This window comes from Coturnix japonica, unplaced genomic scaffold (genome assembly GCF_054131305.1).
Source record: "Coturnix japonica strain WE unplaced genomic scaffold, WE-NBRP24 Scf173, whole genome shotgun sequence".
Taxonomy (NCBI): domain Eukaryota; kingdom Metazoa; phylum Chordata; class Aves; order Galliformes; family Phasianidae; genus Coturnix; species Coturnix japonica.
Window position 1 is genome coordinate 1 of NW_028189076.1, and position 66,791 is coordinate 66,791.

A 66,791-nucleotide genomic window follows, 5' to 3' on the forward strand; every position below is an offset into this window, starting at 1 on the left:
GGGCCTATGGGGCCTAATGGGGGTCAGTAGGGCCTAATGGGGCCTAATGGGGCCTATGGGGCCTAACGGGGGCCGTGCGGCCTAGCGAAGCCTAACGAGCATCCCGCGGAGCCTAACGGAGCACGGGAAGAACCCGAAGGGCCTAACGGGGAATCCCGGGGGTAGATCGGGGCTCACCGGGCGATAACGGCCGCTCTGTGTGGTTCTATGGGGGTTCTATGGGGGTTATACCGGGGTCTCCCCCCCCCCCCACCTCGGGCCGAGGCCTCGCGCCGCTCCTCCGCTCCAACCGGAACCCGCGGCACCGGAGCGACCCGGAAGCGGAAGTGAGAAAGGAGGACAGGGGCGAAGGTGAGGAGCGAGCAGCTCATTGGCCCGCGGGGAATCACGTGAGATGGGGGCAGATCTGGGGGCGTGGCTTGTGTAGAAGGGGGCGTGGTTTATGCGGAAGGGGGCGTGGCTTGAGGACGGCCCCGCCCCGATGGGGGCTGGGGGTGGCATCACGTGACCCCTCGGCCCTAAATCCAACACCCCCCCCCCAAAATGAACCGGCCCCATCGCGCTGAGCACAAACCGCCCCAAAGGAGCCATGCCCCCCCCCCCCCCCACGACCCCCAATATCCCCCCCCAGGTCTCCATCCCCCCCACCCCCCCTGTGTCCCCCCCCATGTACCCCTCAATGTCCCCCCCCACCTCCCCCCATGTCCTCACCCCACCCCAATGTGTCCCCCCCACCCCCCCATGCCCCCCCCATGTCCTCACCCCCCCATGTCCCCCCCCAATGTGGTCCCCACTCACTATGTCCCCCCCAATGTGTCCCCCCCATGTCCCCCCCCCCCACACCCCAATGTGTTCTCCCCACCCCCCCATGCCCCCCCCATGTCCCCCCCCCGATGTGTCTCCCCCCATTTTCCTCCCCCCCCCACATCCCCCAATGTGTCCCCCCTCCCACCCCCACCCTCCCCATATCCCCCCCGATGTCCCCATCCCCCCCCATGCCCCCCCCATGCCCTCCATGTCCCCCCCATGTCCGGCCCCACACCCCAATATGTCCCCCCCACCCCTCCATGCCCCCCCCATGTGTCCCCCCCATGTCCCCCCCACCTCCCCCCATGTCCCGACCCCACCCCAATGTCCCCCCATTAGTGTCCCCCCATGTGTGTCCCCCACCCCCCCTTTGTGTTCCCCCCCTTGTGTCCCCCCCACCTCCCCATATGTCCCCCCTCCCGCCACCCCAACCCCCCCATGTCCCCCACGATGTGTCCCCCCCCATTTTCCTCCCCCCCCATGTCCCCCAATGTGTCCCCCCCACCCCCACCCTCCCCATGCCCCCCCCATGTCCCCACCCCCCATGTCCCCCCCACCCCCCCCATATGTCTCCCCATGTCCCCACCCCCCATGTGTCCCCCCCATGTCCCCCCCTACCCTCACACCCCCAATGTGGCCCCCCATGTCCCCCCCATGTACCCCCCAATGTCCCCCCACCTCCCCCCATGACCCCACCCCACCCCAATGTCCCCCCCCATGTCCCCCCATTACTGTCCCCCCATGTGTGTCCCCCGCCCCCCCTTATGTCCCCCCCATGCCCCACCCCCCATATGTCCCCCTCCCGCCACCCCAACCCCCCCTTTTCCCCCCCCTGATGTTCCTCCCCCCCATGTTCCTCCCCCCCCATGTCCCCCAATGTGTCCCCCCCCCCACCCTCCCCATATCCCCCCCATGTGGTCTCCACCCACTATGTGCCCCCCAATGTGTCCCCCCCATGTCCCTCCAAATGTATCCCCTCCCCATATCCCCCCCCATGTACCCCCCAATATCCCCCCCACCTCCCCCCATGTCCTCACCGCACCCCAATGTCCCCCCCAATGTGTCCCACACCCACCCCCCCAATGTGTCCACCCCCCCCATGCCCCCCCATGTCCCCACCCCCCAATGTGCCCCCCCCATGTCCCTCCCCATGTGCCCACCCCATGTCCCCCCCCCACCCCCCAATGTGTCCTCCCCACCCCTCCATGCCCCCCCCATGTGCCCCCCAATGTCCCCCCACCTCCCCCCATGTCCTCACCCCACCCCCATGTCCCCCCCCCATGTCCCCCATGTTTGTCCCCCGCCCCCCCCTTTGTGTTCCCCCTTTGTGTTCCCCCCAAGCCCCACCCCATGTCCCCACCCCCCCATGTGTCCCCCCCCATATGTCCCCCCTCCCGCCACCCCAACCCCCCCATGTCCCCCCCCGATGTTCCTCCCCCCATGTTCCTCCCCCCCCCATGTCCCCCAATGTGTCCCCCCCCCCCCCACCCTCCCCATATCCCCCCCATGTGGTCCTCACCCACTATGTCCCCCCAATGTGTCCCCCCCATGTCCCCCCAAATGTATCCCCTCCCCATATCCCCCCCCATGTACCCCCCAATATCCCCCCCACCTCCCCCCATGTCCTCACCGCACCCCAATGTCCCCCCCAATGTGTCCCACCCCCACCCCCCCAATGTGTCCACCCCCCCCATGCCCCCCCATGTCCCCACCCCCCAATGTGCCCCCCCCATGTCCCCCCCCATGTGCCCACCCCATGTCCCCCCCCCACCCCCCAATGTGTCCTCCCCACCCCCCCATGCCCCCCCCATGTCCCCCCCCTACCCTCACACCCCCAATGTGTGCCCCCCATATCCCCCCCCATGTACCCCCCATATCCCCCCCACCTCCCCCCATGTCCTCACCGCACCCAATGTCCCCCCCAATGTGTCCCCCCCATATCCCCCCCACCCCCCCATGTCTCCCCCCCGATGTGTTCCCCCTCCCATTTTCCTCCCCCCCCATGTCCCCCAATGTGTCCCCCCCCCCACCCTCCCCATGTCCCCCCCATGTGGTCCCCACCCACTATGTCCCCCACAATGTGTGCCCCCCATATGTCCCACCCCCACCCCCCCAATGTGCCCACCCCACCCCTCCCATGCCCCCCCCACGTCCCAACCCCCCCATGTATCCCCCCCATGCCCCCCCAACCTCACACCCCCAATGTGTCCCCCCATGTCCCCCCATGTCCCCCTCACCTCCCCCCATGTCCCCACCCCACCCCAATGTCCCCCCCCATGTCCCCCCATGTGTGTGTCCCGCCCCCCTTTGTGTTCCCCCCCTTGTGTCCCCCCATGCCCCACGCATGTCCCCCCCCATGTCCCCACCCCCCCAATGTCCCCACCCTCACCCCCCCAATGTCCCCCCCTCATGTCCACCCCCAATGTGTCCCCCCCCTTACGTCCCCCCATGTGCCCCCAATGTCCCCCCCACCTCCCCCTATGTCCCCACCCCACCCCCATGTCCCCCCCCATGTCCCCCCATTTTTGTCCCCCGCCCCCCCCATTTGAGTTCCCCCCCTTGTGTCCCCCCCATGTCCCCCCCATGTCCCCACCCCCCCATGTGTCCCCCCCCCATATGTCCCCCCTCCCGCCACCCCAACCCCCCTATGTGTCCCCCCATGTGTCCCCCCATGTCCCCCAATGTGTCCCCCCCCCACCCTCCCCATATTCCCCCCCCCATGTCCACAACCCCCCATGTGTCTCCCCCATTTCCCCCCCCATGTGGTCCCCACCCACTATGTCCCCCCAATGCGTCCCCTCCATGTCCCCCCCCATGCCCTCCATGTGCCCCCCCCAACCCCCCATGCCCCCCCCCATGTCCCCACCCCCAATGTCCCCCCCTCATGTCCCCACCAATGTGTCCCCCCCTTATGTCCCCCCCATGTGCCCCCCAATGTCCCCCCGACCTCCCCCCATGTCCCCTCCCCACCCCAATGTCCCCCCCCCATGTCCCCCCATTACTGTCCTCCCATGTGTGTCCCCCACCCCCCCTTTGTGTTCCCCCTCTTGTGTCCTCCCCCCGCTCCCCTCATATGTCCCCCTCCCGCCACCCCAACCCCCCCATGTCCCCCCCACGCTGTGTCCCCCCCATGTTCCTCCCCCCCCATGTCCCCCAATGTGTCCCACTCCCACCCCCACCCTCCCCATATCCCCCCCGATGTCCCCATCCCCCCCCATGCCCCCCCATGCCCTCCATGTCCCCCCCCATGTCCCCCCCCATGTCCGCCCCCACACCCCAATGTGTCCTCCCCACCCCTCCATGCCCCCCCCATGTGCCCCCCAATGTCCCCCCCAACCTCCCCCCATGTCCTCACCCCACCCCAATGTCCCCCCCATGTCCCCCAATGTGTTTCCCCGCCCCCCCCTTTGTGTTCCCCTCTTGTGTCCCCCCCATGTCCCCCCCCATGCCCCACCCCATGTCCCCACCCCCCCATGTGTCCCCCCCCATATGTCCCCCCTCCCGCCACCCCAACCCCCCCATGTGTCCCCCACATGTCCCCCAATGTGTCCCACCCCCACCCTCCCCATATCCCCCCCCATGTCCTCACCCCCCCCATGTGCCCCCCCCACTATGTCCCCCAATGTGTCCCCCTCCCACCCCTACCCCCCCCAATGTCCCCCTACCCCCACCCAACGTCCCCCCCCCTCACAATACAATGACAACCTTTGGGTCTCAAAGCCTTTATTGACCCCCCCTCTCCCCCCCCTCATGTCCCCATATCCCCCCCCCCCCATGCTGTGCGTCTGGGGGGGGGTCCCGTGTCCCCCCATAAATATAGTGCAAAGTGGCTCCAAATGGGATGGGGGGGGGGGGGGACACTGGGGACCCCCATTTGTGGGGGGGGGGCGTTTGGGGACCCCCCATATGGGGGAGTTTGGGGCGGGGGGGGGGGTGACGTGGGGGTCCCTATATGGTGTGTGTGGGGGGGACACATTGGGGACACCCCAGTGGTTGGGGGGGGGGATATTGCAGCCCCCATGTTGTGCTGGGGGCACATTTGGGGGGGGGGGGGGGGAGGAGGATACATTGGGGACCCCATATTGAAGGACACCCCCCCCCACACTCAAAGGTCCCCTGGGAACATGTGGGACCCCATGAGGCTGTGGGGGGGGTGGGGGTCGCCGTGGGGGGGGGGGCTCTGAGAATAACTCCGGCCCCATAAAATCTGTGGGGTGGAAAGGGGGGACGGAGGGGGGGGGCAATGGGGGGAGGGGGGGGCACAGGGGGGTTGGGGAGGGGGAGCGAAGGGGGAGGGGAGGTGGGAGAGGGGGTCCAATGGGTCGGCCAATAGGGCGAAGGCTTCGTCTGTGGGGGGGGGGCAAAGCAAAATGGGTCAGTTCTATGAGATTTGGGGTGGGGTCTATAGGGGGAGCTGTGCCCCCCCCCCCCAATAGGGCTGGGGAATGGGGGGGGAATGGGGGGGATATATAGGGGGCATCCCATAATATGTGGCACAACCGCTGCCCCATTGACACCAATGTCCCCATTAACCCCATTGACACCAATGTCCCCATTAACCCCATTGACCCCAATGTCCCCATTAACCCCATTGACACCAATGTCCCCATTAACCCCATTGACACCAATGTCCCCATTAACCCCATTGACCACAATGGCTGCAGGGTCCCCATTGACACCAATAACCCCATTAACCCCATTGACCCCAATGTCCCCATTAACCCCATTGACCCCAATGTCCCCATTAACCCTATTGACACCAATGTCCCCAATGTCTCCATTGATCCCAGTGTCCCCATTGATCCCAATGGCTGCAGGGTCCCCATTGACACCAATAACCCCATTAACCCCTGTGTCCCCATTAACCCCATTGACCCCAATGTCCCCATTCATCCCAATGTCCCCATTGACCCCACTGACCCCATTCATCCCAATGTCTCCAATGTCCCCATTGACCCCCATACCCCCACTGACTCCATTGACCCCAAAGTCCCCCATGTCCCATTGACCCCAATGTCCCCATTGACTCCAATGTCCCCCATTGGTCCCCATTGGTCCCCATTGACCCCAATGTCCCCACTGACCCCACTGACCCCATTGACCCCAATGTCCCCATTGACCCCTGTGTCCCCAATGTCCCCATTAACCCCCATGTCCCCATTGACCCCAATGTCCCCGTTCATCCCAATGCCCCCAGTGTTCCCATTGACTCCCATGTCCCCACTGACCCCAATGTCCCCACTGACCCCACTGACACCAAAGTCCCCCATGTCCACATTGAACCCAATGTCCCCATTGACTCCAATGTCCCCATTGACCCCAATGTCCCCCATGTCCCCACTGACCCCATTGACTCCAATGTCCCCATTGACCCCAGTGTCCCCCATGTCCCCATTGACCCCCATGTCCCTACTGACCCCAATGTCCCTATTGACCCCACTGACCCCCACTGACCCCAATGTCCCCACTAATCCCCATGTCCCCATCAACCCCAATGTCCCCATTGACCCCAATGTCCCCAATGTCCCCATTGACCCCAATGTCCCCATTGACCCCCTTACCCCCACTGACTCCATTGACCCCAATGTCCCCATTGACTCCAATGTCCCCCATTAGTCCCCATGTCCCCACTGACCCCCATGTGTCTAATGTTCCCATTGACTGCCATGTCCCCATTGACCCCCATACCCCCACTGACTCCATTGATCCCAATGTCCCCATTCATCCCAATGTCTCCATTGATCCCATTGATCCCAATGTCCCCCATGTCCCCATTGACCCCGATGTCCCCACTGACCCCAATGTCCCCATTGACCCCACTGCCCCCACTGACTCCAATGTCCCCATTGACCCCAATGTCCCCATTGACCCCAATGTCCCCACTGACCCCCTTACCCCCACTGACTCCATTCACCCCAATGTCCCCATTCATCCCAATGCCCCCAATGTCCCATTGACCCCAATGTCCCCATTGTTCCTCATGTCTCCAATGTCCCCATTGACCCCAATGTCCCCACTGACCCCATTGACTCCAATGTCCCCATTGACCCCAGTGTCCCCAATGTCCCCATTAACCCCCATGTCCCCATTGACCCCAATGTCCCCCATGTCCCCACTGACCCCAATGTCCCCATTGACCCCACTGACCCCAAAGTCCCCCATGTCCACATTGAACCCAATGTCCCCATTGACCCCAATGTCCCCATTGACCCCCATACCCCCACTGACTCCATTGATCCCAATGTCCCCATTCATCCCAATGTCTCCATTGATCCCATTGATCCCAATGTCCCCCATGTCCCCATTGACCCCCATGTCCCCACTGACCCCAATGTCCCCACTGACTCCAATGTCCCCATTGACCCCACTGCCCCCATTGACCCCAATGTCCCCATTGACCCCACTGCCCCCATTGACCCCAATGTCCCCATTGACCCCACTGACCCCAATGTCCCCATTGACCCCAATGTCCCCACTGACTCCAATGTCCCCATTGACCCCAATGTCCCCAATGTCCCCATTGACCCCAATGTCCCCATTGACCCCCTTACCCCCACTGACTCCATTGACCCCAATGTCCCCATTCATCCCAATGCCCCCAATGTCCCATTGACCCCAATGTCCCCATTGTTCCTCATGTCTCCAATGTTCCCATTGACCCCAATGTCCCCATTGACCCCAGTGTCCCCAATGTCCCCACTAACCCGCATGTCCCCATTGACCCCAATGTCCCCCATGTCCCCATTGACCCCCATGTCCCCACTGTCCCCATTGACCCCACAGTCCCCACCTGCTGCCGGCAGTGGAGCGAAGTGATCCATGAACCCAGGGGGCGGTTTCCTCCTTTTGGCCTCAATCCCATATGGATCTTTAAGGGGGGGGGGGGGGGAGAAGAAAGGGATGGGGGGGGGGAGAGGTGACGTGAGGGATGTGGGGGGGTTTGGGGTCATGGGGGTGGCCCCGGGGGGGGGGGGGGGTGAGGGGGGGTCCCCAAAGTGGGGGTGTCCCCCCCCCATCACCCACCTGCACACGACAGCTCCTCCAGCAGGTCCGGCATGCCGCGCTTCCGCTTCACCTTCACCCCATAGGCATCTATAGGGGGACACCGTGCTGCTCCTGTCCCCCATGGCCCCATAGCTCCATCCCCACTGCCCCATGGCCACATATCCCCATGGCCACATATCCCACGTCCCCAACCCTATATCCTCATCCCATATCCCATGTCCAGACCTCCATATCCCCATCCCCCCATATAACCCCTATAACCCCATATAACCCCATACAACCCCACACACCCTGCTCTCTGGGCAGGTACATACAGGGGCAGCCCTATTTCTCCCCATAACCCCCCATATAAGCCCATATAACCCCCCATATAACCCCATATAATCCCCCATATAACTGCATATAACCTCATATAATCCCCCATATAACCCCCCATATACCCCATATAACCCCCCCATAACCCCATACAACCCCCATAACCCCCCATATACCCCCATATAAGCCCATAGCCCACCATATACCCCCATATAACCCCCCATATCACCCATACAACCCCCCACATACCCCATATAACCCCATAACCCCCCATATAACCACCTATAAACCCATATAACCCCATATATCCCCATATAACCTCCCATACAACCACATAACCCCCCATATAACCCCATATAACCCCCCAATAACCCCATATTACACCGTATTACCCCATATACCCCCCCATATAACCCCATTTAACTCCATATAACCCCATACAACCCCCATATCCCCCCATATCCCCCCCATACCCTGCTCTCTGGACAGGTACGTATATGGACACCCCCTGCTCTGTGCCCTGTCGGTGAGGCGCTGTAGGAACACCTCATATCCCCCCATATCCCCCCATAACCCCCCATATACCCCATATAATCCCCAATATAAACCCATATAACCCCATATAACCGCCCATATACACCATATAACACTCCATATGCCCCCATATAACCACATATAACCCCCCATATAACCCCCAATATAACCCCATATCCCCCCCATATAACCCATATAACCCCACATAATCCCCATATATCCCGATATTCCTCCATATATGCCCATATAACCCCATATAACCGCCCATATACACCATATAACACCCCATATAACCCCATATACCCTATATAACCACATATAACCCCATATCCCCCCATATAACCCCCCATACCCTGCTCTCTGACCCCATAACCCCCCATATAACCCTATATAACCCCCCATACCCTGCTCTCTGGGCAGGTACGTATATGGACACCCCCTGCTCCGTGCCCTGTCGGTGAGGCGCTGTAGGAACACCTCGTATCCCCCCATATCCTCCCATAACCCCCCATATACCCCCATATCCCCCCATATAACCCCATAACCCCCCATATCCCCCCATATAACCCTATATAACCCCCATACCCTGCTCTCTGGGCAGGTATGTATACAGACACCCCCTGCTCCGGGCCCTGTCGGTGAGGCGCTGTAGGAACACCTCGTATCCCCCCATATCCCCCATATAACCCCATATAATCCCATATAATCCCATATAACCCCCCATACCCTGCTCTCTGGGCAGGTAGGTATATGGACACCCCCTGCTCCGTGCCCTGTCGGTGAGGCGCTGTAGGAACACCTCGTATCCCCCCATATCCCCCCATATAACCCCCCATATACCCCATATAATCCCCAATATAAACCCATATAACCCCATATAACCGCCCATATACACCATATAACACTCCATATGCCCCCATATAACCACATATAACCCCCCATATTCCCCATATAACCCCCCATATACCCCATATAACCGCCAATATAACCCCATATTCCCCCATATAACCCATATAACCCCACATAATCCCCCATATAACCTTATATTCCTCCATATATGCCCATATAACCCCATATAACCGCCCATATACACCATATAACACCCCATATCCCCCCATATACCCTATATAACCCCATATCCCCCCATATAACCCCCCATACCCTGCTCTCTGGGCAGGTATGTATATGGACACCCCCTGCTCCATGCCCTGTCGGTGAGGCGCTGTAGGAACACCTCGTATCCCCCCATATCCCCCATATAACCCCATATAATCCCATATAATCCCATATAACCCCATATAACCCTATATAACCCCCCATACCCTGCTCTCTGGGCAGGTATGTATATGGACACCCCCTGCTCCGGGCCCTGTCGGTGAGGCGCTGTAGGAACACCTTGTATCCCCCCATATCCCCCCATAACACCCCATAACCCCCCATATAACCCTATATAACCCCCCATACCCTGCTCTCTGGGCAGGTATGTATATGGACACCCCCTGCTCCGGGCCCTGTTGGTGAGGCGCTGTAGGAACACCTCGTATCCCCCCATATCCCCCATATAACCCCATATACCCCCATATAACCCCATATTACCCCCCATATGCCCCATATAACCCCCAATATAACCCCATATCCCCCCCATATAAGCCATATAACCCCACATAATCCCCCATATAACCCGATATTCCTCCATATATGCCCATATAACCCCATATAACCGCCCATATACACCATATAACACCCCATATAACCCCATATACCCTATATAACCCCATATCCCCACATATAACCCCCCATACCCTGCTCTCTGGGCAGGTAGGTATACGGACACCCCCTGCTCCGTGCCCTGTCGGTGAGGCGCTGTAGGAACACCTCGTATCCCCCCATATTCCCCCATATCCCCCCATATACCCCCCATATCCCCCTATATCCCCCCATATAACCCCATATAACCCCCCATACCCTGCTCTCTGACCCCATATAACCCCATATAACCCCCCATACCCTGCTCTCTGGGCAGGTAGGTATATGGACAGCCCCTGCTCCGTGCCCTGTCGGTGAGGCGCTGTAGGAACACCTCGTATCCCCCCATATCCCCCATATAACCCCATATCCCCCCATATAACCCCCCATACCCTGCTCTCTGGGCAGGTACGTATATGGACACCCCCTGCTCCGCGCCCTGTCAGTGAGGCGCTGTAGGAACACCTCGTATCCCCCCATATCCCCCCATATAACCCCCCATATACCCCATATAATCCCCAATATAAACCCATATAACCCCATATAACCGCCCATATACACCATATAACACTCCATATGCCCCCATATAACCACATATAACCCCCCATATTCCCCATATAACCCCCCATATACCCCATATAACCGCCAATATAACCCCATATTCCCCCATATAACCCATATAACCCCACATAATCCCCCATATAACCTTATATTCCTCCATATATGCCCATATAACCCCATATAACCGCCCATATACACCATATAACACCCCATATCCCCCCATATACCCTATATAACCCCATATCCCCCCATATAACCCCCCATACCCTGCTCTCTGGGCAGGTATGTATATGGACACCCCCTGCTCCATGCCCTGTCGGTGAGGCGCTGTAGGAACACCTCGTATCCCCCCATATCCCCCATATAACCCCATATAATCCCATATAATCCCATATAACCCCATATAACCCTATATAACCCCCCATACCCTGCTCTCTGGGCAGGTATGTATATGGACACCCCCTGCTCCGGGCCCTGTCGGTGAGGCGCTGTAGGAACACCTCGTATCCCCCCATATCCCCCCATAACACCCCATAACCCCCCATATAACCCTATATAACCCCCCATACCCTGCTCTCTGGGCAGGTATGTATATGGACACCCCCTGCTCCGGGCCCTGTTGGTGAGGCGCTGTAGGAACACCTCGTATCCCCCCATATCCCCCATATAACCCCATATACCCCCATATAACCCCATATTACCCCCCATATGCCCCATATAACCCCCAATATAACCCCATATCCCCCCCATATAAGCCATATAACCCCACATAATCCCCCATATAACCCGATATTCCTCCATATATGCCCATATAACCCCATATAACCGCCCATATACACCATATAACACCCCATATAACCCCATATACCCTATATAACCCCATATCCCCACATATAACCCCCCATACCCTGCTCTCTGGGCAGGTAGGTATACGGACACCCCCTGCTCCGTGCCCTGTCGGTGAGGCGCTGTAGGAACACCTCGTATCCCCCCATATTCCCCCATATCCCCCCATATACCCCCCATATCCCCCTATATCCCCCCATATAACCCCATATAACCCCCCATACCCTGCTCTCTGACCCCATATAACCCCATATAACCCCCCATACCCTGCTCTCTGGGCAGGTAGGTATATGGACAGCCCCTGCTCCGTGCCCTGTCGGTGAGGCGCTGTAGGAACACCTCGTATCCCCCCATATCCCCCATATAACCCCATATCCCCCCATATAACCCCCCATACCCTGCTCTCTGGGCAGGTACGTATATGGACACCCCCTGCTCCGCGCCCTGTCAGTGAGGCGCTGTAGGAACACCTCGTATCCCCCCATATCCCCCCATATAACCCCATATACCCCCATATCCCCCATATAACCCCCCATACCCTGCTCTCTGACCCCATATCCCCCCCTATAACCATATATAACCCCCCATACCCTGCTCTCTGACCCCATAACCCCCCATATCCCCCCATATCCCCCCCATACCCTGCTCTCTGGGAAGGTACGTATATGGACACCCCCTGCTCCGGGCCCTGTCGGTGAGGCGCTGTAGGAACACCTCGTATCCCCCCATATCCCCCTATATAACCCCATATCCCCCCATATAGCCCCATATAACCCCATATCCCCCCCATACCCTGCTCTCTGGGCAGGTATGTATATGGACACCCCCTGCTCCGGGCCCTGTTGGTGAGGCGCTGTAGGAACACCTCGTATCCCCCCATATCCCCCCATACAACCCCATATACCCCCCATATCCCCCTATATCCCCCCATAACCCCCCATATAACCCTATATAACCCCCCATACCCTGCTCTCTGGGCAGGTATGTATATGGACACCCCCTGCTCCATGCCCTGTCGGTGAGGCGCTGTAGGAACACCTCGTATCCCCCATATCCTCCCATAACCCCCCATATACCCCCCATATCCCCCCATATCCCCCCCATACCCTGCTCTCTGACCCCATATCCCCCCACATAACCCTATATAACCCCCCATACCCTGCTCTCTGAGCAGGTAGGTATACGGACACCCCCTGCTCCGTGCCCTGTCGGTGAGGCGCTGTAGGAACACCTCGTATCCCCCCATATCCTCCCATAACCCCCCATATAGCCCCATATCCCCCCATATAGCCCCATATAACCCCATATAACCCTATATAACCCCCCATACCCTGCTCTCTGGGCACATACGTATATGGACACCCCCTGCTCCGGGCCCTGTCAGTGAGGCGCTGTAGGAACACCTCGTATCCCCCCATATCCCCCCATAGCCCCCTATAACTCCCCATATCCCCCCATATAACCCTATATAACCCCCCATACCCTGCTCTCTGACCCCATATCCCCCCATATCCCCCATATACCCCCATATAACCCCATATAACCCCCCATACCCTGCTCTCTGGGCAGGTATGTATATGGACACCCCCTGCTCCGTGCCCTGTCAGTGAGGCGCTGTAGGAACACCTCGTATCCCCCCATATCCCCCCATACAACCCCATATACCCCCATATCCCCCCATATAACCCCATAACCCCCCATATCCCCCCATATAACCCCCCATACCCTGCTCTCTGGGCAGGTACGTATACGGACACCCCCTGCTCCGTGCCCTGTCGGTGAGGCGCTGTAGGAACACCTCGTATCCCCCCATATCCCCCCATACAACCCCATATACCCCCCATATCCCCCCATATAACCCCATATAACCCCCCATACCCTGCTCTCTGACCCCATATCCCCCCATATCCCCCCCATACCCTGCTCTCTGGGCAGGTATGTATACGGACACCCCCTGCTCCGTGCCCTGTCGGTGAGGCGCTGTAGGAACACCTCGTATCCCCCCATATCCCCCATATAACCCCATATAATCCCATATAATCCCATATAACCCTATATAAGCCCCCATACCCTGCTCTCTGGGCAGGTATGTATATGGACACCCCCTGCTCCGTGCCCTGTCGGTGAGGCGCTGTAGGAACACCTCGTATCCCCCCATATCCCCCATATAACCCCATATACCCCCATATAACCCCATATTACCCCCCATATACCCCATATAACCCCCAATATAACCCCATATTCCCCCATATAACCCATATTACCCCACATAATCCCCCATATAACCTGATATTCCTCCATATATGCCCATATAACCCCATATGACCGCCCATATACACCATATAACACCCCATATCCCCCCATATACCCTATATAACCCCATATCCCCCCATATAACCCCCCATACCCTGCTCTCTGGGCAGGTAGGTATATGGACACCCCCTGCTCCGTGCCCTGTCGGTGAGGCGCTGTAGGAACACCTCGTATCCCCCCATATCCCCCTATATAACCCCATATCCCCCCATAATCCCCCATATAACCCCATAACCCCCCATATAACCCTATATAACCCCCCATACTCTGCTCTCTGGGCAGGTAGGTATATGGACACCCCCTGCTCCGTGCCCTGTTGGTGAGGCGCTGTAGGAACACCTCGTATCCCCCCATATCCCCCCATACAACCCCATATACCCCCCATATCCCCCTATATCCCCCCATAACCCCCCATATAACCCTATATAACCCCCCATACCCTGCTCTCTGGGCAGGTAGGTATATGAACACCCCCTGCTCCAGGCCCTGTCGGTGAGGCGCTGTAGGAACACCTCGTATCCCCCCATATCCCCCCATAACCCCCCATATAACCCCATATCCCCCCATATAGCCCCATATAATCCCATATAACCCCATATAACCCCCCATACCCTGCTCTCTGGGCAAGTACGTATATGGACACCCCCTGCTCTGGGCCCTGTCGGTGAGGCGCTGTAGGAACACCTCGTATCCCCCCATATCCCCCATATAACCCCATATAATCCCATATAATCCCATATAATCCCATATAACCCTATATAACCCCCCATACCCTGCTCTCTGGGCAGGTAGGTATATGGACACCCCCTGCTCCGTGCCCTGTCGGTGAGGCGCTGTAGGAACACCTCGTATCCCCCCATACCCCCCCATACTCCCCCATATACCCCCATATCCCCCTATAACCCCCCATATAACCCCATATAACCCCCCATACCCTGCTCTCTGACCCCATATCCCCCCCATATAACCCCATATCCCCCCATACCCTGCTCTCTGGGCAGGTATGTATATGGACAGCCCCTGCTCCGGGCCCTGTCGGTGAGGCGCTGTAGGAACACCTCGTATCCCCCCATACCCCCATATAACCCCATATCCCTCCATATAACCCCATATACCCCCATATAACCCCCCCATAACCCCAAGACCCTCCATATAACCCCATATCCCTCCATATCTCCCCATGTAACCCACCATATAACCCCATATCCCGCTATATAACCCCCCATATAACCCCATATCCCCCTTAACCCCCCATATCCCCCCATATAACCCCCCATACCCTGCTCTCTGACCCCATATCCCCCCATATCCCCCCATATAACCCCATACAACCCCCATATTCCCCATATAACCCCATATCCCCCCATATAACCCTATATAACCCCCCATACCCTGCTCTCTGGGCAGGTAGGTATATGGACACCCCCTGCTCCGTGCCCTGTCGGTGAGGCGCTGTAGGAACACCTCGTATCCCCCCATATCCCCCCATATCCCCCCATATAGCCCCATATCCCCCCATATAGCCTCATATAATCCCATATAACCCTATATAACCCCCCATACCCTGCTCTCTGGGCAGGTATGTATACGGACACCCCCTGCTCCGGGCCCTGTCGGTGAGGCGCTGTAGGAACACCTCGACCTGCACGGGCTGCTCCAGCTGTAGGGATCTATAGGGCGGCGTCCGGAGCACGATGGCGACCTGACGGTGAACGTCGGCCTGAGAGAAATCGGCCCGAGCCTCCCACGTCTCCTTACGGAACACAACCGCGATGTCCTCTATAGGGGATACAGGGGGTATAGAGGGGGTGTATATATAGGGGGTGTGTATATAGGGGGTGATTATATAGGGAGTATATATGGGAGGTATATATAGAGAGTACAGGGGGTATATGTATATAGGAGGTAGATATAGAGAGGGTATATGTATAGGGAGTGTATATATATAGGAGATATAGATATATAGGGGATGTATATATAGGGGATGTATATATAGGGGGTGTATGTATAGGGAGTATATATAGGAGGTATATAGAGAGAGTACAGGGGGTATATGTATATAGGAGGTATATAGAGAGGGTATATGTTTAGGGAGTATATATATATAGGAGATATAGATATATAGGGGATGTATATATAGGGGATGTATATATAGAGGGTGTATATATAGGGGGTGTATATATAGGGAGTATATATAGGAGGTATATATAGAGAGTATAGGGGGTATATGTATATAGGAGGTATATATAGAGAGGGTATATGTATAGGGAGTATATATATATAGGTGGTGTAGATATATAGGGGGTATATATATATAGGAGATGCATATGGGGAGATATATAGGGGAGATGAGATATATATGGGGATATATGTATATATATGGGGGATATATGTATAGGGGATATATATATATATAGGAGATATATATATATAGGGGGAGATATATGGGGAGATGAGACATAGGGGATATATATGTATATGGGATATATATATATATATAGGAGATACATATAGGGGGAGATACATAAAGGAGATGAGATATATAGGGGATATATATATATGGGAGATATATAGGGAGATATATATAGGGGATATATGTAGGGGATATATATAGGGAAGATATATAGGGAAGATACATAGAGCATATATATAGGGGGAGATATATAGGGGAGATGAGATATATAGGGGATATATATATATGGGAGATATATAGGAGGATATATATATAGGGGATGTATATAGGGGGTGTATAGGGGGAGATATTTAGGGGATATATTGGGGATATATATAGGGGATACATACTGGGGATATGAGATATATAGGGGATATATATAGGGGGATATATAGGGGAGATATATATAGGGGATATATATAGGGGATTAATATAGGGGAGATATATAGGGGATATATATAGGGGAATATATATAGGGAATATATAGGGGGTATATAGGGAGATATGTATAGGGGATATGTGTAGGGGATACATATAGGGGATATATATAGGGAAGATATATAGGGAAGATATATAGGGGGAGATATAGGGGAGATATATAGGGGATACATATAGGGGATATATATAGGGGATACATATAGGGGATGTATAGGGGGATATATAGGGGAGATATATAGGGGAGATATATAGGGGGATATATAGAGATATATAGGGGATATATATGTACGGGGATATAAAGGGGAGATATATAGAAGATATGTAGGGGATATATAGGGGATATATATAGGGCATATGTATAGGGGGATATATATAGGGGGGATATATATAGGGAAGATATATAGGGGATATATAGGGGAGATATATATAGGGAGAGATATATAGAGGATATATATAGGGGGTATATATATGGGATATATAAGGGAGATATATAGGGGGATATATAGGGGATACATATAGGGGTATATATAGGGAAGATATATAGGGATCTATAGGACAGATATATAGGGGAGATATATAGGGGAGATGAGATATATAGGGGATATATATACAGGGATATATTGGGGATATATATAGGGGAATATATATAGAGGATATATATAAGGGAGATATAAAGGGGGTATATATAGGGGATACATATAGGAGACATATATAAAGGTTATATAGAGAATATATATAGGGGGATATATAGGGGAGGTGTATAGGGGACATATACAGGGAGATACATAGGAGATATATATAGGGGGAGATATATAGGGGAGATGAAATATATAGGGGATATATATATGGGGTATATATAAGGACCACAACCCCCCACACAACCCCCCCTGCACCCCATACAGCCCCTCCCCCATCTCCCCCCATAGACCCCTCACACATAGACCCCCCCACCCGTCCTATAGACCCCCCCTCCCCCCACATCCCCTCTGCACCCCATACAGATCCTCCCACACGTCTCCCCCCACAGACCCCCCCCATAGACCCCCCCAAACCCCCCAAACCCCCCTCTCCCCCCACAAACCCTCCCACCCCAAAGACCCTCCACACATAGACCCCCCCCCCACATCCCTCCTTGTACCCCATACAAACCCCCCCTCATAGACCTCCCCTCCCACCCCAAATACCCCCCCACATAGACCCCCCCATCCTTCCTACAGACCCCCTTTCCCCCACATCCCCCTCATAGACCCCCCACAGACCCTCCCACCCCAAAGACCCCCCCACATAGACTCCCCCACCCCTCCTACAGACCCCTCTCCCCCCCCACATCCCCCCTGCACCCCATGCAGACCCCTCCCATCTCCCCCCACATAGACCCCCTTGACCCCCCCTCATAGACCACCCTCCCACCCCAAAGACCCCCCCCAAATACCCCCCCCACCCCTCCTACAGACCCCCCCTTCCCCCACATCCCCCTCTTCACCCCATACAGACCCTCCCCCACGTCTCCCCCCACAGACCCCCCTCATAGATCTCCCCTCCCCCCAAATACCCCCCCACATAGACCCCCCCACCCCTCCTACAGAACCCTCTCCCCCCCCACATCCCCCTCTTCACCCCATGCAGACCCCCCCCCCCCATCTCCCCCCACATAGATCCCCTTGACCCCCCCCTTGGCCCCCAATACACCCCCCTCCCACCCCAAAGACCCCCCCCAAATACCCCCTTACCCCTCCTACAGACCCCCCTTCCCCCACATCCCCCTCTTCACCCCATACAGACCCTCCCCCACATCTCCCCCCACAGACCCCCCCTCATAGTCCTCCCCTCCCCCCAAATACCCCCCCACATAGACCCCCCCACCCCTCCTACAGACCCCTCTCACCCCCACATCCCCCCCTGCACCCCATGCAGACCCCCCCCATCTCCCCCCATATAGACCCTCTTGACCCCCCCCTTGGCCCCCAGTATGCCCCACTCCCACCCCAAATACCCCCCCACATAGACTCCCCCACCTCTCCTACAGACCCCTCTCCCCCCCCACATCCCCCTCTTCACCCCATACAGACCCTCCCCCACAGACCCCCCCTCATAGACCCCCCTCCCCCCACAGACCCTCCCACCCCAAAGACCCCCCCCAAATACCCCCCCACCCCTCCTACAGACCCCCCCTTCCCCCACATCCCCCTCTTCACCCCATACAGACCCTCCCCCACGTCTCCCCCCACAGACCCCCCCTCATAGACCCCCCACAGACCCTCCCACCCCAAAGACCCACCCAAATACCCCCCCACAAACCCCCCCCACCCCTCCTACAGACCCCTCTCCCCCCCCACATCCCCCCTGCACCCCATGCAGACCCCCCCCATCTCCCCCCACATAGACCCCCTTGACCCCCCCTCATAGACCACCCTCCCACCCCAAAGACCCCCCCAAAAGACCCCCCCACCCCTCCTACAGATCCCCCCCTTCCCCCACATCCCCCTCTTCACCCCATACAGACCCTCCCCCACGTCTCCCCCCACAGACCCCCCCTCATAGACCCCCCACAGACCCTCCCACCCCAAAGACCCCCCCAAAGACCCCCCCAAATAGACCCCCCCACCCCTCCTACAGACCCATATCCCCCTGCACCCCATACAGACCTCCCCCCTCTCCCCCCCATCCCCCCTGCACCCCATGCAGACCCCCCCATCTCCCCCCACATAGACCCCCTTGACCCCCCCTCATAGACCACCCTCCCACCCCAAAGACCCCCCCCAAATACCCCCCCACCCCTCCTACAGACCCCCCCTTCCCCCACATCCCCCTCTTCACCCCATACAGACCCTCCCCCACGTCTCCCCCCACAGACCCCCCCTCATAGACCCCCCACAGACCCTCCCACCCCAAAGACCCCCCAAATACCCCCCCACATAGACTCCCCCACCCCTCCTACAGACCTCTCTCCCCCCCCACATCACCCCTGCACCCCATGCAGATCCCCCCCCATCTCCCCCCACATAGACCCCCTTGACCCCCCCTCATAGACCACCCTCCCACCCCAAAGACCCCCACCAAATACCCCCCACACCCCTCCTACAGACCCCCCCTTCCCCCACATCCCCCTCTTCACCCCATACAGACCCTCCCCCACGTCTCCCCCCACAGACCCCCCCCCATAGACCCCCCACAGACCCTCCCACCCCAAAGACCCCCCCAAATACCCCCCCACATAAACCCCCCCACCCCTCCTACAGACCCCTCTCCCCCCCCAAATCCCCCCCTGCACCCCATGCAGACCCCCCCCCATCTCTCCCCACATAGACCCCCTTGACCCCCCCCTTGGCCCCCAATAACCCCCCCTCCCACCCCAAAGACCCCCCCAAATACCCCCCCACATAGACCCCCCCATCCCTCCTACAGACCCATCTCCCCCTGCACCCCATACAGACCTCCCCCCTCTCCCCCCCCATATACCCCCTTGCCCCCCCACCTTGGCCCCCAATAACCCCCCCTCCCACCCCAAAGACCCCCCCCAAATACCCCCCCCACCCCTCCTACAGACCCCCCCTTCCCCCACATCCCCCTCTTCACCCCATACAGACCCTCCCCCACGTCTCCCCCCACAGACCCCACCTCATAGACCCCCCACAGACCCTCCCACCCCAAAGACCCCCCCAAATACCCCCCCACATAGACTCCCCCACCCCTCCTACAGACCCCTCTCCCCCCCCAGTTCCCCCCCTGCACCCCATGCAGACCCCCCCCCTCTCCACCCACATAGACCCCCTTGACCCCCCCCTTGGCCCCCAATACACCCCCCTCCCACCCCAAAGACCCCCCCCAAATACCCCCCCCACCCCTCCTACAGACCCCCCTTTCCCCCACATCCCCTCTTCACCCCATACAGACCCTCCCCCATATCTCCCCCCACAGACCCCCACCTCATAGACCACCCTCCCACCCCAAAGACCCCCCAAATACCCCCCCACAACCCCCCCCCACCCCTCCTACAGACCCCTCTCCCCCCCCACATCCCCCCTGCACCCCATGCAGACCCCCCCCATCTCCCCCCACATAGACCCCCTTGACCCCCCCCTTGGCCCCCAATAAACCCCCCTCCCACCCCAAACCCCCCCCAAAGACCCCCCCACCCCTCCTACACACACCCCCCTTCCCCCACATCCCCCTCTTCACCCCATACAGACCCTCCCCCATATCTCCCCCCAAAGACCCCCCCTCATAGACCTCCCACAGACCCTCCCACCCCAAAGATCCCCCAAATACCCCCACACATAGACACCCCCAATCCTCCTACAGACCCCTCTCCCCCCCCACATCCCCCCCTGCACCCCATGCAGACCCCCCCCATCTCCCCCCACATAGACCCCCTTGACCCCCCCCTTGGCCCCCAATAAACCCCCCTGCCACCCCAAAGACCCCCCCCAAATACCCCCCACCCCTCCTACAGACCCCTCTCCCCCCCCAGTTCCCCCCCTGCACCCCATGCAGACCCCCCCCCTCTCCACCCACATAGACCCCCTTGACCCCCCCCTTGGCCCCCAATACACCCCCCTCCCACCCCAAAGACCCCCCCCAAATACCCCCCCCACCCCTCCTACAGACCCCCCTTTCCCCCACATCCCCTCTTCACCCCATACAGACCCTCCCCCATATCTCCCCCCACAGACCCCCACCTCATAGACCACCCTCCCACCCCAAAGACCCCCCAAATACCCCCCCACAACCCCCCCCCACCCCTCCTACAGACCCCTCTCCCCCCCCACATCCCCCCTGCACCCCATGCAGACCCCCCCCATCTCCCCCCACATAGACCCCCTTGACCCCCCCCTTGGCCCCCAATAAACCCCCCTGCCACCCCAAAGACCCCCCCCAAATACCCCCCACCCCTCCTACAGACCCCTCTCCCCCCCCACATCCCCCATTGCACCCCATACAGACCCTCCCCCACAGACCCCCCCTCATAGACCCCCCACAGACCCTCCCACCCCAAAGACCACCCCAAAGACCCCCCCAAATAGACCCCCCCACCCCTCCTACAGACCTCTCTCCCCCCCCACATCCCCCATTGCACCCCATGCAGACCCCCCCATCTCCCCCCACATAGACCCCCTTGACCCCCCCTCATAGACCACCCTCCCACCCCAAAGACCCCCCCCAAATACCCCCCCATCCCTCCTACAGACCCCCCCTTCCCCCACATCCCCCTCTTCACCCCATACAGACCCTCCCCCACGTCTCCCCCCACAGACCCCCCCTCATAGACCCCCCACAGACCCTCCCACCCCAAAGACCCCCCCAAATACCCCCCCACAAACCCCCCCCACCCCTCCTACAGACCCCCCCCCATCTCCCCCCACATAGAACCTCTTCACCCCCCCTTGGCCCCCAATAAACCCCCCTCCCACCCCAAAGACCCCCCAAATACCTCCCCACCCCTCCTACACACACCCCCCTTCCCCCACATCTCCCTCTTCACCCCCTACAGACCCTCCCCCATATCTCCCCCACAGAACCCCCCCCCCATAGACCCCCCCCCCATTGCCCCCCCCTCTGACCCCCACCTTTCTGGACCTTGTCGCACAGCAGGTACAGCTCCTCCCCCCCTGTGCACGGCCCGCTCTCCTTGTTCATCCGGCAAATGCGCAGCTCAGAGGTGTTGGTGGACTCTGAATAATGGGGGGAATGGGACCAGGATGGAACTGGGACCAGGATGGAAATGGGGGGGAAACTGGGACCAGTATGGGAACTGGGGGGGGATACTGGGACCAGTATGGAAACTGGGACCAGTATGGGAACTGGGGGGGGATACTGGGACCAGTATGGGAACTGGGAGGGGATACTGGGACCAGTATGAGAACTGGGAGGGGAAACTGGGACCAGTATGGGAACTGGGGGGGAAACTGGGACCAGTATGGGAACTGGGAGGGGATACTGGGACCAGTATGGGAACTGGGACCAGTATGGGAACTGGGAGGGGATACTGGGACCAGTATGGAAACTGGTGGGGGATACTGGGACCAGTATGGAAACTGGGACCAGGATGGAAATGGGGGGGATACTGGGACCAGTATGGGAACTGGGAGGGGAAACTGGGACCAGTATGGGAACTGGGAGAGGATACTGGGACCAGTATGGGAACTGGGGGGGGATACTGGGACCAGTATGGGAACTGAAGGGGGATACTGGGACCAGTATGGAAACTGGGACCAGTATGGGAACTGGGAGGGGAAACTGGGACCAGTATGGGAACTGGGAGGGGAAACTGGGACCAGTATGGGAACTGGGAGAGGATACTGGGACCAGTATGGGAACTGGGGGGGGATACTGGGACCAGTATGGGAACTGAAGGGGGATACTGGGACCAGTATGGAAACTGGGACCAGTATGGGAACTGGGAGGGGAAACTGGGACCAGTATGGGAACTGGGAGGGGAAACTGGGACCAGTATGGGAACTGGGGGGGAAACTGGGACCAGTATGGGAACTGGGAGGGGAAACTGGGACCAGTATGGGAACTGGGACCAGTATGGGAACTGGGAGGGGAAACTGGGACCAGTATGGGAACTGGGAGGGGATACAGGGACCAGTATGGAAACTGGGGGGGATACTGGGACCAGTATGGGAACTGGGACCAGTATGGGAACTGGGAGGGGATACTGGGACCAGTATGTGAACTGGGAGGGGATACTGGGACCAGTATGTGAACTGGGAGGGGAAACTGGGACCAGTATGGGAACTGGGAGGGGATACTGGGACCAGTATGGGAACTGGGACCAGTATGGGAACTGGGAGGGGATACTGGGACCAGTATGGAAACTGGTGGGGGATACTGGGACCAGTATGGAAACTGGGACCAGGATGGAAATGGGGGGGATACTGGGACCAGTATGGGAACTGGGAGGGGAAACTGGGACCAGTATGGGAACTGGGAGAGGATACTGGGACCAGTATGGGAACTGGGGGGGGATACTGGGACCAGTATGGGAACTGAAGGGGGATACTGGGACCAGTATGGAAACTGGGACCAGTATGGGAACTGGGAGGGGAAACTGGGACCAGTATGGGAACTGAAGGGGGATACTGGGACCAGTATGGAAACTGGGACCAGTATGGGAACTGGGAGGGGAAACTGGGACCAGTATGGGAACTGGGAGGGGAAACTGGGACCAGTATGGGAACTGGGAGAGGATACTGGGACCAGTATGGGAACTGGGGGGGGATACTGGGACCAGTATGGGAACTGGGACCAGTATGGGAACTGGGAGGGGAAACTGGGACCAGTATGGGAACTGGGAGGGGATACAGGGACCAGTATGGAAACTGGGGGGGATACTGGGACCAGTATGGGAACTGGGACCAGTATGAGAACTGGGAGGGGATACTGGGACCAGTATGGGAACTGGGACCAGTATGGGAACTGGGAGGGGAAACTGGGACCAGTATGGGAACTGATGGGGGATACTGGGACCAGTATGGGAACTGGGACCAGTATGGGAACTGATGGGGGATACTGGGACCAGTATGGAAACTGAAGGGGGATACTGGGACCAGTATGGGAACTGGGACCAGTATGGGAACTGAAGGGGGATACTGGGACCAGTATGGGAACTGAAGGGGGATACTGGGACCAGTATGGAAACTGGGACCAGTATGGGAACTGAAGGGGGATACTGGGACCAGTATGGGAACTGGGAGGGGATACTGGGACAAGTATGGAAACTGGGGGGGGATACTGGGACCAGTATGGAAACTGGGGGGGGATACTGGGACCAGTATGGGAACTGGGACCAGGATGGAAATGGGGGGGATACTGGGACCAGTATGGGAACTGGGAGGGGATACTGGGACCAGTATGGGAACTGGGAGGGGATACTGGGACCAGTATGGAAACTGGGACCAGTATGGGAACTGGGAGGGGATACTGGGACCAGTATGTGAACTGGGAGGGGATACTGGGACCAGTATGTGAACTGGGAGGGGAAACTGGGACCAGTATGGGAACTGGGAGGGGATACTGGGACCAAACCCCAAACCCCCCCAGGCCCCCCTAGATCCCATCAGCCCCCCCCAGCTTCCCCCCCTCCAGTGCCCCCTCCCAGTTTGCCCAGTGCTCCCAGTTCCCTACTCTTATCGAAGATGGGCTCCGACAGCACCGGGCTGAGCTGCCTGGTCCTCCCGCTGCCATCGCGGTACGACGCCTGGAAGCAGATCCTCACCACGTTCATATCCACCTCCTGGTGGTTCTTCAATGAGCCAGCTGCAATTTGGGGGGGGGGTCCCCAATATGGGGGGGGGGGTCAGCACCTCGCTATGGGGCAGGGAACCCACCCACCCCCCCCACATCCCCCCCAGCCCCACACCTTTGAAGGGGTCGATGCCCAACTGCAGCTTCTTCTCAATGGCCGCCTCGATCTCCTTCTTCTTCACGCATTGGATGCCCAGGTTGCTGAAGCTGATTAAAGGTGGGGAGGGGAGGTGAGACCCTGCCCCACATATTGACCCACACACTGACCCACAGCAACACACAGAGCCAGACAGTGGGGGTGGGAAGTGGGAGCAGTGGGTAATGGGGGCTGTATGGGGAATGGGAGCGGGTAATGGGGTCTGTATGCAGACTGGGAGTGGGTAATGGGGTCTGTATGGGGACTGGGAGTGGGTAATGGGGTCTGTATGAGGACTGGGAGTGGGTAATGGGGCCTGTATGGGGACTGGGAGTGGGTAATGGGGGCTGTATGGGGACTGGGAGTGGGTAATGGGGTCTGTATGGGGACTGGGAGTGGGTAATGGGGGCTGTATGGGGACTGGGAGTGGGTAATGGGGTCTGTATGGGGGCTGGGAGTGGGTAATGGGGTCTGTATGGGGACTGGGAGTGGGTAATGGGGCCTGTATGGGGAATGGGAGTGGGTAATGGGACCAGTATGGGGAATGGGAGTGGGTAATGGGGTCTGTATGGGGAATGGGAGTGGGTAATGGGGTCTGTATGGGGAATGGGAGTGGGTTATGGGGTCTGTATGGGGAATGGGAGTGGGTAATGGGGTCTGTATGGGGGCTGGGAGTGGGTAATGGGGTCTGTATGGGGACTGGGAGTGAGTAATGGGGTCTGTATGGGGAATGGGAGTGGGTAATGGGGGCTGTATGAGGACTGGGAGTGGGTAATGGGGTCTGTGTGGGGAATGGGAGTGGGTAATGGGGCCTGTATGGGGGCTGGGAGTGAGTAATGGGGTCTGTATGGGGACTGGGAGTGGGTAATGGTGGCTGTATGGGGACTGGGAGTGGGTAATGGGGTCAGTGTGGGGACTGGGGATGGGAAGTGAGACCAATATGATGCTGTGAACTGGCATTGGGACCAGTAGGGCACTGGGACTGGGACCAGTATTGCACTGGGGTCATGCACTGGGACCAGTAGGGTACTGGGACTGGGACCAGTACGGTACTGAGACCAGTAAGGTTCTGGGGTCAAGCACTGGGACCAGTAGGGCACTGGGGTTTGGCACTGGGACCAGTAGAGCACTGGGACCAGTAGGGCACTGCAACTGGGACCAGTAGGGCACTGGGACCAGTAGGGTTTTGGGGTCAGGCACTGGGACCAGTTGGGTTCTGGGACAAGTAGGGTTCTAGGGTTCAGGCATTGGGGGATCAGGCACTGGGACCAGTAGGGCGCTGGGACTGGAACCAGTACGGTACTGGAACCAGTAGGGCACTGCAACTGGGACCATTAGGGCACTGGTACCAGTATGGTTCTGTGGCCAGGCACTGGGACCAGTAGGGTTCTGGGACTGGAACCAGTAAGGTTCTGTGGCCAGGCACTGGGACCAGTAGGGCACTGGGACATGGGACCAGTAGGGTTCAGGGATCGAGCACTGGTACCAGTATGGTTCTGTGTCCAGGCACTGGTACCAGTATGGTTCTGGGTTCATGCACTGGGCCCAGCCCGGCGCCACGTTGTCCCCGTTGTCTCCATGCACCCACCTGTGCCGGGGGTTGTTGTGGGGCTGCAGCCGGACCTGGCACAGCCCATTGCTGCAGTCTTTGCCCACCAGGCCGTGAGGATGGACGCGGTGAGGCCAATCCTTCCACACCAAGCAGGCCGTCACCTGGACCTCGGGGATGGACTGGCAGTTCAACAGCTGGGGAGGGGGATAAAATGGAGGGGGGTCAGAACCCCAAAAATTGGAGATTTAGGGCTGAAATGGGAGGTGAGGCCTAGAAACATGGCGGCCGCCATTGGGATGGTTGGTAACCATGGAAAACAGAGGGATATGTGGGCTTCAGAGGGGACAGAGTGGGACAGAATGGGACAGGGGGGACATGGGGGTTGACATGGAGGTCTATCAAATTTGGGGTGGCAGCAGGAGGGGGGAAGGACCCCAGAATAGGAGATTTTGGGGTGAAAATGGGAGGTGAGGCCTAGCAACATGGCGGCCATCATTGGGATGGTTGGTAAACATGGAAACCATAGGGATATGTGGGGCTCAGGAGGGACAGAATGGGATGCAGGAAAGAAAATGGGGGTCACCCATCTTTGGGGACATTGGGTGGTTCAGCACCCCAAACATTGGGATTTTAGGGCAAAAATAGGAGATGAGGCCTAACAACATGGCGGCCATCATTGGGATGGTTGGTAAGCATGAAAACCATAAGGATATGTGGGCCTCAGATGGGACACGGGGGACAAGAGAGGACAGTGGGGACACGGGGAGTTAATATGGGGGCTTCTGAATTTGGGAGGACATTGGAGGGGTCAGCGTCCCAAAAATTGGAGATTTGGGGCTGAAATGGGAGGTGAGGCCTAGAAACATGGCGGCCGCCATTGGGATGGTTGGTAACCATGGAAACCATAGGGATACGTGGGGCTCAGGAGGGGACAGAGTGGGACAGGGGGGACATGGGGGTTGACATGGAGGTCTATCAAATTTGGGGTGGCAGCAGGAGGGAGGAAGGACCCCAGAATAGGAGATTTTGGGGTGAAAATGGGAGATGAGGCCTAGAAACATGGCGGCCGCCATTGGCATGGTTGATAACCATGGAAACCGTAAGGATACGTGGGGCTCAGGAGGGACAGAATGGGATGCAGGGGAGAAAATGGTGGCCAGCCATCTTTGGGGGACATTGGGTGGTTCAGCACCCCAAACATTGGGATTTTAGGGCAAAAATGGGAGATGAGGCCTAACAACATGGCGGCCGCCATTGGGATGGTTGGTAACCATGGAAACCATAGGGATACGTGGGGCTCAGGAGGGGACAGAGTGGGACAGGGGGGACATGGGGGTTGACATGGAGGTCTATCAAATTTGGGGTGGCAGCAGGAGGGGGGAAGGACCCCAGAATAGGAGATTTTGGGGCGAAAATGGGAGATGAGGCCTAGAAACATGGCAGCCGCCATTGGGATGGTTGGTAAGCATGGAAACCATAAGGATACGTGGGGCTCAGGAGGGACAGAATGGGATGCAGGAAAGAAAATGGGGGTCACCCATCTTTGGGGGACATTGGGGTGGGTCAGCACCCCAAAAATTGGGATTTTAGGGCAAAAATGGGAGATGAGGCCTAACAACATGGCGGCCATCATTGGGATGGTTGGTAAGCATGAAAACCATAAGGATATGTGGGCCTCAGATGGGACACGAGGGATAAAGAGGACAGTGGGGACACAGGGAGTTAATATGGGGGCTTCTGAATTTGGAAGGACATTGGGGGGGGTCAGCATCCCAAAAATTGGAGATTTAGGGCTGAAATGGGAGGTGAGGCCTAGAAACATGGCGGCCGCCATTGGGATGGTTGGTAACCATGGAAAACAGAGGGATACGTGGGGCTCAGGAGGGACAGAATGGGATGCAGGAAAGAAAATGGGGGCCACCCATCTTTAGGGGATATTGGGTGGTTCAGCACCCCAAAAATTGGGATTTTAGGGCAAAAATGGGAGATGAGGCCTAGCAACATGGCGGCCATCATTGGGATGGTTGGTAAGCATGAAAACCTTCGGGCTCTGTGGGCCTCAGATGGGACACGAGGGACAAGAGAGGACAGTGGGGACACAGGGAGTTAATATGGGGGCTTCTGAATTTGGAAGGACATTGGGGGGGGGGTCAGCATCCCAAAAATTGGAGATTTAGGGCTGAAATGGGAGGTGAGGCCTAGAAACATGGTGGCCGCCATTGGGATGGTTGGTAAGCATGGAAACCATAAGGATATGTGGGCTTCAGGGGGGACAGAGTGGGACAGAATGGGACAGGGGGGTTGACATGGAGGTCTATCAAATTTGGGGTGGCAGCAGGAGGGGGGAAGGACCCCAGAATAGGAGATTTTGGGGTGAAAATGGGAGATGAGGCCTAGAAACATGGCGGCCGCCATTGGGATGGTTGGTAAGCATGAAAACCATAAGGATATGTGGGCCTCAGATGGGACACGGGGGACAAGAGAGGACAGTGGGGACACAGGGAGTTAATATGGGGGCTTCTGAATTTGGGAGGACATTGGGGGGGGGTCAGCATCCCAAAAATTGGAGATTTAGGGCTGAAATGGGAGGTGAGGCCTAGAAACATGGCGGCCGCCATTGGTATGGCTGATAACCATGGAAACCATAGGGATATGTGGGCTTGAGGGGGGACAGAGTGGGACAGAATGGGACAGGGGGGACATGGGGGTTGACATGGAGGTCTATCAAATTTGGGGTGGCAGCAGGAGGGGGGAAGGACCCCAGAATAGGAGATTTTGGGGCGAAAATGGGAGATGAGGCCTAGCAACATGGCGGCCGCCATTGGCATGGTTGATAACCATGGAAACCATAAGGATACGTGGGGCTCAGGAGGGACAGAATGGGATGCAGGAAAGAAAATGGGGGCCACCCATCTTTAGGGGATATTGGGTGGTTCAGCACCCCAAACATTGGGATTTTAGGGCGAAAATGGGAGATGAGGCCTAACAACATGGCGGCCATCATTGGGATGGTTGGTAAGCATGAAAACCATAGGGCTCTGTGGGCCTCAGATGGGACATAGGGGACAAGAGAGGACAGTGGGGACACAGGGAGTTAATATGGGGGCTTCTGAATTTGGGAGGACATTGGGGGGGGTTCAGCATCCCAAAAATTGGAGGTTTAGGGCTGAAATGGGAGGTGAGGCCTAGAAACATGGCGGCCGCCATTGGGATGGTTGGTAACCATGGAAAACAGAGGGATATGTGGGCTTCAGGGGGGACAGAGTGGGACAGGGGGGACATGGGGGTTGACATGGAGGTCTATCAAATTTGGGGTGGCAGCAGGAGGGGGGAAGGACCCCAGAATAGGAGATTTTGGGGTGAAAATGGGAGGTGAGGCCTAGAAACATGGCGGCCGCCATTGGGATGGCTGATAACCATGGAAACCATAGGGATATGTGGGCCTCAGATGGGACACGGGGGACAAGAGAGGACAGTGGGGACACAGGGAGTTAATATGGGGGCTTCTGAATTTGGGAGGACATTGGGGGGGGTTCAGCATCCCAAAAATTGGAGGTTTAGGGCTGAAATGGGAGGTGAGGCCTAGAAACATGGAGGCAGCCATTGGGATGGTTGGTAAGTATGAAAACCATAGGGATATGTGGGCTTCAGAGGGGACAGAGTGGGACAGAATGGGACAGGGGGGACATGGGGGTTGACATGGAGGTCTATCAAATTTGGGGTGGCAGCAGGAGGGGGGAAGGACCCCAGAATAGGAGATTTTGGGGCGAAAATGGGAGGTGAGGCCTAGCAACATGGTGGTCGCCATTGGGATGGTTGGTAAGCATGGAAAACAGAGGGATACGTGGGGCTCAGGAGGGACAGAATGGGATGCAGGAAAGAAAATGGGGGCCACCCATCTTTGGGGACATTGGGTGGTTCAGCACCCCAAACATTGGGATTTTAGGGCAAAAATGGGAGATGAGGCCTAACAACATGGCAGCCGCCATTGGGATGGTTGGTAAGTATGAAAACCATAAGGATATGTGGGCCTCAGATGGGACACGGGGGACAAGAGAGGACAGTGGGGACACAGGGAGTTAATATGGGGGCTTCTGAATTTGGGAGGACATTGGGGGGGGTTCAGCATCCCAAAAATTGGAGATTTATGGCTGAAATGGGAGGTGAGGCCTAGAAACATGGCGACCGCCATTGGGATGGTTGGTAACCATGGAAAACAGAGGGATATGTGGGCTTCAGGGGGGACAGAGTGGGACAGAATGGGACAGGGGGGTTGACATGGAGGTCTATCAAATTTGGGGTGGCAGCAGGAGGGGGGAAGGACACCAGAATAGGAGATTTTGGGGTGAAAATGGGAGATGAGGCCTAGAAACATGGCGGCCACCATTGGGATGGTTGGAAAGCATGGAAACCATAGGGATATGTGGGCTTCAGGGGGGACAGAGTGGGACAGAATGGGACAGGGGGGTTGACATGGAGGTCTATCAAATTTGGGGTGGCAGCAGAAGGGGGTCAGAACCCCAAAAATTGGAGATTTAGGGCTGAAATGGGAGGTGAGGCCTAGAAACATGGCGGCCATCATTGGCATGGTTGATAACCATGGAAACCGTAAGGATACGTGGGGCTCAGGAGGGACAGAATGGGATGCAGGAAAGAAAATGGTGGCCAGCCATCTTTGGGGGACATTGGGTGGTTCAGCACCCCAAAAATTGGGATTTTAGGGCAAAAATGGGAGATGAGGCTTAGCAACATGGCGGTCGCCATTGGGATGGTTGGTAAGTATGAAAACCATAGGGCTCTGTGGGCCTCAGATGGGACACGGGGGACAAAAGAGGACAGTGGGGACACAGGGAGTTAATATGGGGGCTTCTGAATTTGGGAGGACATTGGGGGGAGTCAGCATCCCAAAAATTGGAGATTTAGGGCTGAAATGGGAGGTGAGGCCTAGCAACATGGCGACCGCCATTGGGATGGTTGGTAACCATGGAAAACAGAGGGATATGTGGGCTTCAAAGGGGACAGAGTGGGACAGAATGGGACAGGGGGGTTGACATGGAGGTCTATCAAATTTAGGGTGGCAGCAGGAGGGGGGAAGGACCCCAGAATAGGAGATTTTGGGGTGAAAATGGGAGATGAAGCCTAGCAACATGGCGGTTGCCATTGGGATGGTTGGTAACCATGGAAAACAGAGGGATACGTGGGGCTCAGGAGGGACAGAATGGGATGCAGGAAAGAAAATGGGGGCCACCCATCTTTAGGGGATATTGGGTGGTTCAGCACCCCAAAAATTGGGATTTTAGGGCAAAAATGGGAGATGAGGCCTAACAACATGGCGGCCGCCATTGGGATGGTTGGTAAGCATGAAAACCTTCGGGCTCTGTGGGCCTCAGATGGGACACGAGGGACAAGAGAGGACAGTGGGGACACAGGGAGTTAATATGGGGGCTTCTGAATTTGGGAGGACATTGGGGGGGTCAGCATCCCAAAAATTGGAGATTTGGGGCTTAAATGGGAGGTGAGGCCTAGAAACATGGCGGCCGCCATTGGGATGGTTGGTAAGCATGGAAAACAGAGGGATATGTGGGCCTCACATGGGACACAGGGGACAGAGTGGGGCACAGAGGACATTTGGGTCCCCACCAGGACACAAAGGGATCCCATAAGTGTTCCCAGGACCCCCCAAGGGCCCCCCATCCCATTTCCTCCCTCCCCCAACCCCATAGAACCTCAGGGCACCCAACACCCACCCAGGGACCCCAGGAATGCCCCCAGGACCCCCCAACCTCCCCATTTATCCCCCTCCTGACCCCATAGAACCCCCCAAGACCCCATAGAACCCCCCCAGGACCCCCCTCATTTCCTCCCAACCCCAAAGGACCTCCAGCCACTCTCAGGACCCCCAACACCCATCCATGGACCCCAGGAATCCCCCCAGGACCCCCCAACCTCCCCATTTATCCCCCTCCTGACCCCATAGAACCCCCTCAGAACCCCATAGCCCCCTCCCCAGGACCCCCACCTCAATAGCAGGGAGGGTCTTGCTGGCCCAGGACCCCTCCAACCCCATAGGATCTCAGGACCCCCAACACCCATCCATGGACCCCGGGAATCCCCCCAGGACCCCCCAACCTCCCCATTTATCCCCCTCCTGACCCCATAGAACCCCCCAAGACCCCATAGAACCCCCCCAGGACTCCCCTCATTTCCTCCCAACCCCAAAGGACCTCCAGCCATTCTCAGGACCCCCAACACCCATCTATGGACCCTGGGAACACCCCCAGGACCCCCCAACCTCCCCATTTATCCCCCTCCTGACCCCATAGAACCCCCCAAGACCCCATAGAACCCCCCAGGACCCCAACAGGACCCCATAGCCCCCCTTTTCCCCCTCCCCCAGCCCCCCACCTCAATGGCAGGGAGGGTCTTGCTGGCCCAGGACCCCCCCAACCCCATAGGATATCAGGACACCCAACACCAATCCATGGACCCTGGGAACCCCCCAGGACCCCCCAACCTCCCCATTTATCCCCCTCCTGACCCCATAGATCCCCCCAAGACCCCATAGAACCCCCCCAGGACTCCCCTCATTTCCTCTCTCCCCCAACCCCAAAGGACCTCCAGCCACTCTCAGGACCCCCAACACCCATCCATGGACCCCAGGAACACCCCCAGGACCCCCCAACCTCCCCATTTATCCCCGTGCTGACCCCATAGAACCCCCTCAGAACCCCATAGCCCCCCCCAGGACCCCCACCTCAATAGCAGGGAGGGTCTTGCTGGCCCAGGACCCCCCCAGCCCCATAGGACCTTAGGACCCCCAACACCCATCCATGGACCCCAGGAACACCCTTAGGACCCCCCAACCTCCCCATTTATCCCCCTCCTGACCCCATAGAACCCCCCAAGACCCCATAGAACGCCCCCAGGACCCCCGTCATTTCCTCCCTCCCCCAACCCCAAAGGACCTCCAGCCACTCTCAGGACCCCCAACACCCATCCATGGACCCTGGGAACACCCCCAGGAACACCCAACCTCCCCATTTATCCCCCTCCTGACCCCATAGAACCCCCTCAGAACCCCATAGCCCCCCCCCAGGACCCCCACCTCAATAGCAGGGAGGGTCTTGCTGGCCCAGGACCCTTCCAACCCCATAGAACCTCAGGACCCCCAACACCCATCCATGGACCCCAGGAACACCCCCAGGACCCCCCAACCTCCCCATTTTCTCCCCCTCCTGACCCCATAGAACCCCCCCAGAACCCCATAGCCCCCACCAGGACCCCCACCTCAATAGCAGGGAGGGTCTTGCTGACCCAGGACCCCCCAACCCCATAGGATATCAGGACCCCCAACACCCATCCATGGACCCTGGGAACCCCCCCAGGACCCCCCAACCTCCCCATTTATCCCCCTCCTGACCCCATAGAACCCCCCAGGACCCCATAGAACCCCCCCAGGACCCCCCTCAATTCCTCCCAACCCCAAAGGACCTCCAGCCACTCTCAGGACCCCCAACACCCATCCATGGACCCTGGGAACCCCCCCAGGACCCCCCAACCTCCCTATTTATCCCCCTCCTGACCCCATAGAACCCCCCCAGGACCCCATAGAACCCCCCCAGGACTCCCCTCATTTCCTCCCAACCCCAAAGGACCTCCAGCCACTCTCAGGACCCCCAACACCCATCCATGGACCCCAGGAACACCCCCAGGACCCCCCAACCTCCCCATTTATCCCCCTCCTGACCCCATAGAACCCCCCCAGGACCCCATAGCCCCCCCACCCAGGACCCCCACCTCAATAGCAGGGACGGTCTTGCTGGCCCAGGACCCCCCCAACCCCATAGGATATCAGGACCCCCAACACCCATCCATGGACCCCAGGAACACCCCCAGGACCCCCCAACCTCCCCGTTTATCCCCCTCCTGACCCCATAGAACCCCCCCAGGACCCCATAGAACGCCCCCAGGACCCCCACCTCAATAGCAGGGAGGGTCTTGCTGGCCCAGGACCCCCCAACCCCATAGGATCTCAGGACCCCCAACACCCATCCATGGACCCCAGGAACACCTTCAGGACCCCCCAACCTCCCCATTTATCCCCCTCCTGACCCCATAGAACCCCCCAGGACCCCCCCAGGACCCCATAGCCCCCCCTTTTCCCCCTCCCCCAGCCCCCCACCTCAATAGCAGGGAGGGTCTTGCTGGCCCAGGACCCCTCCAACCCCATAGGACCTCAGGACCCCCAACACCCATCCATGGACCCCAGGAACCCCCCCAAGACCCCCCAACCTCCCCATTTATCCCCCTCCTGACCCCATAGAACCCCCCAAGACCCCATAGAATCCCCCCATTTCCTCCCTCCCCCAACCCCAAAGGACCTCCAGCCACTCTCAGGACCCCCAACACCCATCCATGGACCCTGGGAACCCCCCCAGGACCTCCCAACCTCCCCATTTATCCCCCTTCTGACCCCATAGAACCCCCCCAGGACCCCATAGCCCCCCCCCCAGGACCCCATAGCCCCACTTTTCCCCCTCCCCCAGCCCCCCACCTCAATGGCAGGGAGGGTCTTGCTGGCCCAGGACCCCCCCAACCCCATAGAACCTCATGACCCCCAACACCCATCCATGGACCCCAGGAACACCCTTAGGACCCCCCAACCTCCCCATTTATCCCCCTCCTGACCCCATAGAACCCCCCCAGGACCCCATAGCCCCCCCCCCAGGACCCCCACCTCAATAGCAGGGAGGGTCTTGCTGGCCCAGGACCCCTCCAACCCCATAGGACCTCAGGACCCCCAACACCCATCAATGGACCCCAGGAACACCCCCAGGACCCCCCAACCTCCCCATTTATCCCCCTCCTGACCCCATAGAACCCCCCAGGACCCCATAGAACCCCCCCAGGACCCCCCTCATTTCCTCCCAACCCCAAAGGACCTCCAGCCACTCTCAGGACCCCCAACACCCATCCATGGACCCTGGGAACCCCCCCAGGACCTCCCAACCTCCCCATTTATCCCACTCCTGACCCCATAGAACCCCCCCAGGACCCCATAGCCCCCCCACCCAGGACCCCCACCTCAATAGCAGGGAGGGTCTTGCTGGCCCAGGACCCCCCCAACCCCATAGGACCTCAGGACCCCCAACACCCATCCACAGACCCCAGGAACACCCCCAGGACCCCCCAACCTCCCCATTTATCCCACTCCTGACCCCATAGAACCCCCCCAGGACCCCATAGCCCCCCCCAGGACCCCCACCTCAATAGCAGGGAGGGTCTTGCTGGCCTCGGTGCTGCTCTCCCCCAGGATGCTCCCAGCCGAGCGCCCCTCACACTCATAGCGGAACCTCATCCCCCTCTGCTTGGGTTGCTCTGTGATGATTAAACGGGGGGGGTCCCGGGGGGTCGGGGGAGGGGGGAGGGGATCTCTGCGCCCCACAGGGACCCCCAAACCGCGGGGTATCAGCCTGGGGGGGTCAGGGGGGGATGTGGGGGGGGGATCAGGTTGGAAGCCGTCTTCTTTCATCACTTCCTCAATGATTTCTATAGGGAACAAAGGGGGGTTTTATAGGGGGGGGGGTCAATATGGCCACCCCTCCCACCCCAAACTGGGGGTCCGGGGGGGAGGTGAACCCCCCCCCCCACCTCCCCATAAGGTTTGGTGTCTTGATGGCACTCACCGAGGTCATCTGCAAAGGAATGAGATCAATTAGTGGGGGGGGGTCTAATGAGGGGGCTGGATTTGGGGGGGGGGGGGTTTGGATATGGGGGGGGGGAGATATGGGGTAAGGTGGGGGGTGTGGATATAGGGTGAGGGAGATATAGAGTGGGATGGAGGAGTTGGATATGGGGTGGGGGGGATATGGGGTAGGGGGGTCTGGATATGGGGTGGGGGGATGTGGGGTGGGTTGTGGCCTGGAAATGGGGTTGGGGGGGATATGGGGTAGGGGGGTCTGGATATGGGGTGGGGGGATGTGGGGTGGGATGGAGGAGCTGGATATGGGGTGGGGGGGATATGAGGTGGGGGGAGTCTGATATAGGGTGGGGGGATGTGGGGTGGGATGTGGCCTGGAAATGGTGTGTGGGGGGGATATGGGGTAGGGGGGTCTGATATAGGGTGGGGGAGATATGGGGTGGGATGGAGGAGCTGGATATGGGGTGGGGTGGGGATATAGGGTGGGGGTGTCTGGATATGGGGTGGGGGGATGTGGGGTGGGCTAGGGCCTGGAAATGGGGTCTGGATATGGGGTGGGGGAGATATGGGGTGGGATGGAGGAGCTGGATATGGGGTGGGGGGGGGATATGGGGTGGGGGTGTCTGGATATGGGGTGGGGGGATGTGGGGTGGGCTAGGGCCTGGAAATGGGGTAGGGGGTCTGGATATGGGGTGGGGGAGATATGGGGTGGGATGGAGGAGCTGGATATGGGGTGGGTGGGGGATATGAGGTGGGGGGAGTCTGATATAGGGTGGGGGGATGTGGGGTGGGCTAGGGCCTGGAAATGGGGTAGGGGGTCTGGATATGGGGTGGGGGAGATATGGGGTGGGGGGGATATGGGGTGGGGGGAGCCTGATATAGGGTGGGGGGATGTGGGGTGGGATGTGGCCTGGAAATGGGGTCTGGGGGGGGATATGGGGTAGGGGGGTCTGGATATGGGGTGGGGGAGATATGGGGGTGGGATGGAGGAGCTGGATATGGGGTGGGGTGGGGATATGGGGTAAGGGGGTCTGGATATGGGGTCGGGGGATGTGGGGTGGGGTAGGGCCTGGAAATGGGGTAGGGGGATCTGGATATGGGGTGGGATGGAGAAGCTGGATATGGGGTGGGGGGGGATATGAGGTGGGGGGAGTCTGATATAGGGTGGGGGGATGTGGGGTGGGATGTGGCCTGGAAATGGGGTCTGGGGGGGTATATGGGGTAGAGGGGTCTGATATAGGGTGGGGGAGATATGGGGTGGGGGATATGAGGTGTGGGGTGTCTGATATAGGGTGGGGGGATGTGGGGTGGGCTGGGGCCTGGAAATGGGGTGTGGGGGGGATATGGATTAGGGGGGTCTCATATAGGGTGGGGTGATATGGGGGTGGGATGGAGAAGCTGGATATGGGGTGGGGGGGATATGGGGTGGGGGTGTCTGGGTGTGGGGTAGGGGGGGATTTGGGGTAGGGGGGATATGGGGTGGGGGGGGAAAGCAGGGGCAGGGTTTGGGGGTCTCACCGGTCACCGGTGCCATCCCCACATTGGGGTCCTGCAGGGCGGCTCCTGTGGGGGGGTCACAGGGTTATGTGGGGGGGGGTCTGTCCCCTTATACCCTCCCCCCCACCCCCATTCCCAGTACCCTCCAATACCCCCCACCCCAGTGTCCCCTTTGCCCCCCCCATTACCTCCTCCTATCCATTGCATCCCCCCCTCAAACCCCTCCAGCCCCCCACTGTCCCCCCCCCCATGTCCCCTCCCAGGACCCCCAGTGCCCCCCCCCCTCCGTCCCCAGTGTCTCCTCCCACTGGTGTGCCCCCCCCCACGTTCCCAGTATCTCTTCCCAGTTCCTCTAATGCCCCCCCCCCCCTTAATACTCCGGGTATCCATTGTACCCCCCCCCTTATCCCCTTAATACCCCCGGTGTCCATTCTGCCCCTCCCCCCCCCCACTAAATACCCCCTGTGTCCATAGTACCCCCCCCTTAATATCCCCTTTGCCTCCCCATGGTTACCCCTCACCCCCCCCTTAATACCCCCGGTGTCCAAATTACCCCCCCCTTCTCGGTGTCCATTGTAACCCCCCCGCCCCGTTAATAACCAAGTGTCCCTTGTGCCCCCCCCCCCCTTAATACCCCCTGTGTCCATTGTACCCCCCCCTTAATACCCCTGTTACCCCCCCCCCCCCCAACTTAATACCCCCGGTGTACATTGTACCCCCCCCCCTTCCCCTCCCGGTGTCCCCCTCCGCCCCGCCCCTTAATATCCCCATTACCCCCCCATGTTAACCCTCCCCCCCTTAATACCCCATTACCCCCCACCACGGTCACCCCCCCCCTTAATACCCCCTGAGTCCATTGTATCCCCCCCCCCCTTAATACCCCTCCTTGTCCATTACCCCCCCAACTTAATACCCCCGGTGTCCATAGAACCCCCCCTCCCTTAATATCCCTGTTACCCCCCGCCCTTAATATATCCCCCCCCCCAGCTTAATACCCCCGGTGTCCATTTAATACCCCCCCCCTTCCCCTTCTGGTGTCCCCCTCCGCCCCCCCCCTTAATACCCCCATTACCCCTCCATGTTTACCCCTCCCCCCTTAATACCCCCACTGCCCCCCCCCACGTTCACCCCCCCCTTTAATACCCCCTGAGTCCATTGTATCCCCCCCCCCCCCCCTTAATACCCCCCCTTGTCCATTACCCCCCCAACTTAATACCCCCGGTGTCCGTTTAAACCCCCCCCCCTTCCCCTCCCGGTGTCCCCCTCCCGTTACTCCCCCCCCTTAAGACCCCCCTTATCCCCCCATATTAACGCCCCCCCGTTAACACCCCATTTCCCCCCACGTTCCCCCCCCCCTTAATACCCCCATTCCCCCCCCACATTTACCCCCCCCCTTATTACCCCATTACCCCCCATGTTTACACCCCCCCCTTAATACCCCCTGTGTTCATAGTACCCCCCCCCTTAACACCCCATTACCCCCCATATTAACCCCCCCCCCCGTTAACACCCCATTACCCCCCAGGTTCCCCCCACCCCCCCCATTACCCCCCATGTTACCCCTCCCCCCTTAATACCCCATTACCCCCCACGTCCCCCCCCCCCATTAACACCCATTACCCCACATGTTAACCCCCCCCCCATTAACACCCCCATTACCCCCCCACATTTACTCCCCCCCCCCATTAACACCCCATTACCCCCCCACGGTTACCACCCCCCCCTTAACACCCCATTAACCCCCCATATTAACACCCCCCCCCCCCATTAACACCCATTACCCCCCATATTAACCCCCCCCCCCCCCCGTACCGATCCTCGCCGCCATCATCCCGTTCCCCCGCCGCCCCCTCGGGACCCCCCGTCCCCTCGCGGCCACCGCCGCTGGAAATCCCCGCGCGGGCGGCGCCGCCATTGGCTGCCGCCGTGTGACGTCACCAGGAAGGGGGCGGAGCCGGGAAACCCCCTCCGTTCCTTTAGCCACGCCCCCTTCCTGAAGCCACGCCCCCTTATTGAAGCCACGCCTCCCTCCTTACGTCATAACACCCCGCCCACATCTCGCCGCGTCCTCCCCCCCCCCTTCCTGAGATCTCGCGAGAGTTGAGAAACAAAATGGCGGCGCCGGGTAGGGAGGAGGCGGCTGTGGGGCCTGCGTCGGGCCCGGGGCAGGTATGGGGGGATATGGGGGGATGTGGGGGGATATGGGGGGATGGAGGGGATCTGAGCGGGGTCCGACCGAGCCTCGGTGCCCCGTAGGTCACCAGCAACGGAGCAGGGGAAGCGGCGGCGGGGGAGACACAGCGGCAGCAGCCGGCGCCCAACGCTTGGCAGGTGCTGAAGGGGGTTTTGTTCAGGTGAGTGGGGGCTGTGGGGCCTATGGGGCCTATAGGGGTCTATGGGGTCTGTGAGGCCTGTAGGGGTCTATGGGGACCTATGGGGTCTGTGGGACCTGTAGGGACCTATGGGGTCTATGGGGACCTATGGGGTCTGTGAGGCCTGCAGGGGTCTATGGGGACTTATGGGGTCTGTGAGGCCTGTAGGGGTCTATGGGGACTTATGGGGTCTGTGAGGCCTGTAGGGGTCTATGGGGACCTATGGGGTCTGTGAGGCCTGCAGGGGTCTATGGGGACCTATGGGGTCTGTGAGGCCTGTAGGGGTCTATGGGGACCTATGGGGTCTATGGGGACCTATGGGGTCTGTGGGGCCTTTAGGGTCCTATGGGGTCTATGTGGACCTATAGGGACCTATGGGGATAGGAGGGCTCTGTGGGACCTATGGGGGGCTATGGGGCCTGTAGGGGTCTATGGGGACCTATGGGGTCTGTGAGGCCTGTAGGGGTCTATGGGGACCTATGGGGTCTGTGAGGCCTGTAGGGGTCTGTGGGGACCTATGGGGTCTGTGGGGCCTGTAGGGGTCTATGGGGACCTATGGGGTCTGTGAGGCCTGTAGGGGTCTATGGGGACCTATGGGGTCTATAGGGGTCTATGGGGACCTATGGGGTCTATAGGGGTCTATGGGGACCTATGGGGTCTATAGGGGTCTATGGGGACCTATGGGGACTGTGAGGCCTGTAGGGGTCTATGGGGACCTATGGGGTCTGTGAGGCCTGTAGTGGTCTATGGGGACCTATGGGGTCTGTGAGGCCTGTAGGTGTCTATGGGGACCTATGGGGTCTATGGGGACCTATGGGGTCTGTGAGGCCTGTAGGGGTCTATGGGGACCTATGGGGTCTGAGAGGCCTGTAGGGGTCTATGGGGACCTATGGGGTCTATGGGGACCTATGGGGTCTGTGAGGCCTGTAGGGGTCTATGGGGACCTATGGGGTCTGAGAGGCCTGTAGGGGTCTATGGGGACCTATGGGGTCTATGGGGACCTATGGGGTCTGTGAGGCCTGTAGGGGTCTATGGGGACCTATGGGGTCTGTGAGGCCTATAGGGGTCTATGGGGTCTGTGAGGCCTGTAGGGGTCTATGGGGACCTATAGGGACCTATGGGGATAGGAGGGCTCTGTGGGACCTATGGGGGGCTATGGGGCCTGTAGGGGTCTATGGGGACCTATGGGGTCTGTGAGGCCTGTAGGGATCTATGGGGTCTGTGAGGCCTGCAGGGGTCTGTGGGGACCTATGGGGAAAGGAGGGGGCTATGGGGACTATGGGGGCCTATGGGGACAGGAGGGGTCTGTGAGGCCTGTAGGGGTCTATGGGGAGCTATGGGGTCTGTGGGGACCTATGGGGCCTATGGGGTCTGTGAGGCCTGCAGGGGTCTATGGGGACTTATGGGGTCTGAGAGGCCTGTAGGGGTCTATGGGGACCTATGGGGTCTGTGAGGCCTGCAGGGGTCTATGGGGAGCTATGGGGTCTGTGGGGACTGTAAAGATCTATGGGGCCTGTAGGGGTCTAAGGGGACCTATGGGGTCTGTGGGGACCTATAGGGTCTGTGAGGCCTGCAGGGGTCTGTGGGGACATATTGGGGCCTATGGAGACCTATGGGGTCTGTGAGGCCTGTAGGGGTCTATGGGGACCTATGGGGTCTGTGAGGCCTGCAGGGGTCTGTGGGGGACCTATGGGGACAGGAGGGGTCTGTGGGGCCTGTAGGGGTCTATGGGGACCTATGGGGTCTGTGGGGCCTGTAGGGGTCTATGGGGACCTATGGGGTCTATGGGGCCTGTAGGGGTCTATGGGACCTATGGGGTCTGTGAGGCCTGTAGGGGTCTATAGAGACCTATGGGGTCTGTGAGGGCTGTGGGGCCCTATGGGGACCTATGGGGATAGGAGGGGGCTGCGAGGGCTGTGGGGGTCTATGGGGATCTATGGGGTCTGTGAGGCCTGTAGGGGTCTATGGGGACCTATGGGGTCTATGGGGCCTGTAGGGGTTTATGGGGACCTATGGGGTCTGAGAGGCCTGTAGGGGTCTATGGGGTCCTATGGGGTCTATGGGGACCTATGGGGTCTGTGAGGCCTGTAGGGGTCTATGGGGACCTATGGGGTCTGTGAGGCCTGCAGGGGTCTATGGGGACCTATGGGGTCTGTGAGGCCTGCAGGGGTCTATGGGGACCTATGGGGTCTGTGAGGCCTGTAGGGGTCTATGGGGACCTATGGGGTCTGTGAGGCCTGTAGGGGTCTGTGGGGACCTATGGGGATAGGAGGGCTCTGTGGGACCTATGGGGGGCTATGGGGCCTGCAGGGGTATATGGGGACCTATGGGGTCTGTGAGGCCTGTAGGGGTCTATGGGGACCTATGGGGTCTGTGAGGCCTGTAGAGGTCTATGGGGACCTATGGGGTCTGTGAGGCCTGCAGGGGTCTATGGGGACCTATGGGGTCTGTGAGGCCTGTAGGGGTCTATGGGGACCTATGGGGTCTGTGAGGCCTGTAGGGGTCTATGGGGACCTATGGGGTCTGTGGGGCCTGTAGGGGTCTATGGGGACCTATGGGGTCTGTGAGGCGTGTAGGGGTCTATGGGGACCTATGGGGTCTGTGAGGCCTGTAGGTGTCTATGGGGACCTATGGGGTCTGTGGGGCCTGTAGGGGTCTATGGGGACCTATGGGGTCTGTGAGGCCTGTAGGGGTCTGTGGGGACCTATGGGGTCTATAGGGGTCTATGGGAACCTATGGGGTCTGAGAGGCCTGCAGGGGTCTATGGGGACCTATGGGGTCTATGGGGACCTATGGGGTCTGTGAGGCCTGTAGGGGTCTATGGGGACCTATGGGGATCTATAGGGTCTGTGAGGTCTGTAGGGGTCTATGGGGACCTAAGGGGTCTGTGAGGCCTGTAGGGGTCTATGGGGACCTATGGGGATCTATAGGGTCTGTGAGGTCTGTAGGGGTCTATGGGGACAGGAGGGGTCTGTGAGGCCTGTAGGGGTCTATGGGTCCCATCACAGGTGTCCCTATGTGCCCCCTCCCCCCCCATTGGCTTCGTACCACCTTTAATGGCCCTTTAATGTGATGGGTGTTGGCTGGCGCTGCCTGTATCACCTTATAGGAGCCAGGAGTCAAAGTCCCTCCTGCCCTGGGTTCAACCCCTGTGACGTTCTGCCTCCTCCTGCTGTCACCAATGGGCTCAGCAGGGTGACGAGGCCGGTGTTCCCTATGGGAATCCCGACTGTGTGTGTGCCAGAGGGATTTCAGCTCTGCACGGATCCCTACAAGGGAAATGGGGGGGTGCTGGGTTACTCCTGAGCCCGGATGAAGCCTTTTGGTGCTGCCTGCTCTGTAATACGGTGCTCCAATGGCACTGGGTTCAGTCGTTGGAGGTGTTGGGTTTATACCAGCAGTGGTCTTTGGTTCAGAGGGGGATCGTCATGTTCACCAGTGGTCTCTAAGAGATGGAATGAAGGGGTCTGAGGGGTCCAGAAAGCATCAGATTCATTGTCGTGTTCCCCATTGATCTCTAAGAGATGGAATGGAAGGGTCTGAGGGGTCCAGAAGGCATTGAGTGCATTGTCATGTTCCCATTGATCTCTTGGGTTTGGTGTAGAAGGGTCTGAGGGATCCTCACAGCATTGAATTCATTGTCATGTTCCCCATTGATCTCCTGGATTTGGTATAGAAGGGTCTGAGGGGCCCAGAAAGCATCAGATTCATTGTCATGTTCCCCATTGATCTCTAAGAGATGGAATGGAAGGGTCTGAGGGGTCCAGAAGGCATTGAATGCGTTGTCATGTTCCCATTGATCTCTTGGATTTGGTGTAGGAGGGTCTGAGAGTTCCTCAAAGCATTGAATTCATTGTCATGTTCCCTAATGATCTCCTGGATTTGGTATAGAAGGGTCTGAGGGGTCCTCAAAGCACTGAATTCATTGTCATGTTCCCCATTGATCTCCTGGATTTGGTATAGAAGGGTCTGAGGGGTCCTCAAAGCACTGAATACATTGTCATGTTCCCCATTGATCTCCTGGGTTTGGTGTGGAAGGGTCTGAGGGGTCCTCAAAGCACTGAATTCATTGTCATGTTCCCCTTTGATCAATCAGTGATGGCATAGAAGGGTTTGAGGGGCCCAAAAAGCACCAAATTCCTTGTCATGTTCCCATTGATCTCTTGGATTTGGTATAGAAGGGTCTGAGGGGTCCTCAAAGCACTGAATTCATTGTCATGTTCCCTATTGATCTCTTGGGTTTGGTCTGGAATGCTCTGAGTGATGGCCTTCGCTTGTCAATTTGGGATGGAAAACAGCGTTTTGGTGCCTTTTGTGGTGCTGTAATGCTTCTCCCCCTACAGGGGGGTCTCTCCCTCTGGCCTTGGGTCACCCCACTTGAGGTTTCCAGTGTTGGGGGTTTCTGTTATCGGGGTTTCTCACATTGGGGTCTCCCAGTTGGGTTTTGGTGCTGGGGTTGGGTCTTCTAGTGGGGTCTCAGCATTGGGGTCTCCCAGTTGGGTTTTGGCAGTGGAGTCTCCCAGTTGGATTTTAGCAGTGGGGTCTCAGCATTGGGGTCTCTTAGTTGGGTTTTGGCAGTGGGGTCTCCCAGTTGGGTCTCCTAGTGAGGTCTCAGGATTGGGGTCTCCAGGTTCAGTTTTGGCATTGGGATCTCCCAGTTGGGTTTTGGCGCTGGGGTTGGGTCTTCTAGTGGGGTCTCAGCATTAGGGTCTCTTAGTTGGGTTTTGGCAGTGGGGTCTCCTAGTTGGGTCTCCCAACTTGCCCCCTTTCCCCTTCTTCCCGCAGGATCTTCATCATCTGGGCCATCAGCAGCTGGTTCCGCCGCGGGCCGGCGCCGCAGGAGCAGAACAGCGCAGGGGGGACACCAAGAGCCCCCAGCAGAAACCTCTTCCCCAAGGACACTTTAATGGTAATTCCATGGGGCCGGGGGGCTTCTAAGGGGCTCTGAGCTGTTTAATGGTAATTCAATGGGGCCGGGGGGCTTCTAAGGGGCTCTGAGCTGTTTAATGGTAATTCCATGGGGCCGGGGGGCTTCTAAGGGGCTCTGAGCTGTTTAATGGTAATTCAATGGGGCCAGGGGGCTTCTAAGGGGCTCTGAGCTGTTTAATGGTAATTTAATGGGGCCGGGGGGCTTCTAAGGGGCTCTGAGCTGTTTAATGGTAATTCCATGGGGCCGGGGGGCTTCTAAGGGGCTCTGAGCTGTTTAATGGTAATTCAATGGGGCCGGGGGGCTTCTAAGGGGCTCTGAGCTGTTTAATGGTAATTCAATGGGGCCAGGGGGCTTCTAAGGGGCTCTGAGCTGTTTAATGGTAATTTAATGGGGCCGGGGGGCTTCTAAGGGGCTCTGAGCTGCTTAATGGTAATTTAATGGGGCCGGGGGGCTTCTAAGGGGCTCTGAGCTGTTTAATGGTAATTCCATGGGGCCGGGGGGCTTCTAAGGGGCTCTGAGCTGTTTAATGGTAATTCAATGGGGCCATGTGGCTTTTAAGGGGCTCTGAGCTGTTCTTTTTGGGGCTGGGGGGTGAACATCGTGTTGGAGGTGTGATGGCATCTCCATGACATTCCACCATCGTCTCCTTGCAGGACCTTTATGTTTATATCTCGGAGCACGAGCACTTTACAGACTTCAACGTCAGCTCCGCGCTGTTCTGGCAGAAACGGGACCTGGTTTACGGGGACTGGACCAGCGGGGAGAACGCCGACGGGTGCTACGAACACTACGGGGAGGTGGACATCTCACAGGTGGGATGGGACGGAGCTCAGAGCACGTAGAGACACGGGGTTCGATGGTGGTTGAGATGGAGGAGACCTTAAAGATCGTGGAAGTGTGGAATCTCAGAGTGGTTGGGTTGGAAGGGTCCTTAAAGATTGTGGAACCATGGAATCCCAGTGTGGTTGGGGTGGAAGGGTCCTTTAAGGTCATAGAATCATGAGGTTCTATGGTGGTTGGGTTGGAAGGGTCCTTAAAGATCGTGGAACCGTGGAATCTCAGAGTGGTTGGGGTGGGAGGGTCCTTAAAGATCGTGGAACCATGGAATCTCAGAATGGTTGGGTTGTTGGGTTGGAAGGGTCCTTATAGGTTATAGAACACAAAATCCTGCAGTGGTTGGGGTGGAAGGGTCCTTTAAGGTCATAGAATCATGAGGTTCTGCAGTGATTGGGTTGGAAGGGTCCTTAAAGATCGTGGAACCATGGAATCCCAGAGTGGTTGGTTTGGAACGGTCCTGAAAGGTTATAGAACACAAAATCCTGCAGAGGTTGGGTTGGAAGGGTCCTTAAAGGTCATAGAATCATGAGGTCCTGCAGTGGTTGGGTTGGAAGGGTCCTTAAAGATCGTGGAACCGTGGAATCTCAGAGTGGTTGGGTTGGAAGGGTCCTTAAAGGTCATAGAATCATGAGGTCCTGCAGTGGTTGGGTTGGAAGGGTCCTTAAAGATCGTGAAACCATGGAATCTCAGAATGGTTGGGTTGTTGGGTTGGAAGGGTCCTTATAGGTTATAGAACACAAAATCCTGCAGTGGTTGGGGTGGAAGGGTCCTTAAAGGTCATAGAATCATGAGGTCCTGCAGTGGTTGGGGTGGGAGGGTCCTTAAAGGTCATAGGATCATGAGGTTCTGCAGTGGTTGGGATGGAAGGGTCCTTAAAGATCGTGGAACCGTGGAATCTCAGAGTGGTTGGGTTGGAAGGGTCCTTAAAGGTCATAGAATCATGAGGTTCTGCGGTGATTGGGGTGGAAGGGTCCTTAAAGATCATAAAACCATGGAATTCTCAAGTAGTTGAGTTGGAAGGGTCCTTAAAGGTCATAGAATCATGAGGTCCTGCAGTGGTTGGGTTGGAAGGGTCCTTAAAGATTGTGGAACCATGAAATTCTCAAGTAGTTGGGGTGGAAGGGTCCTTTAAGGTCATAGAATCATGAGGTTCTGCAGTGATTGGGGTGGAAAGATCCTTAAAGATCATGAAACCATGGAATCCCAGAGTGGTTGGGGTGGAAGGGTCCTTAAAGGTCATAGGATCCTGAGGTTCTGCAGTGGTTGGGGTGGGAGGGTCCTTAAAGATCGTGGAACCATGGAATCCCAGAGTGGTTGGGGTGGAAGGGTCCTTAAAGGTCATAGGATCATGAGGTTCTGCAGTGGTTGGGTTGGAAGGGTCCTTAAAGATTGTGGAACCATGGAATCTCAGAGTGGTTGGGTTGTTGGGTTGGAAGGGTCCTTATAGGTTATAGAACACAAAATCCTGCAGTGGTTGGGGTGGAAGGGTCCTTAAAGGTCGTAGAATCATGAGGTTCTGCAGTGGTTGGGGTGGAAGGGTCCTTAAAGATCGTGGAACCATGGAATTCTCAAGCAGTTGGGTTGGAAGGGTCCTTATAGGTCATAGAACTATATGATTAAAAAATGGTTGTGGTGGAAGAGACCTTAAAGGTTATAGAACCACAGGATACTAAAATGGCTGAGTTGGAAAGGTCCTTAAAGGTAAAAAAAAAAAAAACAAACAACATGGGATCCTACAATGGTTGGGGTGGGAAGGTCCTTAATGGTCAAAGAACCATGGAATCCTACAGTGGTTGGATTTGAGGAGACCTTAACAGTCATAGAACCACCAAATCCTACAGCGTTTAGGGTGGAAGAGACCTTAGAGATGGTAGAACTGTGGGATCCAGCAATGGTTGGGTTGGGGGGGTCCTTAAAGGTCACAGGACCAAGGAATCCTGCGGTGATTGGGCTGGGAAGGTCCTTAAAGGTCAGAGAATCACGGAACCCTCAAATGGTTGGGTTGGAGAAGAGCTTGTGGGTCACAGAACCACCAGATACTGCGGCGGATGGGGTGGGAAGGTCCTGGAAGGTCCCAGAATCTCCCTTGTAGGCATTTAGGATTCCCCAGACGTGACGTTTGTTGCCATTTCTGCATCTTTTAGTGGGGTTTTTGTTTGGGGGGGGGCTCAATTCCAGAGCGTCCAGCAGAACGGCTCCATCTACATCCACGTCTACTTCACCAAGAGCGGCTTCCACCCCGACCCGCGGCAGAAGAACCTCTACAGGCGCCTGGCCACGGTCCACACGTCGCGCAGTACGGCCTGTCCCAACGCCCCTTCCCCTTTTTGCTTCACCCCACGTGGGGCTGTGGGGGGCTCAGCTCTTCTCTTCCCCCACCCCAGTGATCAACAAATACAAGCGGCGGCGGTTCCAGAAGACCAAGAACCTCCTGACGGGCGAGACGGAGGCGGACCCAGAGATGATCAAGGTCCCCCACCTCCTCCTCTCGTCCCCCTTCCTTTTGTTTGTCGTCTGCTGAGCGCGGCTCCTCGTTATCGTTACAGAGGGCAGAAGATTACGGACCCGTGGAGGTCATCTCCCATTGGCACCCCAACCTGACCATCAACATGGTGGACGACCACACGCCATGGGTGAAGGGCAGCGTCCCGCCGCCCCTGGACCAATGTAAGGGTTGGGGGTCTCTCTAGTGTTGGGGGGTCTCTCCCTCTGGCCTTGGGTTTCTGGTGTTGGGGGTTTTTGTTATTAGGGTTTCTCTCATTGGGGTCTCCCTTGTTGGGTTTTGGCATTGGGGTTGGGTCTTCTAGTGGGGTCTCAGCATTGGGGTCTCTTAGTTGGATTTTGGTAGTGGGGTCTCTTAGTGGGGTCTCAGCATTGGGGTCTCCCAGTTGGATCTCCCAGTTGGATTTTGGTAGTGGGGTCTCCTAGTGGGGTCACATCACTGGGGTCTCCCAGTTGGGTCTTGCAGTTGGATTTTGGTAGTGGGGTCTCCTAGTGGGGTCTCAGCATTGGGGTCTCCCAGTTGGATTTTAGTAGTGGGGTCTCCCAGTTGGGTTTTGGTGCTGGGGTTGAGTCTTCTAGTAAGGGTCTCAGCATTGGGGTCTCTTAGTGGGGTCTCAGCATTGGGGTCTCTTAGTTGGGTCTCTCAGTGGGGTCTCAGCAGTGGGGTCTCTTAGTTGGGTCTCCCAGTGGGGTCTCAGCATTGGAGTCTCCCAGTTGGGTCTTGCAGTTGGATTTTGGTAGTGGGGTCTCCCATTTGGGTCTGCTAGCGGGGTCTCATGATTGGGGTCTCCAGGTTCAGTTTTGGCATTGGGGTCTTCCAGTTTGGTCTCAGCATTGGGGTCTCCCAGTGGGGTTTTGGTGTTAAAGTTGTGGTGTTGGACCTTCCAGTTGGGGTCTCTATGTTGGGATTTTCTGAGTTGGGGTCTCCTGCGTTGGATGTCCCAGTTGGCTTCCAGCACTGGGGTATCCTGTCTTGGACCCCCCAAGTTTTGGCATTGGGGTCTCCCAGTTGGGTTTTGGGGTCTCCCAGTTGGGTTTTGGGCTCTCTGGGTCAGGGTCTCCCAGTTGGGGGTCTCTGTCAGCTTTCAGTGTTGGGGGTCTCCCAGTTTGGGGTCTCTGTTGACTCTCAGTGTTGGGGGTCTCTGGTTTGGGGTTCTCTGGGTCGGGGTCTCCCAGTTGGGGTCTCTGTCAGCTTTCAGTGTTGGGGGTCTCCCAGTTTGGGGTCTCTGTTGTCTCTCAGTGTTGGGGGTCTCTGTTGGTTTGGGGGTCTCCCAGTTGGGCTCTCTGGGATGGGGTCTCCCAGTTGGGGTCTCTGTCAGCTTTCAGTGTTGGGGGTCTCCCATGTTGGGGTTCCCATATTGGAGCTCCCAATTGAGGGTCTCCCAGTTGGGGTCTCTGGGTCAAGGTCTCCCAGTTGGGGTCTCTTGGCTTTCAGTGTTGGGGGTCTCTGTTTGTTTGGGGGTCTCCCAGTTGGGGGTCTTTGTTGGCTTTCAGTGTTGAGGGTCTCCCAGTTGGGGTCTCTGTTGTCTCTCAGTGTTGGGGGTCTCTGTTGGTTTGGGGGTCTCCCAGTTGGGCTCTCTGGGTCAGGGTCTCCCAGTTGGGGTCTCTGTCAGCTTTCAGTGTTGGGGGTCTCCCAGTTTGGGGTCTCAGTTGGATTTCAGTGTTGGGGGTCTCTGTAGGTTTGGGGGTCTCCCAGTTTGGGGTCTCTGTTGTCTCTCAGTGTTGGGGGTCTCTGTTGGTTTGGGGGTCTCCCAGTTGGGCTCTCTGGGTCGGGGTCTTGTAGCTGGGGGTCTCTGTTGGCTCTCAGTGTTGGGGGTCTCTGTTGGTTTGGGGGTCTCCCAGTTGGGCTCTCTGGGTCGGGGTCTCCCAGTTGGGGTCTCCGTCAACTTTCAGTGTTGGTGGTCTCCCAGTTTGGGGTCTCTGTAGGTTTGGGGGTCTCCCAGTTGGGGTCTCTGTTGGATTTCAGTGTTGGGGGTCTCTGTTGGTTTGGGGGTCTCCCAGTTGGGGTCTCTGGGATGGGGTCTCCCAGTTGGGGTCTCTTGGCTTTCAGTGTTGGGGGTCTCCCATGTTGGGGTTCCCATATTGGAGCTCCCAATTGAGGGTCTCTCAGTTGGGGTCTCTTGGCTTTCAGTGTTGGGGGTCTCTGTAGGTTTGGGGGTCTCCCAGTTGGGGGTCTTTGTTGGCTTTCAGTGTTGGGGGTCTCCCAGTTGGGGGTCTCCCAGTTGGGCTCTCTGGGTCGGGGTCTTGTAGCTGGGGGTCTCTGTTGTCTCTCAGTGTTGGGGGTCTCTGTTGGCCTGGGGGTCTCCCAGTTGGGGTCTCCGTCAGCTTTCAGTGTTGGGGGTCTCCCAGTTTGGGGTCTCTGGCTTTCAGTGTTGGGGGTCTCTGTAGGTTTGGGGGTCTCCCAGTTGGGGGTCTCCATTGGCTTTCAATGTTGGTGTCCTCCACATTGAATTCCCCTGGAGATGGGGTACGCTGGGCAGCAGGTGGTGACCCTAATAGTGGTGACCCCAGTAGTGGTGAACATGCCGATGGTGGACCCCACTGATGTTGATCCCACTGATGGTGGCCCCAATGATGGTGACCCCAATGGTAGTGGCCCCAATATTGGTGACCCCTTTAATGTTGGCCCCATTAATATTGACCCCACTGATTGTGACCCCATTAATGTTTCCCCCAATAATGGTGACCCCATTAATATTGATCCCACTGATGCTGACCCCACTGATGTTGCCCCCATTAACATTGACCCCAATAATGGTGACCCTAATAATGTTGTCCCCACTGACACTGCCCATTAATGTTGACCCCATTAATGCTGACCCCATTAATATTGATCCCACTGATGGTGACCCCATTAATGTTTGCCTCGACTGACATCGCCCCCATTAATGTCAACCCCAATAATATTGACCCCATTAATGTTGACCCCAATAATATTGACCCCATTAATGTTACCCCTACTGACATTGCCCATTAACGTTGCCCCCATTAACATTGCCCCCATTAACGTTGAGCCCATTCATTTTGACCCCATCAATGTTGCCCGTACTGATGTTGACCCCATAATGTTTCCCCCCACTGACATTGCCCAATGATGTTGACCCCAATAATGTTGACCCCATAATGTTGCCCCCACCGACACTGCCCACTGATGTTGCCCCCAATAACGTTGCCCCCATTAACATTGCCCCCACTGATGTTGATCCCATTAATGTTGACCCCAATAATGTTGACCCCATTAATGTTGACCCCAATACTGATGTTGCCCCCATGGCCGCTGCCCCCATTAATGTAGTCCCCACTGACATTGCCCATTCATGCTGCCCCCATTGGCGCTGCCCCCATTAACATTGTCCCCCATTGACGCTGCCCCCATTCATGTTGTCCCCACTGATGTTGACCCCAATAATAGTGACCCCTTTAATGTTGCCCCCATTGACGCTGCCCCCATTAACATTGCCCCCCACTGACGCCGCCCCCATTGATGTCCCCATTAACACTGCCCCCATTGATGCCCCCATTCACACTGCCCCCATTAACGCTGCCCCCATTAACGCTGCCCCCATTAACGCTGCCCCCATTAACGCTGCCCCCATTGACGTCCCCATTGACGCTGCCCCCCATTCACACTGCCCCCATTGATGTCCCCATTGACGCTGCCCCCATTAACATTGCCCCCCATTAGCACTGCCCCCATTGACGCTGCCCCCATTCATGTTGTCCCCACTGATGTTGACCCCATTAACGATGCCCCCATCGATGTCCCCATTGATGATGCCCCCATTAACATTGCCCCACATTGACGCTGCCCCCATTAACATTGCCCCCCATTGACGCTGCCCCCATTGACGCTGCCCCCATTCACACTGCCCCCATTGACGCTGCCCCCATTGATGTCCCCATTGACGCTGCCCCCATTGACGCTGCCCCCATTAACATTGCCCCCCATTAACGCTGCCCCCCATTGACACTGCCCCAATTCACACTGCCCCATTGACGCTGCCCCCATTGACGCTGCCCCCATTTATGTTGTCCCCACTGATGTTGACCCCAATAATAGTGACCCCTTTAACGTTGCCCCCCATTCACACTGCCCCCATTGACGCTGTCCCCATTGACGCTGCCCCCATTAACATTGCCCCCCATTAGCATTGCCCCCATTGGCGCTGCCCCCATTCATGTTGTCCCCACTGATGTTGACCCCATTAACGTTGCCCCCCATTGACGATGCCCCCATTGATGTCCCCATTGATGATGCCCCCATTAACATTGCCCCACATTGACGCTGCCCCCATTAACATTGCCCCCCATTGACGATGCCCCCATTGACGCTGCCCCCATTGACGATGCCCCCATTGACGCTGCCCCCATTAACACTGCCCCCCATTGACGCTGCCCCCATTAACATTGCCCCCATTGACGATGCCCCCATTCACACTGCCCGCATTGACACTGCCCTCATTCATGTTGTCCCCACTGATGTTGACCCCTTTAACGCTGCCCCCATTGACGCTGCCCCCTTTAACACTGCCCCCCATTGACACTGCCCCCATTAACATTGCCCCCCATTGACGCTGCCCCCATTAACACTGCCCCCATTGACGCTGCCCCCATTCATGTTGTCCCCACTGATGTTGACCCCAATAATAGTGACCCCTTTAACGTTGCCCCCATTGACACTGCCCCCATTAACATTGCCCCCCATTGACGATGCCCCCATTGATGCCGCCCCCATTGACGCTGCCCCCATTAATACTGCCCCCCATTGACGATGCCCCCATTGATGTCCCCATTGACGCTGCCCCCATTCATGTTGACCCCAATAATAGTGACCCCTTTAACATTGCCCCCCATTGACGCTGCCCCCATTAACATTGCCCCCCATTCACACTGTCCCCATTGACGCTGACCCCATTAACATTGCCCCCCATTGACGCTGCCCCCATTAACACTGCCCCCCATTGATAATGCCCCCATTAACATTGCCCCCCATTGACAATGCCCCCATTGATGCCCCCATTGACGCTGTCCCCCATTCACACTGCCCCCATTGATGCCCCCATTGATGCCCCCATTGCCGCTGCCTCCATTCATGTTGTCCCCACTGATGCTGACCCCAATAATAGTGACCCCTTTAATGTTGCCCCCATTGACGCTGCCCCCATTAACATTGCCCCCCATTGACGCTGCCCCCATTAACACTGCCCCCCATTGATAATGCCCCCATTGATGCTGCCCCCATTAACATTGCCCCCCATTGACGATGCCCCCATTGACGATGCCCCCATTGATGCCGCCCCCATTGACGCTGCCCCCATTCACACTGCCCCCATTGACGCTGCCCCCATTGACGCTGCCCCCATTGACGCTGCCCCCATTGACGCCCCCATTCACGCTGCCCCCATTGACGCTGCCCCCATTGACGCCCCCATTGACGCTGCCCCCATTGATGTCCCCATTCACACTGCCCCCATTGATGCCCCCATTGATGTCCCCATTGACGCCGTCCCCATTCACACTGCCCCCATTGACATCCCCATTGACGCTGTCCCCATTGATGCCCCCACTGACGCTGCCCCCATTGCCGTCCCCCCCATCCAGACGTGAAGTTCGACGCCGTCAGCGGCGACTACTTCCCCATCCTGTACTTCAACGACTACTGGAACCTGCAGAAGGATTATTTCCCCATCAACGAGTCCCTGCGGCGCCTGCCCTTCCGTCTGTCCTTCTGCCCCCTGTCCCTGTGGCGCTGGCAGCTCTACGCGGCGCAGAGCACCAAGTCACCGTGGAACTTCTTGGGGGAGGATCTGTACGAGCAGTCGGACGAGGAGCAGGACTCGGTGAAGGTCAGTGATGGGAATAGGGCTCAGATAGGGTCAGTGATAGGAATAGGGCTTAGATAGGGTCAGTGATAGGAATAAGGCTCCAGTGATAAGGAATAGGGCTCCATTAATAAGGAATAGGGCTCCATTAGGGTCAATGATGATAATAGGGCTCCATTAGGGTCAGTGATAGGAATAGGGCTCCATTAATAAGGAATAGGACTCCGTGAAGGTCAGTGATAGGAATAGGGCTTAGTTAGGGTCAGTGATAGGAATAGGGCTTAGTTAGGGTCAGTGATAGGAATAGGGCTCCATGAGGGTCAGTGATAGGAATAGGGATTAGATAGGGTCAGTGATAGGAATAGGGCTCCATGAGGGTCAGTGATAGGAATAGGGCTCCATTAATAAGGAATAGGGCTTAGTTAGGGTCAGTGATAGGAATAGGGCTTAGATAGGGTCAGTGATAGGAATAGGGCTTAGATAGGGTCAGTGATAGGAATAGGGCTCCATGAGGGTCAGTGATAGGAATAGGGCTTAGATAGGGTCAGTGATAGGAATAGGGCTTAGTTAGGGTCAGTGATAGGAATAGGGCTCAGATAGGGTCAGTGATAGGAATAGGACTCCATTAATAAGGAATAGGGCTTAGTTAGGGTCAGTGATAGGAATAGGGCTCCATTAGGGTCAGTGATAGGAATAGGGCTTAGTTAGGGTCAGTGATAGGAATAGGGCTTAGATAGGGTCAGTGATAGGAATAGGGCTCCATTAGGGTCAGTGATAGGAATAGGGCTCCATTAGGGTCAGTGATAGGAATAGGGCTCCATTAGGGTCAGTGATAGGAATAGGGCTCCAGTGATAAGGAATAGGGCTTAGTTAGGGTCAGTGATAGGAATAGGGCTTAGTTAGGGTCAGTGATAGGAATAGGGCTCCATTGATAAGGAATAGGGCTCCATGAGGGTCAGTGATAGGAATAGGGCTCCAGTGATAAGGAATAGGACTCCATGAAGGTCAGTGATAGGAATAGGGCTTAGTTAGGGTCAGTGATAGGAATAGGGCTTAGATAGGGTCAGTGATAGGAATAGGACTCTATTGATAAGGAATAGGACTCGGTGAAGGTCAGTGATAGGAATAGGGCTCCATGAATGTCAGTGATAGGAATAGGGCTCAGATATGGTCAGTGATAGGAATAGGGCTCCATTAGGGTCAGTGATAGGAATAGGGCTTAGTTAGGGTCAGTGATAGGAATAGGGCTTAGTTAGGGTCAGTGATAGGAATAGGGCTCAGATAGGGTCAGTGATAGGAATAGGGCTCCATTAGGGTCAGTGATAGGAATAGGGCTTAGATAGGGTCAGTGATAGGAATAGGGCTCAGATAGGGTCAGTGATAGGAATAGGGCTCAGATAGGGTCAGTGATAGGAATAGGGCTCCATTAATAAGGAATAGGGCTTAGTTAGGGTCAGTGATAGGAATAGGGCTTAGTTAGAGTCAGTGATAGGAATAGGGCTTAGATAGGGTCAGTGATAGGAATAGGGCTTAGTTAGGGTTAGTGATAGGAATAGGGCTCAGATAGGGTCAGTGATAGGAATAGGGCTCAGATAGGGTCAGTGATAGGAATAGGGCTTAGTTAGAGTCAGTGATAGGAATAGGGCTTAGATAGGGTCAGTGATAGGAATAGGGCTTAGTTAGGGTTAGTGATAGGAATAGGGCTCCATTAATAAGGAATAGGGCTTAGTTAGGGTCAGTGATGAGAATAGGGCTCCATTAGGGTCAGTGATAGGAATAGGGCTCAGATAGGGTCAGTGATAGGAATAGGGCTTAGTTAGGGTCAGTGATAGGAATAGGGCTTAGATAGGGTCAGTGATAGGAATAGGGCTCCATGAGGGTCAGTGATAGGAATAGAGCTCCATGAGGGTCAGTGATAGGAATAGGGCTCCAGTGATAAGGAATAGGACTCGGTGAAGGTCAGTGATAGGAATAGGGCTTAGTTAAGGTCAGTGATAGGAATAGGGCTCAGATAGGGTCAGTGATGAGGAATAGGGCTCCATTAGGGTCAGTGATAGGAATAGGGCTCCATTAATAAGGAATAGGACTCCAGTGATGAGAATAGGACTCCATGAAGGTCAGTGATGATAATAGGGCTCCATTAGGGTCAGTGATAGGAATAGGGCTTAGTTAGGGTCAGTGATAGGAATAGGGCTCCATTGATAAGGAATAGGACTCGGTGAAGGTCAGTGATGGGAATAGGGCTTAGATAGGGTCAGTGATAGGAATAGGGCTTAGATAGGGTCAGTGATAGGAATAGGGCTTAGATAGGGTCAGTGATAGGAATAGGGCTCCATTGATAAGGAATAGGGCTCCATGAAGGTCAGTGATAGGAATAGGGCTTAGTTAAGGTCAGTGATAGGAATAGGACTCCATTAATAAGGAATAGGGCTTCATGAAGGTCAGTGATAGGAATAGGGCTCCATTGATAAGGAATAGGGCTTCATGAAGGTCAGTGATAGGAATAGGGCTCCATTGATAAGGAATAGGACTCCATGAGGGTCAGTGATGAGGAATAGGACTCCAGTGATGAGTAATAGGGCTCCATTAATAAGGAATAGGACTCCAGTGATGAGGAATAGGACTCAGTTAAGGTCAGTGATGAGGAATAGGGCTCCATGAGGGTCAGTGATAGGAATAGGATTCAGTTAAGGTCAGTGATAGGAATAGGGCTCCATTAATAAGGAATAGGACTCCAGTGATGAGAATAGGACTCCAGTGATGAGAATAGGACTCCATTAGGGTCAGTGATAGGAATAGGGCTCCATTAAGGTCAGTGATGAGCAGCAGGACTCAGTTAAGGTCAGTTATAGGGTCAGGACTCAGTTAAGGTCAGTTATAGGGTCAGGACTCAGTTAAGGTCAGTTATAGGGTCAGGGCACCCATGGGTGCGCAGTGGGGCTGTACACAAAGCAAGGGGGCTGCTATTGTTTCCCATTGATTCTAATCAATAGGGGCACCCATGGGCTCCTGCCATGGGGTGTCACTATGGGGTGTCACTATGGGGTGTCACCATGTCCCCCCCCCATATCACGTCCCCATTGCCCCCCATTCAGGTGGCCCTCCTGGAGACCAACCCGTATCTGCTGGCGCTCACCATCATCGTCTCCATCGTGCACAGCGTCTTCGAGTTCCTGGCCTTCAAGAACGGTCCGTGATGGGGAGATATGGGGAGATATGGGGGGATATGGGGGGATATGGGGGAGATATATGGGGAGATATGGGGGGATATGGGGAGATATGGGGGGGTATGGGGAGATATGGGGGGATATGGGGGAGATATGGGGAGATATGGGGGGATATGGGGAGATATGGGGGGATATGGGGGGATATGGGGAGATAGATATGGGGAGATAGATATGGGGAGATAGATATGGGGGGATATGGGGGGACATGGGGAGATATGGGAGATATGGGGGGATATGGGGAGATATGGGGGGATATGGGGAGACATGGGGGGATATGGGGAGACATGGGGAGACATGGGGGGGATATGGGGAGATATGGGGGGATATGGGAGATATGGGGGGTATGGGGAGATATGGGGGGGTATGGGGAGATATGGGGGGATATGGGGAGATACGGGGGGATACGGGGGGATATGGGGAGGTATGGGGGGGTATGGGGAGATATGGGGGGATATGGGGGGATATGGGGAGATACGGGGAGATACGGGGGGATATGGGGAGGTATGGGGGGATATGGGAGATATGGGGGGATATGGGGAGATATGGGGGGGATATGGGGAGATATGGGGGGATATGGGGAGATATGGGGAGATATGGGGGGATATGGGGAGATATGGGGGGGAAATGGGGGGATATGGGGAGATATGGGGAGGTATGGGGAGATATGAGGGGATATGGGGAGATATGGGGGGACATGGGGAGACATGGGGGGATATGGGAGATATGGGGGGATATGGGGGGACATGGGGAGATATGGGGGGACATGGGGAGACATGGGGGGATATGGGGAGATATGGGGGGATATGGGGGGACATGGGGAGATATGGGGGGACATGGGGGGACATGGGGAGATATGGGGAGATAGATATGGGGGGATATAGGGGGATATGGGGAGATAGATATGGGTAGATAGATATGGGGGGATATAGGGGGATATAGGGGGATATGGGGGGATATGGGGAGGTATGGGGAGATAGATATGGGGAGATATGGGGGGATATGGGGGGGCATGGGGGGGTATGGGGAGATACGGGGAGATACGGGGGGATATGGGGAGACATGGGGTGATATGGGGGGATATGGGGAGATATGGGGGGATATGGGGGATGGGCAGCTGGGGGGGGGATATAGAGGGTGGGGAGGGGGCTATGGGGTGAGAGGGGGCCAGGCTGGGCCTGAGGAGAGGGGATGATGTGGGAGCCTGACATCAAACTGAACCCAAATTGCCCTAAACTGCCCCAAAACTGCCCCCAAACAGCCCCAAACTGCCCCCAAACAGCCCCAAACTGCCCCCAAGTGCCCTAAGCTGCCCTCAGAGTGCCCCTAAATTGCCCCAAATTGCCCTAAACTGCCCCAAAACTGCCCCAATGTGCCCCTCAAACTGCCCCATCCCATCCCCACACTGCCACCAAAGTGCCCCCAAACTGCCCCTGTATTGCCCCAAACTGCCCCTAAAGTGCCCCAAACTGCCCCTATATTGCCCCAAACTGCCCCTAAAGTACCCTAAACTGCCCCAAGTGCCCCCAAACTGCCCCCAAACTGCCCCTGTATTGCCCCAAACTGCCCCAAATTGCCCCTAAACTGCCCCAAATTGCCCCTAAACTGCCCCAAACTGCCCCTAAACTACCCCAGAATGCCCCAAACTGCCCCTAAAATGCCCCAAACCACCCCCTAAGTGCCCCAAACTGCCCCTAAACTGCCCCCAAACTGCCCCCAAAGTGCCCCAAATTGCCCCAAACCACCCTCAAACTTCCCTAAGTGCCCTAAACTGCCCCCAAACTGAACCCAAATTGACTAAACTGCCCCTAAACTACCCCCAAACTGCCCCAAATTGCCCCTAAACTGCCCCAAACTGCCCCTAAACTGCCCCAGAATGCCCCAAACTGCCCCCAAAAAGGCCCATAACCACCCCCTAAGTGCCCTAAGCTGCCCCCAAACTGCCCCTATATTGCCCCAAACTGCCCCTATATTGCCCCAAACTGCCCCTAAAGTGCCCTAAACTGCCCCCCAAAGTGCATTAAACTGCCCCCCAAAACTGCCATAAACCGCCCCTAAACTGCCCCCCAAAACTGCCATAAACCGCCCCTAAACTGCCCCAAACCACCCCAAAACTGCCCCTAAACTGCCCCACACTGCCCCCAAAGTGCCCCCAAAGTGCCCTAAACTGCCCCAAGTGCCCCCAAACTGCCCCTATATTGCCCCAAACCGCCCCTAAACTGCCCCAAAACTGCCCCAAAACTGCCTCTAAACTGCCCCCCAAAGTGCCCTAAACTGCCCCAAATTGCCCCAAATTGCCCTAAACTTTCCCAAACTGCCCCCAAACTGCTCCTAAACTGCCCCAAACTGCCCCCAAACTGCCCCAAATTGCCCCAAAGTGCCCCAAACCACCCTCTAAGTGCCCCAAGTGCCCCCAAACAGCCCCTAAACTGCCCCTAACTGCCCCTATATTGCCCTAAACTGCCCCCCAAAACTGCCCCAAACTGCCCCAAACTGCCCCTAAACTGCCCCAAACTGCCCCTATATTGCCCCAAACTGCCCCTGTATTGCCCCAAACAGCCCCTATATTGCCCCCAAACTGCCCCTATATTGCCCCAAACAGCCCCTATATTGCCCCAAACTGCCCCTAAAGTGCCCTAAACTGCCCCAAACCACCCTCAAACTTCCCTAAGTGCCCTAAACTGCCCCCAAACTGAACCCAAATTGACTAAACTGCCCCTAAACTACCCCCAAACTGCCCCAAATTGCCCCTAAACTGCCCCAGAATGCCCCAAACTGCCCCCAAAAAGGCCCATAACCAACCCCCAAAGTGCCCCAAACTGCCCCTAAACTGCCCCCAAAGTGCCCCAGAATGCCCCAGAATGCCCCTAAGTGCCCCCCAAGCTGCCCCCCAAAGTGCCCTAAACTGCCCCAAACCGCCCCAAAACTGCCCCTAAATCGCCCCTAAATCGCCCCAAATTGCCCTAAACTGCCCCCAAATTGCCCCAAAGTGCCCTAAACTGCCCCAAGTGCCCCCAAACTGCCCCTATATTGCCCCAAACCACCCCTAAACTGCCCCCAAAGTGCCCTTATCTGCCCCCCAAACAGCCCCTAGATTGCCCCAAACTGCCCCCAAAGTGCCCTAAACTGCCCCCAAAGTGCCCTAAACTGCCCCAAACCACCCCCAAAGTACCCTAAACTGCCCCAAACCGCCCCAAAACTGCCCCTAAACTGCCCCTATATTGCCCCAAACTGCCCCTAAAGTGCCCAAAACTGCCCCAAACTGCCCCAAGTGCCCCCAAACCGCCCCAAAACTGCCCCAAAGTGCCCCAAACTGCCCCCAAACTGCCCCCAAACTGCCCCTATATTGCCCCAAACTGCCCCTAAAGTGCCCTAAACTGCCCCAAACCACCCCTAAATTGCCCCAAACTGCCCCCAAACTGCCCCCAAAGTGCCCCAAATTGCCCCCAAACTGCCCCAAAGTGCCCTAAACTGCCCCAAAGTGCCCTAAACTGCCCCAAATTGTCCCCAAACTGCCCCAAATTGTCCCCAAACTGCCCCAAATTGCCCTAAACTGTCCCAAATTGCCCCCAAACTGCCCCTAAAGTGCCCCAAACTGCCCCTATATTGCCCCAAACTGCCCCCAAACTGCCCCAAAGTGCCCCAAATTGCCCCAAACCAACCTCAAATTGCCCTAAACTGCCCCAAGTGCCCCAAAACTGCCCCTATATTGCCCCAAAGTGCCCTAAACTGCCCCTATATTGCCCCAAACTGCCCCTAAAGTGCCCTAAACTGCCCCCTATATTGCCCCAAACTGCCCCTAAAGTGCCCTAAACTGCCCCTATATTGCCCCAAACTGCCCCTATATTGCCCCAAACTGTCCCTATATTACCCCAAACTGTCCCTATATTGCCCCAAACTGCCCCTAAAGTGCCCTAAACTGCCCCTATATTGCCCCAAACTGCCCCTAAAGTGCCCCAAACTGCCCCTATATTGCCCCAAACTGCCCCTATATTGCCCCAAACTGCCCCTATATTGCCCCAAACTGCCCCTATATTGCCCCAAACTGCCCCTATATTGCCCCAAACTGCCCCAAAGTGCCCCTAAGCTGCCCCCCATGCTCATTTCTCCCCCCATAGACATCCAGTTCTGGAACAGCCGTCAGTCCCTGGAGGGTCTGTCCGTCCGCTCCGTGTTCTTTGGGGTCTTCCAGTCTCTCGTGGTGCTGCTCTACATCCTGGATAACGAGACCAACTTCGTGGTGCAGCTCAGCGTCTTCGTGGGGCTCCTCATCGACCTGTGGAAGATCACCAAGGTCATGGACGTCAGGGTGAGGGGGTTCATTAGGGGTATAATGGGGTTAATTAGGGGTATAATGAGGTTTAATTAGTGCCCCCCCCCCCCCCCCATATACCCATTGGGGGTTGAGGTTAAGGGGGCTCCTCATCGACCTGTGGAAGATCACCAAGGTCATGGACGTCAGGGTGAGGGGGTTCATTAGGGGTATAATGGGGTTCATTAGGGGTATAATGGGGTTAATTAGGGGTATAATGGGGTTAATTAGGGGTATAATGGGGTTAATTAGTGCTGTAATGAGGTTTAATTAGTGCCCCCCCCCTCCATCCCTTATGGGGTTGGGTAAGGGGGGTAAGGGGGGATAAGGGGGAGGGTAAGGGGGGACAAGGGGGGTAAGGGTTGGGGGAGCAAAGGGGGGATTAATTAGTGCTATAATGAGGTTTAATTAGTGCCTCCCCCACCCCCAGTCCCTTATGGGGTTGGGTAAGGGGGGATAAGGGGGAGGGGGTTGCTTTATTAGGGGTATAATGAGGTTTAATTAGTGCCCCCCCCCCCCCCCCATACCCATTGGGGGTTGAGGTTAAGGGGGCTCCTCATCGACCTGTGGAAGATCACCAAGGTCATGGACGTCAGGGTGAGGGGGTTAATTAGGGGTATAATGGGGTTTAATTAGGGGTATAATGGGGTTAATTAGGGGTGTAATGAGGTTTAATTAGTGCCCCCCCCCCCCATATACCCATTGGGGGTTGAGGTTAAGGGGCTCCTCATCGACCTGTGGAAGATCACCAAGGTCATGGATGTCAGGGTGAGGGGGTTAATTAGGGGTATAATGGGTTAATTAGGGGTATAATGGGGGTTAATTAGTGCCCCCACCCCCTCAATCCCTTATGGGGTTGGGGGGTAAGGGAGGTTAAGGGGGAGGGTAAGGGGGAGGGGTAAGGGGGGACAAGGGGGGGGTAAGGGGCGTAAGGGTTGGGGGGGGCAAAGGGGGGATTAATTAGTGCTATAATGAGGTTTAATTAGTGCCCCCCCCCACCCCACTCCCTCCATCCCTTATGGGGTTGGGGGGTAAGGGGGGTTAAGGGGGAGGGGGTTGCTTTATTAGGGGTATAATGAGGTTTAATTAGTGCCACCCCCCACCCCAATCCCTTATGGGGTTGGGTAAGGGGGGATAAGGGGGAGGGGTAAGGGGGGTTAAGGGGGGGGAAGGGGGGGAAGGGTTGGGGGAGGCAAAGGGGGGATTAATTAGTGCTATAATGAGGTTTAATTAGTGCCCCCCCCACCCCCAGTCCCTTATGGGGTTGGGTAAGGGGGGATAGTGGGGAGGGTAAGGGGGGGTGTTGCTTTATTAGGGGTATAATGAGGTTTAATTAGTGCCCCCCCCCATACCCATTGGGGGTTGAGGTTAAGGGGGCTCCTCATCGACCTGTGGAAGATCACCAAGGTCATGGACGTCAGGGTGAGGGGGTTAATTAGGGGTATAATGGGGGTTAATTAGGGGTATAATGAGGTTTAATTAGTGCCCCCCCCCCCCCCCATACCCATTGGGGGTTGAGGTTAAGGGAGCTCCTCATCGACCTGTGGAAGATCACCAAGGTCATGGACGTCAGGGTGAGGGGTTAATTAGGGGTATAATGGGGTTAATTAGGGGTATAATGGGGTTAATTAGTGCTCTAATGAGGTTTAATTAGTGCCCCCCCCCCCCCCATACCCATTGGGGGTTGAGGTTAAGGGGGCTCCTCATCGACCTGTGGAAGATCATCAAGGTCATGGACGTCAGGGTGAGGGGGTTAATTAGGGGTATAATGGGGTTAATTAGTGCTGTAATGAGGTTTAATTAGTGCCCCCCCCCCAGTCCCTTATGGGGTTGAGTAAGGGAGAGGGGGTTGCTTTATTAGGGGTATAATGAGGTTTAATTGGTGCCCCCCCCCCATCCAACTTTGGGGTGGGGGGGTAAGGGGGGGGGAGATTCATTAGTGATATAATGAGGTTTAATTAGTGCCCCCCCCACCCCTCCATCCCTTATGGGGTTGGGGGTTAAGGGGGAGGGGGTTGCTTTATTAGGGGTATAATGAGGTTTAATTAGTGCCCCCCCCCCCCCCCTCAATCCCTTATGGGGTTGGGGGGTAAGGGGAGTTAAGGGGGAGGATAAGGGGGGGGAAGGGGGGTAAGGGTTGGGGGGAGCAAAGGGGGGATTAATTAGTGCTATAATGAGGTTTAATTAGTGCTCCCCCATCCCCAGTCACTTATGGGGTTGGGTAAGGGGGGATAAGGGGGGGTTAAGGGGGGGGTAAGTGGAGGGGTAAGGGGGGTAAGGGTTGGGGGGAGCAAAGGGGGGATTAATTAGTGCTATAATGAGGTTTAATTAGTGCCCCCCCACCCCCTCCATCCCTTATGGGGTTGGGTAAGGGGAGGGTAAGGGGGGGGTTGCTTTATTAGGGGTATAATGAGGTTTAATTGGTGCCCCCCCACCCCTCCATTTCTTATGGGCTTGAGGGTTAAGGGGAGGGTAAGGGGGGACAAGGGGGATGAAGGGGGGTAAGGGTTGGGGGGAGCAAAGGGGGGATTAATTAGTGCTATAATGAGGTTTAATTAGTGCCCCCCCCACCCCAGTCCCTTATGGGGTTGGGTAAGGGGGGGTTAAGGGGGAGGGTAAGGGGGGGGGGGGGTTGCTTTATTAGGGGTATAATGAGGTTTAATTAGTGCCCCCCCCCCCCCCCCCCATACCCATTGGGGGTTGAGGTTAAGGGGGCTCCTCATCGACCTGTGGAAGATCACCAAGGTCAAGGACGTCAGGGTGAGGGGGTTAATTAGGGGTGTAATGGGGTTAATTAGGGGTATAATGAGGTTTAATTAGTGCCCCCCCCCCCCCCATCCCTTATGGGGTTGGGTAAGGGGGGTTAAGGGGGGTAAGGGGAGGGTAAGGGGGGACAAGGGGGGTAAGGGTTGGGGGGGGCAAAGGGGGGATTAATTAGTGCTATAATGAGGTTTAATTAGTGCCCACCCCCCCCCAGTCCTTTATGGGGTTGGGTAAGGGGAGGGTAAGGGGGTTAAGGGGGAGGGGGTTGCTTTATTAGTGGTATAATGAGGTTTAATTAGTTGCCCCCCCCCCCCCCCCCCCATACCCATTGGGGGTTGAGGTTAAGGGGGCTCCTCATCGACCTGTGGAAGATCACCAAGGTCATGGACGTCAGGGTGAGGGGGTTAATTAGTGCTGTAATGAGGTTTAATTAGTGCCCCCCCCACCCTCCATCCCTTATGGGGTTGGGTAAGGGGGGGTTGCTTTATTAGGGGTATAATGAGGTTTAATTAGTGCCACCCCCACCCTCCATCCCTTATGGGGTTGGGTAAGGGGGGGGGAGATTAATTAGTGGTATAATAAGGTTTAATTAGTGCCCCCCCCCCCCCCCCCCGTCCCTTATGGGGTTGGGTAAGGGGGGGTTAAGGGGAGGGTAAGGGGGGGGGGGTTGCTTTATTAGGGGTATAATGAGGTTTAATTAGTGCCCCCCCCCCCCCAGTCCCTTATGGGGTTGGGTAAGGGGGGATAAGGGGGGGGAAGAGGGGGAAGGATTGGGGGGGGAAAGGGGGGATTAATTAGTGCTATAATGAGGTTTAATTAGTGCCCCCCCCACCCCCTCCATCCCTTATGGGGTTGGGTAAGGGGAGGGTAAGGGGGGTTAAGGGGGAGGGGGTTGCTTTATTAGGGGTATAATGAGGTTTAATTAGTGCCCCCCCCCCACCCCATACCCATTGGGGGTTGAGGTTAAGGGGGCTCCTCATCGACCTGTGGAAGATCACCAAGGTCATGGACGTCAGGGTGAGGGGGTTAATTAGGGGTATAATGGGGTTAATTAGGGGTATAATGGGGTTAATTAGGGGTATAATGAGGTTTAATTAGTGCCCCCCCCCCCCAGTCCCTTATGGGGTTGGGTAAGGGGGGATAAGGGGGATAAGGGGGAGGGTAAGGGGGGTTAAGGGGGGGGAAGGGGGGTAAGGGTTGGGGGGAGCAAAGGGGGGATTAATTAGTGATATAATAAGGTTTAATTAGTGCCCCCCCCCAATCCCTTATGGGGTTGGGTAAGGGGAGGGTAAGGGGGGTAAGGGGAGGGTAAGGGGGACAAGGGGGGGATTAATTAGTGGTATAATGAGGTTTAATTAGTGCCCCCCCCCCCCCACCCCACTCTCTCCATCCCTTATGGGGTTGGGTAAGGGGAGGGTAAGGGGGGTTAAGGGGGAGGGGGTTGCTTTATTAGGGGTATAATGAGGTTTAATTAGTGCCCCCCCCCCCCCCATACCCATTGGGGGTTGGGGTTAAGGGGACTCCTCATCGACCTGTGGAAGATCACCAAGGTCATGGACGTCAGGGTGAGGGGGTTAATTAGGGGTATAATGGGGTTAATTAGGGGTATAATGGGGTTAATTAGGGGTATAATGGGGGTTAATTAGTGCCCCCCACCCCCTCAATCCCTTATGGGGTTGGGTGGTAAGGGGAGGGTAAGGGGGTTCATTAAGGGGGGGAAGGATTGGGGGGGGGCAAAGGGGGGATTAATTAGTGCTATAATGAGGTTTAATTAGTGCCCCCCCCACCCCACCCCACCCCCTCCATCCCTTATGGGGTTGGGGGGTAAGGGGGGATAGGGGGGAGGGGGTTGCTTTATTAGGGGTATAATGAGGTTT

The 66,791-nt window shown here is 56.9% G+C and overlaps 2 protein-coding genes across 5 annotated transcripts; one reads left to right on the plus strand and one right to left on the minus strand.

The window, feature by feature from the left end:
- Positions 1 to 4,851: 4,851 nt before the first annotated feature.
- LOC107307843 (transcription factor RelB homolog) lies at positions 4,852 to 36,515 on the minus strand. 4 transcript variants are annotated; one of them, XM_085535760.1, is made up of 10 exons: positions 36,221 to 36,515; positions 26,992 to 27,149; positions 25,383 to 25,474; positions 25,148 to 25,279; positions 22,585 to 22,689; positions 15,764 to 15,906; positions 11,396 to 11,468; positions 7,831 to 7,899; positions 7,598 to 7,675; positions 4,852 to 5,154 (listed from the first exon to the last, which is right to left on the minus strand). In XM_085535760.1, the coding sequence occupies exons 1-10, from the start codon at positions 36,485 to 36,487 to the stop codon at positions 4,913 to 4,915; spliced, it is 1,359 nt and encodes a 452-aa protein (XP_085391886.1). In that variant the 5' UTR covers positions 36,488 to 36,515; the 3' UTR covers positions 4,852 to 4,912. The 4 variants fall into 4 exon arrangements, with proteins under 4 accessions (XP_085391886.1, XP_085391883.1, XP_085391885.1 ...); XM_085535757.1 differs by lacking the exon at positions 11,396 to 11,468 and adding an exon at positions 9,984 to 10,056 and having other exon boundaries at positions 36,221 to 36,514; XM_085535759.1 differs by lacking the exon at positions 11,396 to 11,468 and adding an exon at positions 13,885 to 13,957 and having other exon boundaries at positions 36,221 to 36,514.
- A 3,732-nt stretch (positions 36,516 to 40,247) lies between these two features.
- Positions 40,248 to 62,223, plus strand: LOC107307317 (CLPTM1 regulator of GABA type A receptor forward trafficking). The gene is made up of 10 exons (XM_085535761.1): positions 40,248 to 40,321; positions 40,409 to 40,506; positions 45,310 to 45,433; positions 46,108 to 46,266; positions 48,470 to 48,587; positions 48,676 to 48,761; positions 48,838 to 48,958; positions 54,395 to 54,639; positions 57,711 to 57,804; positions 61,958 to 62,223. The coding sequence occupies exons 1-10, from the start codon at positions 40,265 to 40,267 to the stop codon at positions 62,206 to 62,208; spliced, it is 1,353 nt and encodes a 450-aa protein (XP_085391887.1). The 5' UTR covers positions 40,248 to 40,264; the 3' UTR covers positions 62,209 to 62,223.
- The last annotated feature ends 4,568 nt before the right edge of the window (positions 62,224 to 66,791 follow it).

What these genes read in the sequence shown, in the direction of transcription:
- LOC107307843 (XM_085535760.1), bottom strand. Translation starts at nt 36,487, where the DNA reads ATGAAAGAAGACGGCTTCCAACCTGATCCCCCCCCCACATCCCCCCCT. An exon ending in ATACCTGCCCAGAGAGCAGG is followed by an intron (nt 7,900 to 11,395) that starts GTATGGGGGGTT and finishes GTCCCCCTATAG; the next exon opens with ATGCCTATGGGGTGAAGGTG. An exon ending in CGCTCCACTGCCGGCAGCAG is followed by an intron (nt 5,155 to 7,597) that starts GTGGGGACTGTG and finishes CCCCCCCCACAG; the next exon opens with ACGAAGCCTTCGCCCTATTG.
- LOC107307317 (XM_085535761.1), top strand. Translation starts at nt 40,265, where the DNA reads ATGGCGGCGCCGGGTAGGGAGGAGGCGGCTGTGGGGCCTGCGTCGGGC. An exon ending in CTGCGTCGGGCCCGGGGCAG is followed by an intron (nt 40,322 to 40,408) that starts GTATGGGGGGAT and finishes GGTGCCCCGTAG; the next exon opens with GTCACCAGCAACGGAGCAGG. An exon ending in GTTCCTGGCCTTCAAGAACG is followed by an intron (nt 57,805 to 61,957) that starts GTCCGTGATGGG and finishes CTCCCCCCATAG; the next exon opens with ACATCCAGTTCTGGAACAGC.